Source organism: Hibiscus syriacus, unplaced genomic scaffold (assembly GCF_006381635.1).
Source record: "Hibiscus syriacus cultivar Baekdansim isolate YM2019G1 unplaced genomic scaffold, ASM638163v2 tig00110717_pilon, whole genome shotgun sequence".
In the NCBI taxonomy this organism is placed as follows: domain Eukaryota; kingdom Viridiplantae; phylum Streptophyta; class Magnoliopsida; order Malvales; family Malvaceae; genus Hibiscus; species Hibiscus syriacus.
The window spans coordinates 34909-106997 of NW_024062836.1; the positions used below are offsets into that span (position 1 = coordinate 34909).

The 72089-nt window shown below is 33.8% G+C and overlaps 3 protein-coding genes and 3 pseudogenes across 3 annotated transcripts; 3 read left to right on the forward strand and 3 right to left on the reverse strand.

Annotated features, from left to right (window-relative positions):
* The first annotated feature begins 6504 nt into the window (after window positions 1-6504).
* LOC120138959 lies at window positions 6505-7667 on the forward strand (annotated as a pseudogene).
* Window positions 7668-8084: 417 nt separating this feature from the next.
* LOC120138962 lies at window positions 8085-27900 on the reverse strand (annotated as a pseudogene).
* Window positions 27901-28863: 963 nt separating this feature from the next.
* On the forward strand, window positions 28864-30195 carry LOC120138963 (cysteine synthase-like). The gene is made up of 6 exons (XM_039154340.1): window positions 28864-28917; window positions 29026-29135; window positions 29293-29350; window positions 29658-29795; window positions 29882-30019; window positions 30130-30195. The coding sequence occupies exons 1-6, from the start codon at window positions 28879-28881 to the stop codon at window positions 30193-30195; spliced, it is 549 nt and encodes a 182-aa protein (XP_039010271.1). The 5' UTR covers window positions 28864-28878.
* A 16138-nt stretch (window positions 30196-46333) lies between these two features.
* On the forward strand, window positions 46334-47763 carry LOC120138957 (UDP-glycosyltransferase 84B2-like). Its single transcript, XM_039154338.1, has one exon. The coding sequence runs from the start codon at window positions 46339-46341 to the stop codon at window positions 47755-47757; it is 1419 nt and encodes a 472-aa protein (XP_039010269.1). The 5' UTR covers window positions 46334-46338; the 3' UTR covers window positions 47758-47763.
* Window positions 47764-54524: 6761 nt separating this feature from the next.
* On the reverse strand, window positions 54525-55208 carry LOC120138964. Its single transcript, XM_039154341.1, has 2 exons — window positions 55008-55208; window positions 54525-54947 (listed from the first exon to the last, which is right to left on the reverse strand). Exons 1-2 carry the CDS (start codon window positions 55206-55208, stop codon window positions 54525-54527), a joined length of 624 nt encoding a protein of 207 aa, XP_039010272.1.
* Window positions 55209-60152: 4944 nt separating this feature from the next.
* LOC120138961 lies at window positions 60153-62099 on the reverse strand (annotated as a pseudogene).
* Window positions 62100-72089: the final 9990 nt, after the last annotated feature.

The window sequence follows — 72089 nt, forward strand, 5'->3', positions numbered from 1 at the left end:
AGGAGTTGTTGTGTGTTTATGGCGAGAGTTCCAGGCAGGTGATTAACTTTGAGAAATCTGGAATCTTTTTTAACTCCAATATTAGTAATGAAAATCGTAGTGATGTAAGAAGAGTGCTTGGAGTCGCGAATGAGACGAATCCTGAAAAATATATAGGTCTTCATTTTATTGTTGGCCGAAATAAAAAAAAGGGTTTTCCTTATCTTTTGGATAGATTCTGGAGCAGAGTTCGCAACTGTTGTGTAAAATTCCTTTCAATTGGAGGTGAAGAGGTTTTTGTAAAATCAATTCTCAAAGTCTTGCCTCTATTTGTGATGAATTGTTTCCTGTTACCCAAAACACTTTGCATAAATAAAACATATTATGAAAAGGTTCTGGTGGTAGAAACCGGAGGCATACATTGGTTCTCTTGGGTGAAATTATGTGTAATACCCCAAATTTTGACTAGTGATTAAAATGTAATTTTTGAAAGTTTAGTGGCTAAAGTATAAATTTTAAAAGTTTAGGAATCAAAAATGTAATTTTTAAAAGGTTATATATTTTAGCCCGTAAATGAAATGTTCATCTTAGAACAAGGATTTTTGTGGAAATCATATTTTCGGTACGAGATTTGTGTTAAAAGTTATAAAACGATAAAGTTCGGTATTGAAATCGGATAATCGATCGAACCAGAATTTTACTAAAATTTGAAGGAGGTTAGAAAATGGTTGGAGATATTATTTTCATATTTTATATCAAAGAAATTTGTCTCAGGACAATGTAATTTTTCAAATTTGACAGAATAGTGGAATTATATTGACTAAAATGCAATTTTTGAAAATTGCATGGACAAATTAGAAAGTCAAAGCCAAGTTGATTCATATTTGACCAAGGAATATTTTAATGGAAAATAATACAATTACACTCGGTAATTATCAAGTTTCATTAATGGTATTTTTGATATTTTTTATTAATTGAATTTTATATTATTAAGCCAAGTGATTAGTTAATAAATACTAGAATAATCAAGAAAATAACCACATTTTCAGCTATCTTTAAGCTTAGGACCGCATACACCATAGCCAAAAAGGTAAAAATTTTCATTTTCCTTTTTGAAGCTATATACTTGATTTTTGGGTTAAGTTATTAAATAGAGAATTAATCTGCATGAAATTCTCTATCATTTGGTATAGAAATCACATGGCAAACATGCCTATATTATGAGTTTGGAAGGTACGGTTTATGAAGGGTTTATGGATTTGAATAATTGATGAAAGATTTTCATGTTAGTGATGTTGGAGATTAATTCTAAGACATGTATGATGATTAATTTGATGTGTACATGTTTATATACCATTTAGTTTAATTAAGGTTCTTGGAAAAGTTGGGATTTTGATGTAATTGGATGTTGTTATGGTTAGAATAGCATGAATCTAATATAAGGAAGTTGAATTCATGCTTGAAATTTAATGAAAAGTTCACCCTAAGTACATAGTGATATGCGACCAATTGGGGAAAAATTAGGGAAAAATATTGAAAAATTACCTATGGTTTAGAATTGATATTAGAAGTGTTATAAGTGACTTGGAGATCAATTTGGATCAGTTTGGAGCATTGAGTTAGAAAAAGGGTTAATTTACAAGTTTTGAGAATTGTGGGACATTATTGTATAAATGTGAGATTTGGAGTATTCAATGATAACATTTAGTATTAAGATGCTGGAAAATTAAGTTGCAAAGTTGGTTGGAACCAAATTGCAAGCTAGAAAAAATTTGGGGTGGAATTCGAAAGGTCCAAGAAATATAAGGACTTGATTTCAAGTTTTTAAATGTGAAAGTATCATTTGGGTAAAATAATACATTGCTGTAAATTTTATTTATGTGCTGATTTTTTAGTTTAAATGTTGAGTTGAGACCGAATTTCAAGTTTATCAAGTTTGGTGGTTGAAATTGAAAAGTTTCATAAAGTTAAGGATGAAATTGCAAGTTTTTAAATATTCAAGTGTTGATTTGAATATTTTATTAATGTGCTGGAAATTTTATGTGATTAATGTGACATGACCATAATAGTGAAAGGATATTATGAATTTAATGGGAATTTAAGGTGAATTCTAGAAAAAAATTCATAATTAGTGGTTTTAAAGTTGAAGGGTTGATAATGGAAATATATATATTTTTGGAATTTAAGGAAATATTTTGAGAAGTTTGAAATTTTGATGGGAGTACAATTTAATTTTATATTTATTTAAGTATCGATTTTATTTCTATCGAATTTTATATTCACGCTTAGATTATTTTAGTTTAATACTAACATATACCTTAAACATTTTATGTTATTATATGACGTCGTCAGACCTCAATAAATCTAGTGATCCAAGTAACTCGAAAATGAAGAAAAAAGTACAAAAATTGAGAAGATTATCGAGGAGGATATTCGACAGGAAGGCAAAGGTTTGTGCATTTAATTCGTGTTTGTATTATCGTACAAACATTGACTTGCGATGAGCCAGTGACAGAGTTACTACGGTAAGAAGTAACTCTTAATATTATGTGAATTGTGATTCTAGCCTAAAGGTTCATTTATTAAGCTTACATAAGTATAAAATTAAGCTAAGGATGTTAATTAAGGAAAGTTGCCTAGAAATTAGAATTCTAACAGTGAGTTTAGAAATTCACCATGAATTATACGTAATTAATTAGAGGATGATCTCTATACCATTAGATTCGTATATCTGTCTAGATTCGTTTAAAACATATGGTGACTGATTTAGATATGTACACAAAAGGATATGAATTTTAATCGGTGATATGTCAGAAAACAGGATAGAAGATTCTGTCCGAAACAACTTCTATCAGTCAATTTTGAAAATTTGCTATAAATTGTACAAGTGGAACTAAATGGAGTGTCTTATATGGTTAGATTCGTATTTGAGTGTAGTTTTCATTAGTTCAATCGGAATAATTTTTAAGTATATTAATTAATACATAATAATATTTGTTTAAAGATAGTGCAAACTGTCATAATATAGAATTTTGATAAATTGTATATTGAAAGTAGTGGAAAGCAAATGATTTAAATATAAAACTTAGTGAGACATATTTTGATTTAATAATAATAAAGTGTTAAAGTGAGTGCAGTTTGTTTATTTGGTTATTATAGTCGATGACAACTTGCGATAAGTCAACCTAATTTTATTTTCTAGTATGATTTATAAATTTTTAGTATGGAATATTTCTATAAAATTTTTCATCAAGTTTTATGAATGATTTTGGGTATGAACTGCCCAAGTATGATATTTATGATGATGAATTCTAAATATTTACAGTCATCATATATTTTCAGTTATAAGATATTTACAGTTATCAGATGATTTTTCAGTTATCAGATGATTTATAGTTATCAGATAATTACAAATATAAATTTTTTTACAATTATCATATGCAAATTAATAAATGATTCTATGATGATAAATATAAACCCCATTGTATGTTACATTTAGAGTCGTAGGTACATTTGACTTTTCATTAAGTGAGTACTTATCAGTTTCAATTTAACTTTGGTACATTCGTGTATCAATGTTCAGTTATAAGTTCAGCTTTGGTACATTTGTGTACCAATGTTCAGCACTGTTGGTGTTCAGGTTATGATTGCACTGAAGTACATCATACCGCAGTTTCAGTTATGATTCGGTACCGTGTTGTGCCTAGTGCGCATCTTAAAACTCACATACCTTAAATTCTCTTACATATACATTGGACTATAATAGTAAATGTGAAAATTATGACAATATATGAAAGAAATGAATAAAGAGTTGAAAAGAAAGTTTTGAAACATATTTAAATGAAAAGAACAAAAGTTATTTATGATACTCAATGTTAACTTACATGAGACGATGACTTTTCAAGTTTTCAGAAAGAAAAACGATTTGACTTGTCAGGTTTAGAGTTTTAATATATTTATTTAAGTTATAGTTTATTGTATATATTTTATGGATTTTACGTTTTAATATTTTCAAAACGAAAATATTTTTTTCTATCGGAGGTTGGGAATTTAATAAAACAGTTAAATATTGTCATAAAAATTAATGAAAATAGTGGAATTAGTTTATAAAAGAAAAAGAAAATCCTTGAGAAGCAATAGGTGGTAGGTACGATGTACGGGTAACCGAAATGGATACGGATCCATTCATCATATCCTCTTCATTCAATTCTAATGCCTCCCTTAATCACATCACATGCTCCTAAATAATTAATCCTAACCCTAAACCCCACCTTAATTCTAGAACACAGGAAGGTCCAAGGAAGCTGCCCTTCGGGTGGGGTGGGTGGGACGTTGGAGCGTGTGCAATTTTTATGATGCTATTGTTTACCGGTTCCGTACAGGTGAAGGCAAAACAAGGAGGGAAAAATATGGTGGTTGGGAGGTGGGTTGACCGACAGGCGGCGGTTAAATAAGTGAGCCAGGTTCACAACCTGGAATTGGTAGAAAAAGCAGTAATGAATGATTCGCTCTCCAATTCGGCGACCAATCTTATCGTTTAGCTTCCCTTCGGCCCTTCTTTCTTTCTTTATTTTTAAAATAGTTGTAAAAAAATATTAATAAAATGCCTGTATAGGCTAGCTTCCCCCAACCGTTATCATATTTTGTCATTTTTTATTAAAATAAAAATGCTTCCGTGATGAATTATGGACTATGGTAAGCAGAGTTCGGGGTTGTCTCTGTAACTTCCAGAACAGAGAACGAAAAGCTACCCTATGCTACGCTTCTTCTCTAGAGCGTACATCTCACGCTCTAAACTGCCATTATCTTTTCAAGTAATTGTAAAATAATATTTTTTAAAAACTTTTTTAATTATTAATAATATTCACAAGTTATAAATATAAAACTTACGCTAAAAACCTTTAAAAATAGGCGATTTTTCCTAAAAATTATCCTAATCAACTTTATTTATCTGTTTGATATCTTTTCATCTTTATTTTTCGATCGAACACTCTTTATAAGAAGGTCTGACTCATGCATCGCGCCTTACGCCACGTGATATAAGGCGCGGTTCATACACCGTGTTTTGTGAAACAGTAAAAAAAAATGAGTGTTAGTTTTGTAAATATTTTTTAAAATGGTAATTAATATGTAATTAATTTTTGTTAGGATGATATTTGTGTAAAAACGTCAACTTTATTTATTTATTTATTTTTATGTGATATTATTTTTAACAATAATTAATAATGTTTATTGACTTTTAAAATTAATTATTTAAAAATAAAAAAAATATTAAAATAAACTTTTAATTATAATTGAGAGATCAAATGAATTATTATTTATTTTTTTAAAAAATATATAAAAATACAATAAAAAGAATTAAAAGTGAATAAAATTTAATAAAAATAGAATGTAAAGCTAAAAATATTACATATTTATTTAAAATATTCTTTCTAATATTAATTTTTAAAAATATAAAATAAATATTAAATTTTAATTTTATTAAAAATGAATAAAATTATTAACTGTTGTTAGAAAATAATAATTAATAAATAATAATTCATTTGATTCCTCAATTGTAATTAAAAGTTTATTTTAATATTTTTTATATTTTTAAACAATTAATTTTTCTATACTTACCTTCAAAGTTTTCATATACTAAATTATATGTATTGTGTAATTTCATACAAAAATTATAATTTGTCGAGTTATAAAATAATTTTTAAAATAATATTTAAAGATTTTAATGTAGAAATTTTTTTCACACACAAAAAATAAATAAATAAAGTTGATGTTTTTACACAAATATCACCCTAATAAAAATTAATTATATATTAGGCATCATTTTAAAAATATTTATAAAATTAACACTCATTTTTTACACGTTTTACAAGACGCGATGCATGGTCACACCTTATATCACGTGACGCCAGATCAACGTAAGGTACGGTACATGAATCGTCGTTCTTGCAAAACGTGTTAGATCGATAAATAAAAATAAAATGATGTCTTACAGGTAAATAGAATTAATCAAAATGATTTTTTTTGAGAAAAATTATCTTAAAAATAACAATATCACTTTAATCAATAAAATTACTTAATAAATTCACCTAAAAAAACTTATTTAGAAATGCACGCCTTTACCAAAATAAATATAATATGATTAATAATTCAAATATAAAAAATTAAAAGAAGGCTGCAAAACTGAAATTGAAATGATGAGATTCGCTCCGTAAATCCCACACTTTATAAAACGCAGCACAGGGACAGTGGGACAGACGCTCCCAGGTTAGAGAGTCCGCAAAATGCTGAAAAAAGAAAGCAAGATATTAAGAGTGTGACTTGTGCAAATCAGTGCACTTCAGATGTGACGCGTGTCCGTTAGCCAGCTGTATCCCAAACCCTTTTCCCCCAACCGTTTAACTGGAACAATCGGTACCCATAACGCTTCTCCTCCCTTCCCTCTTCACCGTTTCAACCGGTTACTTCCCTCTCCTCTCTTATATATTCTCCTCCTCCATTGCCAACCTCTACAGTTCTAAAGTGCAAGGCAAAATCCCCCAACCCCAAAAGAGTAAAAAATTGCATATTCAAAGCACCAGATTTTCCTTCCTTTTGCATGCCTTTGAATTTGATTTCATGGATGTAACCAGCACATCAAACAGAACAGAAATGGATCGGATCAAAGGAGGTCCATGGAGCCCAGAAGAAGATGACTTGCTCCAGAAGCTGGTACAGAAGCATGGCCCCAGAAACTGGTCTTTGATCAGCACATCGATCCCTGGTCGTTCCGGAAAATCCTGTCGGCTCCGGTGGTGCAACCAACTGTCACCCCAGGTTGAGCACCGTGCCTTCACCCCGGAAGAAGACGAGACTATCATCCGAGCTCATGCCAGGTTCGGTAACAAGTGGGCCACCATAGCCCGACTCCTCAACGGCCGTACGGATAACGCCATTAAAAACCACTGGAACTCTACTCTTAAACGCAAGTGCCTGTCGTCGTTTGGGGAAGAATGTAATTTCGTTGGGAATGGAGGGTATGATGGTAATCTGGGAGGGGAAGATGTGCAACCCTTGAAAAGATCGGCGAGTGCGGGGCTTTACATGAGCCCCGGGAGCCCATCGGGATCCGATGTGAGCGATTCTAGTGTTCCCGTTTTATTACCCTTGCAGTCGCACGTGTACAAGCCCGTCCCCAGGGCAGGTGGAGTTGATGTTGATGTCAATGTTACGCCTGCCGGAGTCGAGGCGGCGGCGTCTTCAAACGACGACCCCCGACTTCACTGAGCCTGTCTTTGCCGGGTGCAGAGTCGAAGGAGGTGTCAAATCAGCCGTTTGCCGAGTCGACCGGGAAGGAAAGGGGAGGCGGGGTGATGAAGTTTAGTGCGGAGTTTATGGCGGTGGTGCAAGAGATGATAAGGGCAGAGGTGAGGAATTACATGATGGAGCAAAACGGCGCAGTGTCGGGGAGAGCGGGAATGGGAATGGGGATGTGTTTTGGAAATCTTATGGCTATGAGCCGGTATGGCTATGAGCCGGGTTGGGGTGGGTAAGATGGAGTGAGTTAAAAATGGAGGAGAAAAAACTGGGCTGTGTTTTTCTCGTAAAGGTTAATTATTTTTAAGTACATGTTTCAAGTAGAGGAAGGTATCAAATTTCTGCCTTCTTAGGAAGGCAAACAAAATCTAAAACGGATTTGCATATTAACATAACAATTACCGTGTTTCTGGAATTTTGAATACAACACACCCCAAGATGACCAGTTTCTCTTAAATATTAAATGGTTGACGTCAACCAACAATATCTCAGATGCTCGTGCGTCACTGGAATTTGTATTATAAACAATCCTCTTAAACTTTCGAAAGGATTCAATCAAATTTAATATAAAGTATAAGGGTTGGATTTCAAGTGAAATTAAAATCCGAGCGTTTGTAGTGATTTAATTTAAGAGAAAATAAGTGACCAAAAATTTCAGATAATATACGATTTTGATCAACTTTTTTTGGATTTACGAAAATGACCAACAAAATCGCAATACGATCTCTAATTCGCATTGCGATATTTACTATCACAAATTCGTGTTACATTTTGCGTTGCGATAATTGAATAAATACCGAGTAACCAAATTAGCACTGAAAGTAAATTCAATGAAAAATAAATACCGAAATGAGTGCATGGAATAAACTCATCTCTTGCAAAAGGAAAATTATATTGATAAAAACTTGCAATTTGCTCCAAAAGTGTTCTTATTTTATGTTTGTTAGGGCATTATAGGTGCTTTCCGAGCATTTTCATATATATTATTGTTTGTGAATGCATAGAAATACAAAAAAATAACATAACATGTTGGTTGGAAATGGTTTGTCTGGTTTGATTGGGAAGTTAGGAAATTGGTATTTGCTTAACCTCATCAACACTGATTCCGGGTTTGGTTTATCAAACTTACAACTTAATATATGCGTCCTTCTGCCCTTTTTTTCTCTCTTCAAGTTATGCGTCAAGGGACACAGCCAGAATTTTAATTTAGGGGGTCAAGGTATATCTAATAATATAAAATGAGGACAAAATCAAAATAAACTGAAATTTAAAGGTCTAAATACATATTTTCCCCTATATATATCAATGAAAGGCACTTTAAATGAAAAATGGCAATGAATATTGTTTTCACCCTTTTAGTCACTTTTACACTGAATCCTCTACTAGAAGGAACCCCCAATGACAGAATGTTACTTGTCGTTAAGTTACAAATTTACAAAGCAAACAAAGAAAGTATAGGAGCAAAATGGATAATTCAAATGGCTCGGAAATGAAAATTAGTGATGTCAACAAACTTGAAGATAACTTATTTCCTCATTAATATTGAATTTTAATATCACTGAGACAAATGACATGTATGGGTGGTAAAAACAATACCTCAGCACTGTTGAGAGTAGCAATTAGACCTTTGCCAGGAAAATACTTAAAACTTTCAACAGAAACAGAAGGAAGATCTTTCCCTATGCTATGGTCTACAACCGCCCTGGAATAAAAGGAATGATAAATTATTCAACAAGGTAACAGGAAAGATTAGGATATTAATTCATACAAGAAATATGACCATTACTATTCACAATGGCAAGTTGAGTAGAAATTGGTCATCACCCTCTGTAAATTATTAGAGGGCCATGATCACAGAATGAGTTAAACAGAACACAGACTCAACATACAAGGGACAAACAATTTCATTTTATGCAATACCTTCCAATAGGCTGAGTAGTACCCTTCTCCATAGCAGCCGCTACAGCAAGTGCTTCTACTTCACAGCTGGAAATGCAACAAGCAAAATTTGTCTTCTTGTTTCCAGTTAGATGCCCATAAATTGGCTCAATTGCTTTAAACATAAGCCCTCCAGTTGTCAATGTCCCAGTTTTATCGAAGGCAACAGTGACAGGAAGCTAGAGCACCGAGCACTTTCCCACCTTTGAGCAATATCCCCCACAGAGAGAGAGAGAATAGCAGTTAGACTTCAGAAGGTCAGTTGCATCATGATTCATATATAAAACAAAGAGTGCTTTAATAGTTAATCAAATAAATCTAGCCTTCTACAAGCATCACCAAGTAAACAGGCTCGTTTCAATGATCTCTTACCACAGTCCAAGGAAAAGAAAACAACCTATTAGCTCTAAAACAAACTTGTGCAAGGCAATGATAACCAAAATACATATACACAAGAATACACAATTTATAAAGGTACTAGAAAGATAATCAAAAAGGTGTTCAGAACAAAAGACTAATATTAGCTGATTCAATCAAAGAACAGAAAAATAACAATGGTCAGACTGAGTCTAAGGTATCAGAAAAATCATAGTAACACACTGCATTGCAAGGCGGTGAGCTTCAATCATTATCTTAACAAATGAAAATAAATACATTTATAAAAAAGGCTTGTATAAACTTGAGAAAGACCATGCTGACACAAAGATAGAAAGTGTGTGTGAACACTATGTGATTACATGTGAACGTGTTCAATACCTTTCTTGCACAGGAACTAACTGCAGTAGCATAAGCCAGCGGAGCTACAGCCAAGGCACATGGGTATGCTGCCACCATAAGGCCCAATGCTTTGTACATTGATCCTTTGCAAACTGCATAACCAGCACCAAGCATCAGACGGGTGAAGAGACAAAACAGAAATTGACAAATGATACTATCAGTAAAGCTTCAAACTAAAAAGATTATATATTCAGCGAGAGCTGATGCCAAATGGAGTTATCAGAAATTATGATTACTAAAACTCAGACATGTTGCAAAGTAACTATCACAGTTGGCACCGATGCTGTTTCAGACTCCTCAATGTTCTGGGTTCAAGTGGACTTACGCATGTAATGTCATCAGGTGGGTATATTTAGTCTCCCCCCCCCCTTTTTCTCGTGGAGGAGGGGGACGATTGTTTAGGAAATGTTTTTTTTTTTAAAAAAAGAAACTGAAAAATGTTAGCAGAAGAGGTCTTTCTTAGAAGATAAAAGTGGTGCATACATGGTTAACAAGTAACAACATTATCGGCAAGGCAATATAAAGAAACACCTAAAGTAAATTGCAAAGCAGCTTAAAATAAGATTTACCTGCAGTGCTAATAAATGGCCACTTAAAAAGAAAAGGCCCAAGAACTGCAACGGAAACTGACAAAACTACAACCACCTTGCTGTAACGATCACCAAATTCATCCAACCACCTTTGAAGGTTAGGCTTATTCAATTGTGCTTCTTCAGTTAACTGCACAATCCTGCCAAGTGTTGATTCTTTCCACGTCTTTAGTACCTAATATGAATTTATCAACGGAAAAACCCAAAACATAAGTGAAGGATGTGAACTAGAAATGGCATAAGAAATAGTTCCCTGTAAGAAAACAATTTACTACTTTTCAAATAAACAATTTCAGAAGATAAAAGACTATTATAAGTCGGAACTTTTTTACATTTACTGTTCTGAAAACTCGAAAACACGCCTTAACGATTGTTCTACCATCCAAATTTCTTGCCCCACCTGGAATCCTGTCTCCAGCTTTTGCCTCCAATGGTTTGATTTCACCAGTCAAATGCTCAATAGTAATTGTTGCACTAACTTGGCGGAACACCACACAATCTACAGGAACAGCCTAGAAAAGTACCATCTCAAATCATTGAACTTTCACATCTATAGTAAAACTAAACAAACATTAAAATATTAACCAGTATAAAATTCATATTCTTATTATCACAGAACTCACTAGAGGTGACCAGAATTGTACATCCTCAATATCGGGTTAGTGACAAAATTGTAAAATTTTAGAATTTGGTGATAAAAGTAGAATAGTTGAATAGTTTAATGATTTATTTGAAAATATTTCCTGCAAGTTGATAGTAATTATTAAAGGAATTAAAGGGTAAAATGGTCATTTGACAATGAAAGATAATTATCTATTTATAAAGAGATAAGCATTTGGGGAGAGTTATCTGGAAAACTCTTCTCCTTCTTCTTCCTCCTCCCCGTGGAAGCAAGACAAAGGTAAGATTTCTTTGTTGTTGATTATTAGCTGAAATTTAAGTTGGTTTTGATTATTAGATGATAACTAAGCTTAAGGAAAGCTTAAGTTATCTTAAAATCAAAAGATAAAGGAGTTAGAGAAGATTAAAGATTTGAAGTTTTTGAGTGAAATCTTGAAATAGAGTTTATAATAAGAATTGAAAGTTGAATTTGACTTGTCATCAATCTAATGAAATGTTAGAATTGGATTTAAAACATGTTGAAAATTGGGTATAATTCTTGAAGTTCATAAAGAGGAGAAGATTTTGAGGTTTAAGATGAGATAAATGAATATAAATGAGTTTAAGCTTGTATTTGTAAGTTAAGAACATGAAAGGGGAGGAAACATGAAGTGTTGAAGCTGAAAAGAGTGAATTTCGTGCTTAAACTGTGATTTCTGGGCAAAGAGTATCGATACCCATTCAATAGGTACCGATACCATCTTGAACGAAAAATTCCAGAATGTAATAAGGGTACCGATACCTTAGGGAGGGTATCGATAACCCCTAAAGGAAAAATGAAATTTTAGTTTATTAAACTAGCTTAAGTTATTAAAAAAATTTATAAGGTTTAAGCTTCTGATAATCGTCTCGGAAATTATGTTTATGTAGATATTGAGACTAAACAAGTTCCAGAACAATCAAAGAATTAGGATTGAATCAAATCAAGGCTAAGGTGAGTGCAATTTAAATTGTACTTATGTTATTAATCAAACATTGGCTTGCGATGAGCCAGTGACGGAGTTACTATGGTAAGAAGTGACTCCTAAAATGTTATATGATTGATGCGATTCTTATATATGCATGAGTAAATGAAAATATGTATATGTTATTATATGTGACATGACCTATATGATTACATGAATATGTAATATGTGATATGTGAACATAAGAGATTAAGTGAATGAACATATATGACATATATATGATGATATAAGAATAAGATATGAATTAAATGATGAGTTATATGGGAAATATATGTGAAAAAGATATGATATATATATATACATATATACATATACATATATACATATATATATATATATATATGTTATGTGATTACATGCAAAAGTGATATGAACTATATGACATATGAATATGAAATGAATACGTGGCAATGAGATATGAGAATATACGAGAAAATCATATGATATAAGATCAATGATTACATGTACATGTGTTACGTGATAGAAGAAAATGTATATGTGATCACAAGAGAAATGACATGAGTACATGAACATATGAAACATAAGAATAATGCCCATGGTATATGATACGAGAGCTATAGTATAGTTGGCATGCCAAGAGTCGAGGGTCTAAGCGGTCCTTCGGGACAAATACATAGGTCATTCGGGACAAATTTCATATGTCACTCAGTGAGACTTATACGAGCTGTGGTGACAGCAATAGTGCACAACCTCAATGTACTCGAATACCTTAGGGCTGTTTGGTTCAAGGAATGTGAGATTCCCATGGGAATGGAATCCACATTCCCATGTTTGAATGGCCAGGAATCTCATTTCCGGTAATGTTTTATTACCAATAGTAGATTTTTTGAGGTATATTACTGGGAATGTCATTACCTCCATTTCCTTAGATATTGTTGAATTACAGGCGTTTTGGACTAAAATGCCCTTAAAAAAATTTCTTCAAAAATATCATTCTTCTGTCATTGAATAATAAAAATTCTACGAAGGTTAAATTACAAATTTATCCTTAAACTATTTTAGATTTACAAAAAAAAGTCTATAATTAAAATTTTATATGAAGTTCAAGGGTTAAAATAAAATTTTACCCTTTCATTAAACATTTTTATATTTTCAATTTTGTAAATAAAATATATAAATTTTATGAATTTAAATTTTTTAAAGAAAATATATAAATATTTTTCAACTTGTTAAAAAACAAATATATAATAAGGACAATTTGGTCAAATATACATTCCAATAATCTTTTATTCCTTTAACCAAACACGATAATCTTACATTCCTGCTAAACCAACCAAACACAAAATACAACATTCCCAGTAATCCTATTCCCTGGTAATCATACATTCCCACTGGTAATTTTACATTCCCACTGGTAATTTTACATTCCGTGAGCCAAACGCACCCTAAGTTCTCAGTAATGCATATGGACTAATAAAGAAATAATAACAAATACAATATATGTTATTATATGCTTTTAGTGATATGAAATGTTTCACAGGAATTATATGATGTTATATGTGTTTGTTATATGATACACATAAATGATACGTATAAGATCATTTGATAAATGGGCTTATAACAGATATTAAAAGTGTTGTTACTGTTATATGTTATCATGTTATTACTCTTTACAACCTGACGTTGGGGCAACCTACTACCTTACCTCCCCCTCACCCCATTACATATGGGAATAGGGTCAGCTAATTTATTTATTACTCTTTACAATAAAGTACATGTGACATGATTGAATGATTTGATTATATGTTCATATTTATAGGAAATACATTATTATTATGTTTTATATGTCTCACTAAATCAACGACTTAGCGTGTGATTGTTTCACACGTTCCGAGAAGATGAAGATTGATAAAAGTATGCAAGATAAGCCAGTTCTCCTTACCGAAGGTCAGATCAAAAGATAAATGAATAATATGTATTTTGTTATATAAAATTTAGTTGACATATAATTACAAGTTTTGTAATGTTTTAAACGTATATAGGTAAATGATAACTTTATAGTGATAAAAGGTTAAATTTTTATGAGTTTTATATATATTGGCCGAAATTACTGTAGCAGAGTATCAGTATACTGTAGCAGGATATCGATACCCCTATAACATTCTGACAAATTTTAACATTCGGTACTGTTCACGATACTATTCAATATTGTTCACAGTACTGTTCATGATATTGTTCATACCGTATAGTACTATTCATAAAAAAGTTTCTTTCCTTAAATTTGTTATAACGGACATATTCAACAGTATATGATCATATTTTTTTTAATATAAGTCCAAATGTTATGCTATTTTATAAAAGTAAAGGTTTTGAAAAGTCAATGTGACATATCGAATTCGTATTCTGGTCGGGTACGTGTTGAAGTGTTACAAGAATGTAGGAGCCAACCTCCACATCATGCTCAACCTCCACATCATGCTCAGGAATGCTTCGATATGACAAATCGGAAACATTTTAGCAAATTATCATCATCCAAATTTAGTACTAATGTCGAATCCGTATAATTTTCCTTTAACTCCTTCACATCAATCATTGAACGACTAGAAAAAATTCTTCGGCTGCGAGTAAACACATTTAAGATCACAACAAAGAAGCAAACCTGGGTAGTTCTGCGGTGCGGCGTCTAAAAAATGGCTAATATACGGCGTGACCGGTTAAACAAGTGATCGGTTAAAATTTAGACCGGTTATGTTATATTATTTAACCGGAAATATTATCAAGTACAATAACATATTAGGTAACGCTTATATAATGTAATAGATAGCGATTATATAATAAAATAGGTATTTAACGGGAAATATTATCAAGTACAATAACATATTAGGTAGCGCTTATATAATGTAATAGGTAGCGCTTATATTGACCTATTTTATAAGTAAATCGGTATATTTATACCGGTAACATTGCAAATTTACCTATTACATTATAATTATCGGTTTCGATATTTCATAAAGTGTCGAAACTTTTTATAAAAGTATCGACACTTTATGCTTGCACCTCGTTGGGCATTAATATTTCATTCTGGACAAAAATATCGACACAAACTAAAAAAGTGTCGATACATGATTTAGACCTATTCTCTCATAAAACCGGTATAATTATACCAGTTTCATTGACCATTTACCTATTACATTATACTTATGGGTTTCGATGTTTTAGGGATCGATATTTTTTTAATAAATGTATCGACACTTTTTAAGGGTACACCTTTTTTGGCATTCATTCTAGACCGTAAGTATCGACACTTTATGCTTGCACCTCGTTGGTTTTAATATTTCATTCTGGACAAAAATATCGACACAAACTAAAAAAGTTTCGATACATGATTTAGACCTATTCTCTCATAAAACCGGTATAATTATACCGGTTTTATTGAACATTATACTTATGGGTTTCGATGTTTTAGGGATCGATACTTTTTTAATAAATGTATCGACACTTTAAGGGTATACCTTTTTTGGCATTCATTCTAGACTGTAAGTATCGACACAACTTTAACAAGTGTCGATACTATATGCTGATCTATTTTAGCATAAAACCGATATATTTATATCGGTTACATTGTAAATTTACCTAATACATTATAATTATTGGTTTCGATGTTTTCGGGATCGATACTTTTAATAAGTGTCGATACTTTATGTTGACCTAATATATTATGCGTGCACCTCGTTTGGGTCGATACTTGTTACATTGTTAATTTACCTATTACATTATAACTATTGGTTTTGATGTTTTTTGGGTCGATACTTGTAGTTATTGTACATACCTAAATATGTACTGCGAATTTAATGTTGTACCCACCCTTTAACTACCACTACCAATACCACATCCTATTGAAAGCAGCACGACTGAAACATGTTAAAAATGAACCTTTGCTTACATCTCCATCAACTGCTGGACCACTGAACTTGCACAACAAAATTTTTGCCATAGATAATACTGATGTAGACAATGTTAAGCCAACCGAGGAATGCCATGAAGTACATAATGTTGATGAATCTGACAGATTGGTTGGTCAGCTCTTCTGTTCACGTGATCAAGCTTGGTACTTTTACAAGGGATTCACACGGGAACATGGGTTTAGTGCACGTAAGGGAATAACACGGCTTGACGTGGAAGGGAATGTGAAGACACAAGAATTTTGTTGTTCCAAAGAAGGGTTTCGAGTATCAAAAGTCAATACTGTTGATAATTAACGTGCTCATACGCCAGTCACAAGAACAGGATGTAAGGCTAGAGTCGTAGTTACAACAACAAATACAAACGATCAGTGGGTTATAAGTAAGTCTGATCAGAAACATAATCATGCATTGTGCACACCTGCTATGACACCATTTATGCGTTCTAATAGAGCTGTAAGTAAGGCTGATATCGATGAGGCAACAACATTGAAAGAGGTCGGTATTGGCACGTCACAAGTAATGAACTATTTAACGCAGCAGGCAGGGGGCTATCATAATGTTGGATTTACACATAAAGACCTCTACAATGCACTTCAAAGAGGTAAAGCAAAGGAAATCGTCGATGGGGATGTGAATGCACTTATTGCCTACTTTGATTATAAGAAACATGATGATCCCGGGTTTTTTATGACATACTCGGTAGACGAATCGGGGGCATTGTATAATCTTATTTGGTCGGATTCTATATCGAGATCGGATTACACATGCTTCGGTGATGTAATTGCGTTCGACACAACATACAAAGATAATTTGTATGGTCGACCAATTATGCCTATTGTTGGTGTCAATCATCACCATAACACAATTGTGTTTGCCACTGCCATAATCGCTGACGAGATGTCTCAATCTTTCGAGTGGGTGCTACAGAATTTTTTAGAAGCCATGATGAATAAATCACCTATTTCAGTTGTCACCGATGGGGATAGGGCAATGCATAGGGCTATCAAATCTATTATCCCTTATGATAAGCACAGATTATGTTCTTGACATCTTTCTCGCAATGCACAAGCTAACATTGGTGACCCAAAGTTTACAGCAGCATTCTCAAAATGCATGGCTTCCTGGTGGACAACCAAGGAATTTGATATTCAATGGCGTTCGGTTGTTTCAGAATTCAACGTCCAAAAGCATCCATGGGTGATTGAGAAGGGAAATACACAACACTTATGGGCACAAGCATATCTAACCGGTCATTTCTTTGTCAATATTCACTCAACACAAAGGTGTGAGTCTATGAATGCTTCACTAGCTATTGCACTGAAACACAAGAAGACATATTTAGATGTTGTTCATGCAATTGAAGATGGAATTAGTAGAATGCGTATGAACGAGTTGAAAGCGGATTACTTAAGTTCCCATACGAAGCCCTTCCAGATCACAAAACTGGTCGACCTTGAAAGCCATGCCGCTTCGATTTTTACCCGCGAATCTTTTCGTGTGTTCCAAGATGAACTTATACGGGAGACATTGTACCGGATTGAGGCAGAGATTAAGTCCTTATCATATGAATGTCAACATTATATTTTGTCAAAGTACGCAGAAAAAAATAGGAAATTTGAAATTAGTTTTGATTCTCGTACGAAAACTCTAATTTGCTATTGCAAAAAATTCGAGACCGTTGGACTTTCGTGTCGCCATCAACTTCACATTTTGAAGCACTTGGACTACACATATTTTCCCGGGACTTTGATTCAAAGTAGGTGGACTAATGATGCGAAGGCTTCTGCACCCAGTTATGTTGATTTGAATGTGTCTCCAGAAGTGATGCAAATGGCAAGGTTCGCTGCTCTACATTCAACGTCAAGTAGGTTATGCTACATTGCATCAAAGACAGACGAGTCTTTCAAAACCGCAAGAGATGAGATGAAAAAACTAATAGAAGAATTAGAAAACTCGTTTGGTTTGAATGATTCAGTCAACCAGAGCATTTTAGTAAACAACGTTCGTGACCCTCAACGAAAACAACGCAAGCGAAAAGAAGTGCCGAAGAACAAGGTCGAGAAGAAAATTAGGCGATGTGGGTATTGCAACGGTGAGGGACATAACAAACTAACATGTCCTCAAGTCAAGCTCAGTTTGAGTACAAGCACACAACCTACATCAACTGATTTTTTCGAAGACGGAATGGAATGACAATGATCTCCATATATCGTAAGTATTAACATGACTCCTATTGTGTATAAGAAACATGTACATATAAATATTTTGAATGAAGGAAGAAAAACCGCGTTACTTAAAATTAGCGACATAATATTAAAAAGTGTCGATATAGGTTGTAGACCTATTCGTTCATAAAATCGGTATATTTATATCGGTTATATTACAAAATTATCTATTACAATATAATTCTGGGTTCCGATGTGTAAATGTCGACACTTTTTGACAAGGTATCGACACATTTTTCTTCCATTCTGGACATAAAGTACTGACACAATATTAAAAAGTGTCGACATAGGTTGTAGACCTATTCGCTAATAAAACCGGTATACTTATACCGGTTATATTACAAAATTATCTAGTACATTATAATTCTGGACATAAAGTACCGACACAAAATTAAAAAGTGTCGATATAGGTTGTAGACCTATTCGCTCATAAAACTGGTATATTTATACCGGTTATATTACAAAATTATCTATTACATTATAATTCTGGGTTTCGATGTGTAAATGTCGACACTTTTTGACAAGGTATCGACACATTTTTCTTCCATTCTGGACATAAAGTACCGACACAATATTAAAAAGTGTCGATATAGGTTGTAGACCTATTCGCTCATAAAACCGGTATATTATACCGGTTATATTACAAAATTATCTATTACATTATAATTCTGGGTTCCGATGTGTAAATGTCGACACTTTTTGACAAGGTATCGACACATTTTTCTTCCATTCTGGACATAAAGTACCGACACAATATTAAAAAGTGTCGATATAGGTTGTAGACCTATTCGCTCATAAAACCGGTATATTTATACCGGTTATATTACAAAATTATCTATTACATTATAATTCTGGGTTCCGATGTGTAAATGTCGACACTTTTTGACAAGGTATTGACACATTTTTCTTCCATTCTGGACATAAAGTACCGACACAATATTAAAAAGTGTTGATATAGGTTGTAGACCTATTCGCTCATAAAACCGGTATATTTATACCGATTATATTACAAAATTATCTATTACATTATAATTATGGGTTCCGATTTTTTTTCAATCGACACTTTTTGAAAAGGTATCGACACATTTTTCTTCCATTCTGGACATAAAGTACCGACACAATATTAAAAAGTGTGAAAACTTTGTTGTGGATATAATGGAAAACAATGATATAGTAATGTGTTTCGATACATTTGCAAGCAGATGTAAAATTCATTAATAACTAGTATTGATATTTCAACAATCCTCAAATGTATATGTATACAGAGAAGCAAATATGGAATAATTAATGAAAATATACACACAATATAATCACACCAAAATATACATACACAAGAATGTTCAAATAATGTACCGACAAACGAAATTAATCCGATGAAAAAGGGTAATTTCTAACGAAGTCCGAAACATTAGAGGCCTTCAACAAATTTTCCAAATACTCTCGTATGTTTCCGCCTTTTTCTGAGGACATACATAAATAATTTCAATTATCAAACTAATGAGGTGCAATTTTACTAACAATAAACTAAATTCGCATAAGCATGAATAAATTTGTGTCATACCTAGAGCATTGTCGTTCGAATGAGAAGTAGCGTCAAAGGTATATGGACATATGTAATTGTATTTCTATATAAACACATAAGTTGTTAAAATAATCAATGTCTGAACACATGTTCAACTGGAAAAACATATTGCATAAATGCAACTTACCGGATTATAAATCATTTTTTCCGCTGAATCATCGACCAAAAGTGTATTTAGCTCGTTAAAATCTGGACACGCGTTCCAAACATCATTGAGATCTTTACAGTAGGTAACAGTATCGTATGTTTTGCATTTTGCTTGATCCTGTTCACAAACAGTCGAACATAAATATGTAGGAATCATAGACAACGAAAAGTCAGCAAACTGTAATGACATTCATCTTACCCACACGAATAGAAAATGCTCAGAAAATAAAGGTAGTTTCTCAAGTACACGGTCGACGTTATGCCTGAGATTGTAATCAAGTTTGAATGTTAACATTCAAATGTATATTAACGATTTTGACTACAGTAATTCAATTGCTCCAAACATGTTCTAACCTCATCTTTGAAGACCAAAGGGCAATAACAAAATTGTCGACACAAAATTCCATAAATTCAAATAATCCTATTCTGAGGACAACATCTACAACATGAAGAAAATGAGATTAAAGTTCTACGCTTATATGTTAAAATAATGGATACAAAAGAATAGAATTAAAACCTGCAGGCAGTCTTGGGATGTAGGCAAGGACACCATTGAGATCAAAAATTAAAAGTTTTCTTGAAGGCGGCGTTGCAGACACGATATACTTGTTTGGATCATCATCATCATCATCATCATCGTCGTGATCTTCATCGTCATCTTCATCGTCAGCTTCATCTTCATTGACCGCTTGGTTGTCCACATCTGTTAAAAGAAAATAAAATACAGTTTAGAACGTGTAAATGTTTAGAAACATAAATAATGAATTACCTAACTCGTTTGATGTCGTTGACGTAATTCGTCACGCAACATGGAGACTTCATGTTGCAATGATGAAATATCGGATCGCATTCCACTCACAAGGGAATCAATATGCTCCCGAAAATTGACCATGTATTCCATCACGGTCTTAATTGTGACATCCTCTGCAACTGGAGCTTCTTCCATCATTGCGTCTCCACTTGGTTGCTCTTCTTCATGGCCAACGGGGTCCATTTCCTCCCTCTCTTGATCTAATCCGACCTCCTTGACACGCTTCCAACCGAGTTTTTCAACAAAATCATAATCCCGCTTTTTTAATAAATACCATGTCAATCTTGCGGGTTAATCGAACAGGGGCGTCATGCGAAAAATCAACTTCCTTCTTCTTCAACAGATGGGTGATGACACATCCATATGGTAGTGTAGTTGAAATTGTTGCTCCCTTTGTGACCATATATACAATTGTATTAAATATGAGTTTTGCAATATTTGGAGCCGTTTTGGATTTGGATTTATACTTTGTTATCCACCAATAATCGCTGTCTCGAAGCGTTGAATGTTTTCCCCCACTAGGCCGGATATACCATGTGAGCATTTTGTGAAACACTCTCGACTCTACATCGAGGTGAATTGGGCTATTTCTAGCAACCCGTTTAATTGTAGACCAATCTACACCATTTCATCTGAATCCCCTTTATTCGCTACACCTAAACCTCCGCAATAGTTTCCGGAGATATATATATCCTTCCCCATGACATGTGTATTAATTCCTATTATATTAGTCTTATTAGGCTAGTGCTGTAAGGAAACATTGTTGTAGAAGACTCTAACTAGGTTGGGATAATATCTTGGTTTACACCAAGGAATTCAAGCCAACCCAAGATGTAAATATGGATTTAAAACTAAATGCATATTATCATCAAACAAGAAACCCAGGTCAATGACACGTTCGGGACGAATCTTCCTTACTTTAAAACTCGTCTGCCATCTTTGTTTCTCCATATCGGATCTAAAGTTCAGAGTTTCGAAGGACCTGATTTCCTCAGAAGAATCGTTTATTTCAGAAGGAGGTTGTGGTTGAGAAGAACTGGGTTGAGAAGAGCTTTGAGAAAGACCGCGCTTCTGACGCTGACGTTTTGGAGCCATTTTGGTTGGATGCTATTACAATGGAACACAAACACATTCAGGAAAAAAACTCCAATATAGAAATCAATCAAACCCATAAAATATCGATAAATTTACCTGAATATCTGATCGTCACTGTTATGATAACGCTAGTATTCTTCGGAGAGGAAGAGTTACGGGTTTTTCGATTTAGAGTACTATATATAATGAACGGTGGAAAAACACTTGATATTTAAATTAGTATCGACAAAAATTAAACAATGTCGATACATATTATATACCAATTCTCCCATAAAACAAGTATACTTATACCGGTTAGATTGAAAAATTACCTAATACATTATACTTTTGGGTTTCGATGTTTATGGGATCGACACTTTTTATATATGGATCGACACTTTATGGTTGCACCCTGTTTTCCATTCATTCTGGACCAAAAATATCGACACAAACTACAAAAGTGTCGACACATTATTTAGACATATTCTCTCATAAAACCGGTATACTTGTACCGGTTAGATTGAAAAATTACCTATTACATTATACTTATGGGTTTCGATGTTTATGGGATCGACACTTTTTATATATGGATCGACACTTTATTGTTGCACCCTGTTTGCCATTCATTCTGGACCAAAAATATCGACACAAACTACAAAAGTGTCGATACATTATTTAGACCTATTATCTCATAAAACCGGTATACTTGTACCGGTTAGATTGAAAAATTACCTATTACATTATACTTATGAGTTTCGATGTTTATCGGATCGACACTTTTTATATATGGATCGACACTTTATTGTTGCACCCTGTTTGCCATTCATTCTGGACCAAAAATATCGACACAAACTACAAAAGTGTCGATACATTATTTAGACCTATTCTCTCATAAAACTGGTATACTTGTACCGATTAGATTGAAAAATTACCTATTACATTATACTTTTGGGTTTCGATGTTTATGGGATCGACACTTTTTATATATGGATCGATACTTTATGGTTGCACCATGTTTGCCATATTGTAAATTTGCCTTTTACTTTAAAATGAATTTTGTAGTTATTGTACATACCCTCAATATATATGGAATGGCCATTCATTCTCGCACATGATGACAATTATGATGACATTTGGTATAATACAGACAACAATCTCCATATATCGTAAGTATCAACATGACCCTTAATGTGTATAAGAAACATGTACAACAACATACTGCTAACTTTTCTCATCTCATTCATAATTATATTCACATACAAAATTATAAATCGTATACAAAATTATAAATCTTATACAAAATTAACCCTACATTCATGTCATTGCATCCTTTTGTTATTCTTATGTATCATGGCAGCTTTTGTTATCTCCTGTCTTCGTTGATTTTGATTGTGGCTTACGAGATCGTTTAATATTTGCGATCGATCCCACTCTCCAACAACCTATATTCAAATTGTCAGAACGTTAAGTATTGTAAACTACAGCATTCAATCTACGACTTTTAACAATTTTACCACAAACGAATTTTTCTTTTCACTTACAAAATCACCAGTTGCCCCTGTAGAACCAATTGATTCCATCCACATCATCACATACATGCCGCAATCATGTTTGTTACAAAATTTGAAAACCACACATGTCAATTATGATGAATACTGCATAAATTAAGCTTTCTATTTGTGATAACATCTCATACCCATTCAATTGCTTATTCTTCTTATGCTCCACAAATTTGAAATTTTTCAAGGGATACTTTCCTAGAGATCCACAGGATTCAACCAAAATGTGTTTCTTATTATAAAAATCTAATATTTTAATCTGCATTAAAATAGAAGAAGTTATGATCCAAAAAAATTATGCATTATAATTTACATAATGTCCTTTCATACATACATACATACCAATCTCTTAGCATCCTTCACTCTCTGTTTAGCTGCTTCAGTTGTAAACATACTATCATATATTATTGCAACACGATCTACCATATCCAACACCAACAGATACCAATGTGAATTATGGTAGTTTATTGTGATCATGATCTGCAATAAATTTCACACCCAATTTGACAAAATTCAACATTCTATATCCGAAAACATCATTTGCAATTGGTATGGTGTCTTACCTTCTCACAGTCGGTGAATTTCACATAGTTATTCAATATGGGACCCAGAAGGTAGCAATACTCTCAACACTTTCTTTGCTGTTGGCATCCAACGCCTGCTGCTGCAATTACGCAACAAACATGGATATATTCAGCCCAATTGAATTCACCCTTCAAGCCTTCATCGCAAATGAGCTTCATATGTTCCTTGTTCGTTGACGTATGACCTGTTGGACAAAGAAAGATACCGATAAGGTATAATAGAACTCTGGCCTTCAGCTCATCCTCAACGTAAGATCCACTTTTTATTTCCTCTTCAATTTCAGCATATGTCACCTTCTGCTTCAAATCATATTTGGAGGCAAGTGCTTTCCAGTCCTTACTCTTACAGACTTCTACAACACTTTTGCCTTCATTTTCTACCCCCAATACGGCTGCAGCACATGGGATCCCGAGAGGAAATGAAAAATCACCATACTTAGCAATACATTGTCTGACATCAAATTGCGCCATCAAGGATCGACACAATTCCCTCCGAATAGGTCGATCCCTTACTCCTACCAACGATCCAAAACCTATTTCTCCCAGCACATTCAACTGACCCTTCTCCTTAAGGTGTTTAATTAATGAATTCACCCTTTTAATGCTGCATCTTGTGGACACTTCCTACATTTTTTTAACAATATATAATGTTATAGTTCTTATATATTTTGTATCAACGTATTTACAAGTTTAATGAATACCTTATTTTCATGTGCTTTCCTCCGTTCTTTGTATTCTTTACTATCATTCTTTGACTGTGTGATGTAAGGTTCCTTTTCAGCATCACTCATTGAATTCCATTTGGACCTCACATCTTTTGTCACCTAATATTAAACATAAACGTTTCTTAATCAATACATTAACACTAAATACTACTCAATGTCAATTTCATTTTACATACCAAACCGCTCTGTGTGCCATCTTCCTTCATCCTTTTGCATTCGGCCATACTGTCAACATTTAAAATTTGTAATCAATTTAAAGTTTATCGATACTTTAATCCAATTACCATTTCAACAATAATAACAAAAAGACATTGATACTTACTAGAAGTACATATATCCACCATTTGGTTGCTTTCGAGTCTCGGCCTCAATTTCAAAGTCATCTGCGCCACCAACAATTTTCCAACCCATTGACTCCATTTTTCCTTCATATATCAGTTTACGCAAATCAAATTATTTTGTTGCATACACCTTATTCAATATACAAATATAGATAACTACTCTTGTGGTAAAACAGTTTTCTTCAAAAGAATTTGAATGGTCACTAAAAAATGTGTCGGCACATTTATACAACCTATAATATCATATTCTACCTATAATATTTAATAAAAGTATCGACATTTATATTTTACCTTCAATATCACTTTCTACCTGCAATCGGTCCCAAATGCTTCTTTACTCCAAAACCCCAAATAACACATAAAAACCCTATTCGCGATTACTGTAATAATAAAAAACTAGGGTTTCGACAACATACTTTTCGATTCGACTGCATCAACAAATAAACAAACATCGCTTTAGAAACGCCTTCTGAAATGCAGCAACAATTACGCTTCGATTTCAAAAACTCGTCCGTTCTATCGATTTTCAGAGGATATTTAGATATGGCCTTTATATTTTCATCGGATATGTTATTTATATTTAATCGATACAAATACAAAAGTGTCGATACTTTTATGTCAGGTGTCGATACTTTCGAAAGGATAATTACCTATTTCTTTGAAAGTGTCGATAATTTATTACACGTACTTACGAAAGTATCGACACTTTCAATATATCCAGTATCGTTTTACTGGTTTTATCATTTTGATACCGGTTTTATCATATTTTTACCTGTTATATCGTTGTGGATCGATATATTTTTTTAAAGTATCGACACATTATAGGCGCTAAAACTGCTTCTCTTTTAAATTCACAAAGTGTCGATCCTTATATAAAGTATCGACACTTTCAATATATTCGGTAACGTTTTACCGGTTTTATCATTTTGATACTGGTTTTATCATATTTTTACCTGGTATATCGTTTTGGATCGATACATTTTTTAAAAGTATTGACACTTTATAGGATTTAAAACTGCTTCTCTTTTAAATTCACGAAGTGTCGATCCTTATATTAAAGTACCGACACTTTAGATGTATTCGGTAGCGCTTTACCGGTTTTATCATTTCAATATCGGTTTTGTTATAGTTTTACCTGTTATATCGTTTTGGATCGACACATTTTTAATTTGGATCGACACGAACCGACAAGTTAAGTTTGCCAGTTGCACAATTTTTTAATATTTCTTCATGACTTAGACCTACTACATTATTATTAGTCAATATTTCTGGTAGTGCTAAACCGAATTTATTAAATATCTTTTAATATATCCGGTAATACCGTATATTAACCGTATATTAACCCGCCTTTCCTGAGACAATCCAAGGCATTCCCCATAAAAACAGAAGACAAGCCAGCAAGTGCCATGAGCACATGAATGTTCACTTTTCTACCAGCAATATCAGTGATGGCATCAAGTGCCGATGAAACCTGACCCATACAGAAAAAAAACGCAAAACACTTAAAGGTGATTTAAAGTACAGTAAAATCAAATATCGAATCAAACAAAATTACCAGTTATTTAAAAAAAATTGAAAAAAATTAAATTATCTGAAAACACTGTTTTTGATGAAAGAATTAACTACCAAAGGGAACATAAAAGAGGAATGGAGTTTTACCCCGACGAGAGGGAAAGCGAGGAAAAGGAAGGAATTTTGGAGAGGCTTGGTAAATGGTTTGGGGACCAAATAAGGGCAAGCAGCGGCAGCAATAAACAGTGCAGTGGCGCAGCAGCAGAGATGAAGGTGCTTCCTCAAGTAATTGGCCAAGTCCATCCATCGAATGGCTTTAGCGAACTCGATCACAGCCCTCTGGGGACCATTGAACTTACCAGAACCATGATGATGATAATGATGGTGGCGATGGTCGTGATTAGCGACGCAGCGGATTTGGAGATTGTAGGAAATGAGAGGAAGGAAGCGGGTGGAGAGGGGAGAGAAAAACAAAGGTTTTAACTCGAAAGAGTTGAGGCGCCCGAGTCGTGGAGGGCGACTCAGAGGTTAGAAATGGGTTAGTGAAATGGAGTGAGCATCCATTTGCAAATTCAGGCCCATCAAAATTGCTTGTGGGAGTTGGGGTTTGATTAATGCTCCAAAAGAAAAGAAAAGAAAAGAAAAGAAAAGGGGGCAAGTGATGCTGTTATAAGAGGCACAGCATCAGCTCATCTTCACCACATGAAATGAATCATTGGCATGACACTTCCCACTTAATATGATACGCTTCGCTTCGTTTGGAAAGTGACTGTGACGTGGTGGCTCCACTCCATGGTTTTGGAAATTCCCTCCTCCGCTCATCTCTGTCCAGACTTTAATCGTCTTTATGTATATATATATATATAGTTTAGGCTTAATGGAAAAATATGTATTCATTTTTTTTCTATTTTAGATGTTTATTTTTATTTAAAATAATTATTTAATATTTTCAGCATCAGTACTTGGCAAATTTTTTAGGGTATTCTAATTGAAAAAATAACTGAAATAATGCACAAAATTATTTATTTGAATGGGATAATTGTTACAAGACACTAGGAAGACGCATTCGAAGTATGACTTTCATAGTGTGTCGCGTTTTCGGTAATGGGATTTAGGGACACACCTATTGTAGTGTGTCTTTGTTTCAGATTGGCCAGCTGTATCATTCACGGGTGACAATGCACATGTAACGACATGGGAGGGTAACATCACTACAGCAAAACTGTTCTACAACGGCGTTTGTAGCTACGTTTAAGAGTAAACGCCACTAAATTTAAATATATAGCGCGTTTACATTTCAAACGCCACAAAATGGTAACTTTAGCGACGTTTTTATACAAACGCTGCTATAGACTTGTACTTTAGTGGCATTTGTGTTTACAAATGCCGCTATAGGCTTGTACTTAGTAGAATTTTTGTACAAACGCCGCTATAGACTAGTACATTAGTGACATTTTTATACAAACACCGCTATAGACTCGTACATTAGAGCCGTTTTTTTACAAACGCCGCTAAAGACTCGTACTTTAGTGGCGTTTGTGTTTACAAACGCCGTAAGTTTAAAGTTTCTAAATCCCACGCCTCTTTAACCCTATTTCATTTTTCCCCTTCACCTATTTTTCCATTCCCGCTTCCCCTTTCTAAAATATAAAAATGTTTCATCTTCTCTCCTCCATGACTCGTTTATTTAGACTCGTTTTCGGTTCTTTGATGTGTTTCTTGTAACCATGTTTCTTCTCCTTCATGACTAATTACTTGGTTTTTGGATGTGCCTAGGTCTACTTTGGACCTAGTTTTAGGGAATGGTCAGGAGCGTTTTGGGTCTTTTTATTTGAAGCTGCAGAAAGACTGCCTTTCTTTGGAAAAGTTGTAATCTGGAAATTTGGGTACTTTAAAATCTGTAAAATTCTAATTTTGTGTGTGTGTGTGTTTATGGTTGGATTTATGGTTTTCGTTGGTTACTAAATTTTCATTTTTTTTGCTTGGTTACTGTAACTTTCAGGGGAATTTTTACACTTTCATAAAGAGTCTGTTTTGTACTTTAATTGTAGTTAAATCCAAATATTTTGAAATCTCACTAATTGCTATTACTCTTAAATTATTCGAATTGTATCAATTTTATGTCAGTTTAGTTTGTCTTGCTTAACAATTTTGCTCTGCAATGCTTGTGCAGTACCTTGAGAAGAAATGGAGGACACGACTTTAATTGCCAAAGATGTCACTGAAGTAAGCCAGTGTTCATCTTTATTAATAAATTTACTTCAGTTTATGTTTTGTTTAATTTAAGAAAATAATTGGTAACCTCGTTAATCTTGTTGGATTTGATATAAAAAGTTGATCGGTAAAACACCTCTGGTTTATCTAAACAACGTTGTCGATGGATCCGTCGCTAAAATTGCTGCTAAGTTGGAGGCAATGGAACCCTGCTCCAGTGTCAAGGACAGGTATTAAACTATTTCCGCTTTACCATTTGAAAGTTGTGTCGTATAATACGCTGAACAAGATTTCATCGTTCACTATGCCTATTATGTTGCTATCAGTTATGTAGGACTGGAGTATATATAATCTTTGATGAGATGCAAACTCTTCTTTTCTTTGCAGGATCGGATATAGTATGATTGCGGATGCAGAGGAGAAGGGTCTCATTAATCCGGGTGAGGTTGGTATTTCTCTCCTAGAGATTTATGTAATCGAATTGTCAAGTTAATGTTAGATCACCTTCGCTTTGCAAGTAAAATTATGCATTGGCTTCTCTAGTGTCTTATGCCACTATGAACATGGGTACTTTAAGAAAAACGAAGAGTTGGAGCGACACGGCTCTATGTTTGTTCCTTTTAATTCTATCTGAACATTTTTATGTGTAAAAGTAAGGATGTGTCGGTGTTATTATTACCCTGTAGTTTTGAGTTATCAACTTAACCGAGAAGCTTTAACTCAAAACAATTTCCTTGTCCTATATGCTGAAGAGTGTCCTGATCGAGCCAACCAGTGGTAATACCGGTATAGGATTGGCATTCATGGCTGTTCAGAAAGCTGAAGAAATTCATGCAAAGACACCTAATTCTTACATTCTTAAGCAATTTGAAAACCCTGCCAACCCAAAGGTATCATTGCAAAACACTTTGCATGCATATTTTGGTTGTTGGAGTGTAGGAGGGTGCCGTCATCTGATTCTTCTTTCCTGATTTAGGTCCATTATGAGACAACTGGACCAGAGATATGGAAAGGCACTGGAGGGAAGATAGATATACTTGTCTCAGGTATTGGGACCGGAGGCACTGTAACAGGAGCAGGGAAGTATCTCAAAGAGCAGAATCCCGACATTAAGGTTAGATTTTCTGATGCCCAAATAAATTCTGGCTTCAATTACTAAATCATGTTTGTACACAAGTGTGCTTTCTATGGCTTATATTGCCCCTTTCATGTCTTTTTGTTCAGCTCGTTGGTGTGGAACCAGTTGTAACATTACAATGCTTTTTAATTCTATTAATCCCCTGTTATTAAATGCTCCATAGAAGCTACAGCTATCCTACATGGTCATCACTTTATGAGTGTTAAATTTTCTCAGAACTTGTTCTTTTACCTTACAATGTTAAATTTTGCTCACAGGCACCATTTTGTTATGGCGTGACAAGCGGTGGGAAGACTCATACGAAGGAGCAATGAAGACTAAATTCTAGTGAATAATATTTTTTTAATTGAAAGTGAAAGTACCTAGACTAAATTCTAGAGAACAATGTAAAACTACATTACATTTAATTTTAATGTTTATAAATTTTAATTCATTTTGTTATTTAAATTTATGTTTGATGTTAATTAGATAAAGCTACATGATATTAAATTTAGGTGATGTAGAGAAGAAATGAAATATGCAAATATAAAATAATCTTAGAACAAGAGCGGTAATTAGCGGCTTTTGTTCTAAATACGCCGCTATAGATTCGACCTTTGTTGCGTTTGTTCCAAAACGCCGCTATAGATCTTGACCTTTTGCGGCGTTTGTACCAAAAACGCCACTATAGACCCGACCTTTTGCGGCGTTTTCTCCAAAAATGCCGCTATAGATCTCGACCTATTGCGATGTTTTTTCACAAACGCCGCTAACTTTAGCGGTGCTAGTATGGTCAACGCTTCTTGCGACGTTTTTGCTATCGCCGCAAGTGCTTTTAGCGACGCTTAAAAACGTCGCTATAGGACTAAAAAACGACGTTATAGGACTAAAAAAACGTCGCTAAAGAATAATTTTACTGTAGTGCATTCACGAGTGACTGCATGGGAGGGTAACATTTACGAGTGACTACATTTGAGGATAAATATTTGGGGCGACAATAATAGTGAGGGAGGGGATGAGATGAGACTCAGGATATATATGTGATTAATACAGAGAGTAGTTTTGTATGGGAAAAGAAGAAAGAAAAGAGAGATTTTTTTAAGAGAGATTAACTTTTCTGTTTAAAGGAGAAAAGATTTGAAGAATGTAAATTATTTTTGTTTAAATTAATGTAATGTTTAGGTTTTGATTTCTTTACTAATTAAATTAATTGTTATTTAATTTTAAAAATATTATTTTTTACAGATTCAGTTAAATGGAAAAAATAAATCATATGAGACTTGATGATCAATATATTTCTAGCCATTTGAGAATGATTGTGTCATTATTATTTAAAATAATAATATATTTAATTTAAGAATGAATTATTGTTAAATGCGAGAAGTTTATTTTATGGTTAATTGATTAGTTTCATGAATTATTATTATTTGAATCCTTTGTCGTTGACACAATATTCCCGAAAAGCTACACCCTTTGATTGAAGATAACTTGCAAGAGGCTGAATTTTACTAGGTAACATTAATCAAGAGTACAAATTGGTCTTGAGTTTGATCAGTACATTGATTGAATATTGGAGATCATAAACGCATATATTTTATTTTCCGTGTGGAGAATGCACGATAACTCTAAAGGATATGACCATGCAACTCGAGTTCCCAACAAATGAGATGACAATGGTGCAGAAAAATGATTACAAGGTGGATCAACTTTTCAATGCATTACTTGGAAAGACGACAGTAAAACCAGATTTAAAATGCCGACGTTTGAGGCTATCATGGTTGGATAATCAATTTTCGCTCGATCAAGATAGTACTGAGGAAAAAGGTTTGTATACAACTCTAGCATATATATTGCAGTTAATTGAGAGTGTTTTGGTATCGAATAAATCCGATAATCTAGTTCACACTCAATATCTCTTATTTTTGGAAAATTTGAGAATATTTGTCAAAATAGTTGGCGATCAACGATATTAGTGTTCTTGTACTGTGAGATGTACAAGGCGTTATTAATTGTAATAATATTAATACAATTGAAATCAGTGGATGTCTGATGTTATACAATCATGGGCTTGGCACATACTTCTATTTTTAACACCGATTAGTCGACTGCAGTTGATTTTCCTCTTGCCTCTATCTAGTTTTGATTTAAATTAATTAGAATTTTATTTATTTTGCTTAAAAATAATTAATGAATATTTTTTAGTTGATATACAAATGGAAGCATAAAATAGAAAAAATGGATTGGTGCATAATATTAAAGAGTTTAGGTTGAAGATCGACATTAGTAGCAAAAAATAGGTATATATATAATTTGATGAATTAAATTTTAAAGTAACTTCTTTTTATTATGCGTTCCTTAAATTTTAATTTTAATTTTATTTATTATTTTATAAGAAAAAAATTTATATAATTTTTATTTTTACTATTTATTTGGAGGTCATATGTAGATGAAAAAATTACTTTGTGTGTGTTGTAAGATGTTTGGGATGATTGTCAATATTGATGCGATGTTACATCATTAATCCATTTTGCTTTTGTCGAGTTCCAATTTTCGAATAGAGTGTTGAGGCAGTTCGACTTCCACTAGCCTATGCCATATATTTCATATGATCACGACCTCTACAAATTATATGCACGAGGTAAGCATTAGGAGAATTGGGTTCATAAGCATTCAAACTACATTAATATTTGGAACAAAATATCTTCAAACTTGCTAGCTCTTAGTTTCATTCAAGATCATAACTTTGATTTTCAAACTTCGGTTTACCTTAACTACTATTAGGATAATGAAAAGCCATATTTGACAACATAGAGTGAAATACATCAATTTTAACAATATACGAAAAAAATATGATAAAACAGAAAAATCTATACCGAACGGGAGTGAGAGTTCTTTTCACCATGAAGCGAGATCGTTTCATCAAGCGTTTTTAGCGGAAACAAAACATGTGGATAATAGGTCAGCATAACCTTTAGGTGATGCAAGATCATTTCATAAGCGTTTGATGGTTCTATTATTGTGACATACATATATGAATTTATGCATCCTTAACAACCCACATATTCCCCGTTTAGATCAACGTATGATTTTGATAATGAAAACATGACATCTATGATGTCAAATAGGACTATTTGTCAATCTACATTTCCATCATAGATATGAGACAAAGTGATAGACATATATTTACAACATCAAATCATATGCCCTCAGTGAAAGAGGATGATGACTACCAAACTCTTGAGCAATCACAAAAACCAAAATGCAATCGACGTGCACCTCGACATTATTATTTCACAACATTGAGGTTGTCAATCGCTCTTTTGTTTCCATTGCTTCTACCACTGCAAGAGCCCAACTTTTACTGATATTTATGAGACATTCAACTGTCTTCCCTTTATCGGACCAAACCATAACCAATCTAAAATACGTCTCTTTCATCACACTTGCTATTGAGATATAACGTGTACATTTTAGTATTAAAGTAATGGCCTCAACAAGGTTTGTTGTCATGTGTCCGTATCATCAACTACCATCATATATTTGCAACCATTTTTCTCGTGGGATTTTCAATGCCCACTTCCAAAACGCTCATCATCATAAAATACCTTCAAGTTCTCCAACCTCTTATCAAATTTTGGTTGGTGTAGTTCGTATCTCGTTTCATAATATATATATTGTTAAACATCAATTAAAAATACATAAATGGTTACCCAAATGTTGAAAATAAAACTTACCTATGCTTACTATCTTAGTATGAATGTGTGCGTTATAATGAAACTGATCGATACTATTCTTACCAATATAACGGATACAAAATGTGGGATATGCATATGGAGGTATCCAAAGATTTCATGGACGTTCAAATTGTCGCCAAAAGTCTCATTCCTCGATCGAATACCAAACAAGACGTAGATTGATCAAAAAGAAATTCCAAGCCTATGTTATCTCTCCTTTAACAGTGGTGAATGCAATTGGGATGTAACACCCTAATCCAGCCCGACCCGAAGATCCATAGATTACAAATGTCACACGGGTTACCAGAAAATTTTCTTTAAAAAATAATTTATAAAACAACTGATAAAAGTTCATTCATAGGAATAAAATAAAACATTGTAATAAAGTTTACAATACGGGGGAGCTCCCAAAATATCTAGAATAATACAATATTGAGTTTAAAAGAAAATAGAGTTATGTTTGAATACAAAAGGGTCTATATAACAGTACATGCCCTCTAGCCTGCTGGAATACCATCGGGTACTCTAAGGTAAGATTCATAACTGTATCAGAAACATACACTCAACCAACTTACTCCGTCGAGTCTTGGGGAATCTACGCCCAATTGGCTACTGAAGTGCCTTGACACTGACTGAATGTCCATTGTCTGTCATATTCTGTTAAAGAGACTCGAGTGTCCTGACTATTTCCCGAGTGTCAAAAAAGGCTAGTTTTATGTAATCATAGTTGTTACTATTTTTATTTTTATGTTAATAATTATTGTTCTCACTTGAATTCTTATTTGCTGTTATTCTGGTGTATTTGGATCCCTTATGTCTGATCCCTTAATCCATGGATTATTTATTCAAAACTGTCTGATGGTACTAATATTGAACCTTTGGTATCGATATCAACCTGTTGGTATCGATATTCACTGACTGATATAGAATGACTAAGTAAGGTAGTGTTGATACTCTAGGCTGAGTATCGATACTCTAGTGCTGGTGTAACACCCAAATCCAATTTAAAATAAAACCCGATAGGTTTGGGCATTACATGGGACCACCAAAGTGGCTAACCCAAAATTTTCTTAAAACATTCCATTTTGCAAATCATAATCCATCGGTCTTAAAGCAACATAATAAAAGTAGTTAAGTTTAAAAAATAGGGGAGCTCCCAAATAAATTTTCAAAATACAATAATCCAAAAGTTATGACTCAAATACAAAAAAGGCCTATGAAAATACATGCCCACTATGGTAATCAAGACATATTCTGTAGTTGATGATATCTAGAATTTTACTGACTGGCGATAAGGTCTCGAGTCCAGCACCTATTAACCTACGAAGGAAACAATTCCGAATGCTGAGCTATGAGCTTTGTGCCACATAAACGACTTCACTATACTACATGCATCCATTAACTATGAATGCTTAGCAGGTTAAGTCATGTTACAACAAAATACATTAAGCATAGATTATGACATAAGGATATGAAACAAAGCATCATAAGCATTATAATATGGGATTCCCCATTAAATCACTTAATTGCCTTAAAACTAATACTAAAGTGCCCCAGCACTGATACAAAAATACTTTCACACTGATACAAAAGTGTCATAGTATTGAGAAGAGAATCTGGATATCTCTACTTACATATTCGAATAGTACATGCATACTCTCAAGTAACCCAAGTGTCCTCGTTTCCTGAGTGTCAAATAAAGATTATTTTTATGCCACATAATTTATTGTTGTATTTCATAAGGGTTTCGAATAATATTCTCACTTGTAGTCTTAATTAAGAAGCCTTGATGCCCTCATAACCCCTTATTCGAGCTTATAAAATTAGCAAGGGTTTTTGCCCCAAACAGGAAGTCACTACCGATAATGGGCCTTCCAGTATCGATACTGGCATGAGGGTATTGATACTGCCTTGACTTTTGATATCAATTTTAGCTTCAATGTTTCAATTTAATTTCCAGTACCGATACCTTGATGGAGAGTATCAATACCCTCCCCTTGGTATCGATACTCCCATGAGTATCGGTACCAAAATAATATTCTGGCATCCTCAAATTATCACTAGTATCGATACCACCCTCTGAGTATCGATACTAGAGCCTTCACTATGGTTCTTGAGATGAATCGCTTCATTGCTTGTAACAAATCTGGTAGTTCATTGTACGATGTATCCAAATATCCACATGTAGCTTCATTTTTCCTCTAAATTGCATCTCAACTGAAAATTTACTCGAATTTTTGAATGATTTAGCCATGTGGTATAAAGTTAAATGCGGCATGTATGGGAATTTAGGTGCTCTTATCTCATCATAAACTATCTCGTACATGTGAGGGGTAAGTTGATATGGTGCTGAAACTTCATCAATGAGCAAATCAGGTAAACCACCACCATATAAATTATCATAGCCAGCCAAAACAGGTTCTTTAATTTCTTCATCTTAACTAAAATCATCATTTATTTTCCCCATCAATTTTTAGCATCAGTATCAACAATCAATTCTAAATAATGTATGTTTCTCACCACATGCTTGTTGCTGCTGATGTCCTACCAACTTCATTTCTACTTTTAAATACCATAAAATTATTTATCTACCTTTATGTCGGGTCCTCAAAGTCACTTCCAAAAGTCAATTGAGATGAATTTCCAGCCACATTTCTTGATGACCCAAAAACATAAGATATTTTACGCACCTCTATAAATAACTCAATAATTACAATATTTGTTGACTCATATATTCCAATCAGGGTTCCAATATCATCATCTTCTTCAAGTGATACTACAACGCGTCTAACTGGATTAAGACATACCATAAACTTGTACTTCTAACCAACAAATGTAGCTCAAAATTTTCTTTCTATCCTTTGTTTTATTTCTACAAATATGATGTCTCTTTTGAACATCATGTTTATAGGTCTTTCAGGCTAAAAAAACAACTTCAATCTCATTTTCCATAATCTGTCCATTATGATGGACAATCGTGAAAAAATTGTTGCTCATTTTCTCTACAACTAAAAAAATACATTTATATATATTATGATCAAAACATGATAATAATAAATCGTAAAATCATTATACAATATAAAAATATTATAAAAATAAAAATATTAATATAATAATAAATCGTAAAATACAATTATGAGCAACTATAAAAATTATATTAACATAACAATAAATTGTAAAATACTTTAAATAAAATTTCTTCACTCTTACTTGACCACTTATTCCAACAACTTGATTTAAAAAAATATCACTATTTTGTCTACAAAAAAAATAACATATCAAATAAATAATATTTAATAAAATAATATGAGACAAAATATAAAAAAATTCAAATAAATAATACTAAATCAACTAGGTCGTGGTAGGCAGAGATGAGGAGACACATTGTAGTCTTAACGTCTCCTCTATTCAAGTTTGAAGATGTATTGTCTTCATAGCGGAAAGGCTTGATCACATGGACCATCATACATCTCCCATATTCACTGTAGTTATCACCCATTGAAGAAAATAAATTCAAAGTTACATATCTTAAATTTTTTTTACAATATTATTTTAAAAATTTTGTCGATATATCATGACAGTTAAAAATTCCATTAATTTTCTTTAAAAAGAATTCCATTAATTCATCGATTATATTTTAATGATGATGATGCTGGTTGGAGAATATCAATGTGATAGAGGATTTCAAATTAAGGTTTTAGTGATTTGATTTTTTTTTAGATTTTAGAAAAAACTTAGAGTTTTTAAAATAATAATTTTAAGTATTTTTTAAATATTTTTTAAAAAGTTATAAACTCGTTTGTTTCACCTTTTGAACGATTGATGTTTTCTTAATGACCATGATGGATTAGATACTTAAAATAATAACATCGAAAACTTTAGGTATCTAAAGTAAGAAAATTGAATGGTTTAGACCATTATTTTTTAATTAAACCTTTAGTTTGTATAAATTTGTATATTTCAATATTATGTTTTGTTTTATTTTAGGATCTAAGAGTAAAATTAATATATATAGTAAAATTAATATACAGTGTAAAATTAATTTTACACAATGGGGGTGCTTGGTAAACAACTTTTTGAAGAGTTTTTAGATTATTTGAGCATAAATATTTTATTGGTAGTTAAACCTTTCATTTTTAGTGTTTGGTAAACACCTTTTTGAAAGAGCCGATTGTGCAAAATAAGCTGAAAATGAAAACGCTAGAAAATCCAGCGGTTTGTAAGAGATGATTGTAAAATAAGATGTTAAATAACTTATTTGACCTTATTAGTTTTCATTTTACCCATATGAGCTATCAACTAAATTTTACCAAACACTTCTATATAAACAATTAAACAAATCAATTTCTCAAATCAACTAATCAAATCAATTTCTCAAATCAACTAATCAAATCAGTTGGTCAAACCATCAACTGGAATCAGTTACCAACTATTAGCTATCCGTTGTTTGCTAAACGCCTCCAATATATATATCAAACAATTTTATTTATTTATTTATACTTGTAAAATTTATAATGTGGGTGAAATAATATAAGTTTATATAAAATTTGATTTAATTTGTAATGATAAAAGGTCTAATTTAAAGTTTTATTTAACAATTATATAAATGTATGAAAACATGAAATCATTATTATTATTATTATTATCATTTAGAAAAGAAATTTTAGTATTGAACCAAAATTAAATAAAAGTATTTAAGAATTATACTGTACTTTTATATTAGCTTGTAAATTTATAATTTTTTTGAGATAACTAAAATTTTATCATTTTTAGATTTAGAATTTTAAAAAATGAATTAGATCGGGTTTTGATTTAATAACAGACTTTTATAGACATGTGTAATATATTTCAAAATCTGATCTTTATCTAACAAAATTTTTAACTTTTTTTTATTTATATGAGATGATCACGAGATAATATTTACCGATACTATTGTTCAAACTTAAAATCTGTCGTAACTGTTTTTCGGCGGGGACAATTGTTTAATTGTTTAAAAAATAGTTACGATTTTTAATTTTGGGAAAATGGGTGATTTTGAATAAATTTGGATTAATTTGGAAAGAGTCGCCATCGGCCTTTGGGTTAGGTAGGTCGAATACCTAAAAACGTCTTTTAAAAATAATTTTAAGAAAAATCATTTTTTAAGACAAAAGTTGATCCGCGTTTACCAAAAATTCGATTAAAACGGGTTCGGGAGTCGGTTACGCGTGGGGAATGATTAGCACCCCCACAACGCCCAAAATTGGTACTGTATCGCTTACATATTGTCGTAAATGGTGAAAACCCTGAACCAAATATCAAGTTAAAATATGATACATTTATTAAAGCCTAATTTGTTTCGAATTATTAATTAAAAGAGAAAATTCTTTAATATAAAAAGAAATCTCGACATTAGCAATCCTTTGTCGGGAAAACTATTTTATCTATTTCTTATTCATAAAGAAATATTTTATCTTCGACTAACTCGTATAAAAATGAATATTGACATTTGCAATAAAATGAATTAATCAAAATGCATATTCATATAAATATATTTAATTAATAAAAGAAAATAAATTTGAATTTAATTAATAAATAAACATTTTATAATAGCCAACAAATATACACATGAATATACGTATTAACATACATAATAAGAACATAAGTGATAATTTACAAACATGAAAAATTAGAATACAAAATAATAAAGATTGAACAACCTAAGTTAATATATGAATAAATAATAATTTAATATAATTTACATTTATTCCACATAAAATATTGAAACCATAATATACAAATGAGGTTGCACACATGTACAAGTATGTAAATAGAGACACAAAGGACTAAAATTAGATCTATGAAACTTTACAGATTATAGTATAAACAAAGGAATCTAAACAGGTTATAATTCAAAAGACAAACAATATATATATATATATATATATATTAACAGTAATTTAAATGGCTAAACAGTAAAACCAATAATAATTAAGATAACAAACTAATTAATTATTATAAACTTAATAAAATCATAATTGATTAAAACATACGAGAAACTTAATCAATGTAACCCCACAGACCGATGCGGGTAGCCCGATCTGATCCAGGAAGTCACATTAGGGCCACCGGAGCGACCCACTGTAAAAATAGCGGAAATTTTAAAACTTTTATTGAAACATGTAACTTATAAAATCAGTTGTCACTATTTAAAAATAAAATAGATTTCCAGACTCGTATATAAATCAAAATACAATTACATGCCCCCTAATCACATGTACCGTTCTCTGCAACAACGCCGGACGAACTCCCTTACTGAAGTCGATAGATGCACTGGTACAATTCTTTTAACCTGAAAATGTGAGTAATAGAGTGAGCTTTGGAAAGCTCAGTAATACAGAACTACCAGATGATGCTGATGAACGTGCAGATACAGATAAATATATATTTCCTTATTGTTTCCGAACATGTACAGATTTTATGCTGAGCAAAGATCCTACTGATATTTCAGGTGGTAACGAACGATGAGCTTTCAGTTCAGAGAAATATTTCGGATGACTGAGTTCAGGAGATCAGAATAGGTTTTCTAGTGTATTCCCAAAAACCATGTAACTTTTCAGATCTTTTTAAAACATATATATATATATATATATATATATATATATATATATATATATATATATATATATATATATATATATATATATATATACCCCCATCCCATCCCAACACAACATAATGTGTAGGTTCCCCAGAACCATACACCCAACCCAACACAACATATAAGGCCCTGAGCACAAAGCCGAGGAACCTGCGAAACTTCTTCCTTCAACAATACCCCCATTTAAAACATTTCTCCGTCGGTAAACGGAGATATCAAAAATCAAAACATAATTCAGATCAGATATCATAACAGAATCCAGGTTAGGAATCAGAACATATTTCAGATCAGATGTCAAAACAGAATTCAAATCAGAAATCAGATAAAATATTCATATAAGTAGGGAACACACTAGAGTTTCCAGATATTATTTAGAGATACAGGATAATCTTATCGGGCAGAGAAACGCAAATCTTCAGTTTACTAATAGAATGCCGGAAATTAGAATCACTATTAGAAGAGTTTGTTAACTGACAAAATCATCGGTTATTCAGGATATGATTCATCGGGATCATCTTATTCGTACACTTTTCTGAAACTCTACGAAATTTGAAGGTATTCAGAATCTTTACAATCTATGACGATTAATCCGATTATCGAACAACTCCAGATGAATAGCTTTTAGAACCAATACTTACCAACTTGTTAATTCATTAACCTTTCAGAGTATTTACTCTTTAATACCAAATATTCTTATCCACAAATCATCATCTGAGTCATCACTGAATATATCTTAAGGAGACAAGCAAATATTCTAATGGTTTTTATTTTATTTCCATGTTTCAACTATACCATGAAATGCTGGCGTACTTGATTTGTGGTTCATAATCCATAGGGATGATACATCATATAAGTTCATCCGAGTTTTCAAACTTATTCCAATCTCTTACTTAATCCTCAGTCATTGAGGTTACTTAGTTCATTTAACATTCAAGTCCAATCCAGTTACTTCGGGATTTTCCAGAATAATTTAAACGTTCCTGAATTTCAGATACATGTTGTACTTCCATTCCATTCAATTTGGTCTTCGTGGTTGATTTGCCGAACAAACGTCCAATTCCTAGTACTGAATATGATCTAGATCTGAGCTGAACTGAATACTTCCAAAATTTGTCATCGAGCCAAACTTGAGAAGACGAACACATGTTCCAGTAATATCTATGTCATTCAGGTATTGACATAGCTTTAGGGTTGATCTACTCACTTAAATTATTTTCCATTACCTTTAAAGGTAGTCCAATACCCATGCTTACTTGGATTCCTTAATTAATCCAAGATATTTACTTAATTTAGGCCATAAGGGTATTTTGGTAATTTTGATGTTCAATTTTATTCCATTCATTTCAGAGCTCAAGGATATTCAATCATTCCTGAGCTTGGTGATATTCTTGGGTCATTTCCATTACAGGGGTATTTTGGTCATTGTACAGATCCACGGTATTTCAATCATTTCCTTCCGTCTGATCTTACTATTAAATTCAATCTTATCATTTATTTCAGTCATTTCGAACAATTCTGACAACAGAACACCCCCGACAAATTGTTCTTCAGGTATTTACTCATAACTCGGATATTTCCAGGTCAAGTGCCTTCTCAGATTATACAAACGGAACATCATGAATTTTCCTGCACTAAGTCAGGATTTTAACAATCAAATCCGTACTTAATCGAGTTACGTACGAATCCTCTAAGTATTTTCTCATTCAGAGTCAACTCAGACTATTCTACCTCTTAAGGCATTTTCGTAATTTCTTAACCAGATAATTTCGATATTAGCTCTTAACGAAAATAATATAATATAGAGATCCTATGATTAATTGCTTCCTCGAACATTCTTTGATCTTGAAATAATTCCTTAAAAGGCTTCTAGTATCTAGCATAAACCTTCTTGGGGTTAAAAACCGGTTATCCATAATTTCCAAGTAAAACTAACATTTCTTATGCACATCAATAGTTTTAGCAGATCAATAATTCTTTTCAGATTTATTAATCCACTTCCAGAGACAATTCTTGTCATTTTCCAACTTAAGGGTATTTTCGTAATTTTATCCTACCAGAGTATTATCATAATTTCCCATCCAAGTACCTTTAACATTTAACCTTTGATGAAATAAACTATAAGTTACAAACCCATGTTAATTTCTTTATCACTAAGCACAGAACTTGTAATTTAATTCTAACAATCCCTCAATTTCTTATAAAAGTCATCTGAACCATAATCAATTACTGAACCTTTTTACCGTATTCAGATCGAGTGTAGAACTTCATTAACTACACATATGAGACCAAACATTTCCATTCATGCATTTACCAATACCAACATGTTCTATAAAGCATAAAGAGGTAGTAAAGTATTACCTCGATTTCCGTGCAATACTGATCGACCATAAAAATTCCATTCGAACACCTTTGATCTTCAATTCAACTTCCAATATTTCCTCGGATCCATATAAACAGAAATTATATCAGAAACGGAGCTTAATTACGATAAACGGATCGAATCGGGTGATAAATCAGTGAAAGATGGCTTACCGGGTTCAAATTTGGAGAAACAGACTTCGGATTCGGATTCAGGACGTCGAAAGCATAAAATATGACTTTTCAGAAATTTGGAATTTTCGGTCAAAATAAAAGTCAACGGGTTTGACCAGCAATTTCGAGGTCTTCGGGTTCGAATTTTGAAAAACGGACAACGGAATCAGATTTGGAACGTCGAAAAATGTCAGGATAGATATACTCGATCAAAAACAAAGGTCGTTTAATGCTCGGTCAAAGCCAGTCAAAGTTTTAGTCAACAGTGGTCAACACCGGTCAACGGTCAACGGGTCAACGGTCAACGGGTCGGGTCAACGGTTCGGGTTGGGTTATGACCGGTCAAACCGGTCAACTATGCACCAAAACCGGTCAAACCGGTCATTTTTTCTTCCCCACGCGCAGTGACGGAGCGTGGGGGCGCGTGAATAGTGCTAAAATCCCGGAAAAATTTCTAAAAATTATTTTGAGCAATTTCGAGATACTTACAAAGCTCGGTTCACAATTTTGAACGGCGGAGAGCTCGATTTCAACAAATCGGAAACTTTGACCGCTTCACCTCCTCACGTGCTGCCGTCGACGGAGACCAAGGATGACACCGGCGAACTCGGAACGATGCAACGAACACGATGGTGCGGGAGGTGTCGTAAACGGATGACCCGATCGTCGTGAATCGATGAAAAACCAACTAAAACCAAGTTATTACCGATGATACTTCTGACTGAAATTCATGACGAACGGCGATGATTAACGACGAAAGGTTTGAGGGGTTTTGTTCCTCGGTTGACAACGAACACGATGGTGGTTTCGGCTCGTCGTTTGGAGGTCGGACGGCGAGTAGATCGGAGGTGGAAGTTGGGTTGTTGGAGAAGGGAAATCTGGAAAATATGCTGAACTGCGCACGGGGGAAGAGTTTATAATTCAACATATATAAACAATGGGTAAACCAAGAGTTTAGTCACTGAACTTCCTGCACTTCATAAAACGATCTGCCAACTTTGAAATCTTACAATTTAATCCCTGATTCCTTCCAAAAATACCAATTAAATTCACCACTTTATAATTTCTTAAATTTAACCCCTAAATTGGGGTGTTACAATCAATCAAACTCTATACCTTATCATTGAAAAACAATCTTTTAGAAAGAAGAATGACGTTTACAAAATAATAAATCATGTTTATAAAATAATAAATATAATCTAAATGGTTTATATACATGTCATTGAAACATGGCATAATGAAGCTACACGTGTTTTATATGCCTACACATAATGCTTACACATAATGCAGCAAATAATATAATATGTAATCATAGCGCATGTTATTTATATGCACGCATAAATATTCATATATATATAATAGATTTATATACTTAAACAGGAAAAGAAGTGATTAAAATATAAGGATATTTGGGGACAAACAACCAGCATATTAAATAAATATAACCCTAAAACTAATATTTACCATATCATTAACTCAAAGCATTCCCCCTTTTCTCTGTACCACTTCTCCTCTTCCCCTCTTCCCCTGTCATCTTCTTCACGCTCACAAGAGGCGCCGTTCCCCTCTTTGCTCTTTTCCTCTTATTTTTCAACATTCATCACACAGTCGTGGATTTCAACAACTACCTCCCAACGCCGCTGCTCCGACCTACATCGAACCAGCCCGAGAAGCCCGATCAAACAACCTTAAACGAGATGACACCCCTAACCTGGCTCACTCTTGGTTTTATTCTAACCCTTTCTTTTTTATTTACCTCTATCTAAAACTATGGAATCCGACGCTGCCAACCTAACGCTTAAGGCTCAGACAATTTCGGTGAGCTTTTATCTCCTATTTTGTTTTATTATTTGCGTTTCAATTCCATACACACGCACACAAGCACTGTAAAGTAAAAAATGAAATGAAAGAATACCTTTATAAATTTTGTATTGCTTTAGATGAAAACGGGGAAGACCCCGGTTACACTGTTTATGTGGGTTTCACAATACCCTCGTTACAAGAACAAAGCTTTCTTTTCATGTTTCTTACTTGCTCTTTGTTACCGTTGAAAAGTCGTGCCTTCCTCTGGTTTTTGTGTTTTGTTGCCTGCCACCCCTTTCTTTTGCTCGTTGTTCTCTGCCCTTTTATGGTTGCAAGTCAATAATTTGGTGATGACTTTGATCGATGAAATCTGGTTGTAGCAGGTTAAATCCCGGATTATCCGGGATTTATTTGTTTTTTAAACGGTTTTTCAATGTAGTGGTTGGCTCATTATTAATGATATTTTGTCCTCTCCCCTTTGCTATTGTGACTTGCATGTTCTTGTCTTGAATGTAGGAATCACTGTGCCCCACGAGCATGACTTTATCATGGTGAGTCATATAGTTGTTTGATATGGTGATTGCGGTGGACCTATGAATGGAATCAACCAGACCATCATTATATTTTGACAAGGAGTTATGATCTACCCAAACACGGCTACCGCCAAAGATGGATACATCATCGCCATCCGATATGGTTCACCAAGCATAATGCTTCGGGAAGTCCTCACCATAGCATTTCCTCCTTGCTTGCAATCATGGATGTTTAGGCTCGGGTTATATTGGGCCTGCAACAAAAATGTAATAATAATATTAATGATATAATAATAATATATAATTAATATTTATAACATTTTTTAATCCCGGTCAAAAACGGGTGTCTACAAGATATATAGAGAATAACATTCTCTTTAACCACTTAATTAATTTCATTTACTTAACGAAATCCCTAACTTAATTCTCACTCAAAAATCAAATGCATGAGAATATGATGTCACTCAAAAATCAAATGCATTAGAATATGATAGTAACCTGATTTTGATTATATACAAAATACAAATGCATAATACTGACTTAACTAAAATAACTCTGATAAATCAAAAGGGTCTTAATCTATCGTGCAATCATAACAATGGGATTCCCGTCCACGATAGCTTTTCTTCTACCGTATTTTCCCATCAAAAGTAAGCAAGAAAAACCAGTAGCAATACTAATATATAACCTTTTTTCTGTTTCAAAATTTCTCTTGAAAATCCAATCCCTAGTAATTAGCACTAGAGTGGATGCATGTATATATATATATATAAAAACTTGTAGGAACCTGGAATTGAATTAAAAAAAAAACTTGGGGGCATGACCCTAAAATAAAACATATAAGGTAAAAAATCTGCCAGTGTACCTAATTCTTCAAGAAAAGGAAAACAAAATCTCTACTTAAATTTTATGAGTGGGAATACTATTAATCAAAAATACCCTGCCATACAAGGAGAGATACTTCAATAAAATAAATATTTCCTAAAATATACATTGCATATAAATCAATAAGGGGACACTAAAAATTTAATCACACCCCCTTAATCAAATAGTGTGTCTTGTCCTCGAAAAGCAATGGTGAGTTCTGAAGAAGTTCAAGTGATAATGGTGAGCCTAGCCCTGCAAGGTCACATGAACCCCATGTTGAAGCTGGCCAAAGTGCTTGTATCAAAGGGGGTTCATGTCACCCTTGCCACCAACGATGTTGCACGTAAGCGCATGCTGGACTCTAATATCTCCACCAACTTCATCTCCAAGAACAGCCCCGGTCGTCTCACTCTTGAGTTCTTCTCCGACGGTCTTAGCCACGAGTTCGATCGCGATAAGGACACCGGGACGTTCCTCGCCTCACTTAAGGCAAACGGACCCACGAATGTCTCGAATCTCATTACTGATCTCAAGGCTAACGGCAATCAATTCTCATGCCTTATTACCAGCCCTTTTATCCCTTGGGTGCCAGGAGTTGCCACTGAACATGGGATCCCTTGTGGTGTACTTTGGATCCAATCTTCAACTGTTTTCTCCATTTATTATCATTGTATTAAGAGTCCAAACTTGTTTCCCAGCTTGGAAAACCCTAATGGGATTGCAAAACTTCCTGGAATGCAAGAGCTCACAGTAGGTGATCTTCCGACTTTCATGTTACCTATTAGCCCTCCACATTTCCGGCTATGGGTCACCGAATTCGTTTCAGTTTTGAATAAGGTAAAATGGGTTTTAGGGAATTCGGTTCATGAACTTGAAGAGGAGACTGTGAACTCTTTGGCATTGGTTAGACCGATTTATCCGATTGGTCCATTGGTGTCACCCATCCTACTAGGAAAGGAAGAAACAATTGAAGGAAGTGTTGATATGTGGAGAGCACAGGATTATTGCATCGAATGGCTCAAGAAGCAAGAGTCGTCCTCGGTGATCTACATCTCATTCGGTAGCATCATTATGTCATCAGAGAATCAAATTCATAGCATCGCCACGGCATTGAAGAACATCAAAAGACCATTCCTCTGGGTCGTTAAAGCATCAAACTCGAGAAAAGACGAGTTCCCTAGCGGATTTTTGGAAGAGATCAAAAAGGAGAAATGGGGCCTCGTTGTTTCATGGTGCCCTCAAGAGAAAGTGTTGATGAACCGAGCAGTGGCTTGTTTCGTGACACATTGCGGATGGAATTCGACGCTGGAAACCGTGGTGGCCGGCGTGCCGGTAGTCGCGTATCCGGAGTGGACGGATCAACCGACGAATTCAAAGCTGCTGGTTGATTTTTTCAAGATTGGCGTGAGGATGAGGAACTGTGGAGAAGAGGGACTGAACGTGGAAGAGGTTGAGAGGTGTATTATGGAGGTGATTGATGGACCAGGAGCCATGGAGATGAAAAGAAGGGCAATGGAGTTGAAAGAGGCTGCTAAGAAAGCACTGGAAGATGGTGGTTCTTCTAATCGGAACTTTGATAGATTTATCTCTGAAATCACCGGAAAACCATACATCAATAACGTTTGATCCATGATTCAGTTGAAGAATGGATTGTGTAGGACACAATATCAAGACAAGTTTTGGATTATATATATATGGTTGCTTTTAAGATGTATTAATAAATAAAACTAAATATATATAGTCCCGTATAAATAAACCGCGTGCTTAAGGTGAAAATACAGATATAATCTTTTAACAAAAATAAGATTTATGGATTTTTTTAATATTTTAAAACTTAAAATTTATCTTACACGTTTACGTAGCATTGATTTCTTCCCCCCCTTAATCAAAGCTTAATAATTCACAAAGGTCCTTTGTTCTGTTTTAGTCTTTTAATGCACTAAAATAAAACTCGTGATACTTCAACACAGTTTAAGCAGCTACTGTTTGAAGAAGGCCAGCTGCTCTGTTCTTGTTGTAAATAAAATCGAGTTCAAGTTGAGATGCAATCAGGCTTCTCTTAAATGATGTACAGACTATAGGTTGTTTTTTTAAATGCGACTTTTAAAATATTTTATACTAAAATAAAATTATAAAATATCAAAATTTATAATATTATGATTGTTTCTTGTAAAATAAAAAAAGATTCCAAATATATAAAACTAAGACAACGTCACAAAACAACTCTATAATCGTGAACTTTTATTAAAAAGTGTCATCCTTCGGACACTCTTAAAAGCAAAATCGTGATATTTCTTGGGTAAACTATATCAGTGACCACCCAATTATTTTCATTTTTCATTTTGATCACCATTTTTGAATTATTGTCAATCAGACTATCCGATTATTTAAATGCCTTCAATCAGACCACTTGTAGTTAGTATTTAACGGAAGTGCTGACGTAACTGTTAATAAAAATGGTATAATATCACATTCAATTCTCAATATTTATGTATTCTATTAATTTGGTTATAATTTTAATGTAATTTAATAAAATTAATGTCCAATTAGATGACGACACATGCCACAACTAGAGTGGAAGATAATTTATTAATTTTAATTATTTAATTTATGGGTTAGTCTAAATATATCAATTTTTTTATTAAACCTACCAAAAGATTAGTGTAATGATTATATTTGTTTTCATTTTTTTATTAAAACACCAAAAGATTAATATAATGATTATGTTTTTCATTTTTTATTAAAGCTTTTTATCATTATGTAATAATGATGTCTTTTTATTTCTTTTATTAAAGTTTTCTATTAAAATATTTTTCATTTATTTCAACATGGTAATAATTATTTATTTTTTTAATTTTTGTTATATTTTTTACTTATTTAATTATGCATACATGTATAAAAAAGAAAATATTAAAACATTCATTGATAAATAAACTAGAATTACAATAAATTGAACGTTACATAATTACTTCGATAGGTCAAAAGTTTCAGGAATACAAAAATAATATTCATGAAACTCTTCCTGACGACTAACACATAGGTCTTCACATGCAGATGCAATGTCACTTTTATATGTGATCCAAAGTGGATGAGTCATCGGCAAAGGACAACCTTCGCGTAATGCCGCTTTAATATAATGGTTATCATTCACATGTGCAATGACGATTGTCCCATGTGGCTCTGATTTTGGTGGACTGGACCAAAGCGGGAAAATCGTAGTACAACCTCTGACGTTTCCTCCATTAGCTAGACTTATAACAACTCTATTGTATGCAGAAGCAATAATCAATCTCGTATTTGGCATTTCCATCCATTTTCCAGCTAATTGTACGGTTTTATAGATTTTTTATAACCTGCCGTTCCAAATATATACTTATACTTTTGCTGGTTAACATCTAACTCCCGCACCAAGTCTGACCGAATTCGAGGCCATTGATCCTCAGATAGACCAAGAGCGACAACGACTGATCGAAATCCACAATTTCTGTCACCTATTACATCTTGTAAACCTGTAAGATAAGGACAGAAAATTTGTGGAAGTTGTTTCAAATAATTTTCCGAACCAGGTCTGGCAAACGACTGGCTTACATATGAACTGTGTCTCGCGGGTTCTTCGTTTAAATCCGGGAACAAGTCGCGTGCGCTTGTTACATATGAACTGTGTCTCGCCGTTTCAATATTTGTTGGTTCCAAATTCAAGTCTATATCAAAAAATTGGTGGAATAACTACTTTTACCAGGATCTTGATTTTTCGGATCAACACACTTCTTTTTTTTTGTTTCCTCAGGCTTGGCCGCCCTCGAGTATTTTTTTTAACTGCGGGTTCTCTAATAAGATTTTTGCTTGGATTAAATATATCGCCTAACTTTCTTAAGAAACTCTTCTTTCCAGCGTTGGTCCGCTTTTTGAATTCTTCTTTGAAAATGTGTAGTTCATCGTCACATTGAATATCTTCATTTTCCAAGGGTGTTGACCATGAAACATCTAGTGTCCAAAAAATATCAATTGAATCCAAAGGAATATCCTCACCTGAAAAAACAAGTTTTAGTTTCTAAAAAACCAAGACCTCCAAATAATCAAATGATTTTAGTTAAATAAACTGACCCGAATTTAAGTACGCTGAAAGTACGCAAGTACAAGGTAGCCCACAACTCTTACGAAGTTGACAACCACATGTTGAGTAGTTAAACTCAAGATCACTCAATCGATGTAGTTCTCCCTAAAATCATATCAAGAGCCTCATTTGAAACAAAACCCCATAATAAGTTAAAACATGGCTGGTTATGTTGATGATAACGATAAATTCTACTCCTTTCAAAGCTTTCATTTATTGTTGTTACCTGGGACTGCACAATTTGATTGATATAGCCCACAAATTGATCTAATGAATATTTTTTTGGATTTCAAGTACTTTTTTAACTTGGCGTGTTGGCTTTCAACTCTGTTGGTTGTGCGATTGCCAAAGTTGAGAGACTGATCACTCCATGCAGACACAAACCTTTCTTTATAATTATTCAACCATTGTTCATCCAAATAACTTAAAACACCTGAAAAGTTAAATAAAATTAAAATAAAATTATTTGATATGAAATATTAAAAAATAAAAAATATGTCAAATATATAAAAAATTACGTGGATATTTCCTCAACACTAATTGAAGTTGCTTGTAGTTCCACTACAACAAATTTTCTTATTAGTGGCATCTAGGTTATTGTCACTAAAACTTCAATTTATGCCACTAGATGTATTTTGTGACGTAAAAGTCAATGTCACGACGATCGTCACCCTAGGTGTGTCACTAAATGTCAAAAGTGACGATGTATGTGTTATCGTCATGTATTGTTAAATATATAGTGACGCTAATAGATAACGTCACAGTTTAATTTGCATTTAGTGACAATTACTTTTGTCACCAAATGATGTACATTTTCGTCATTAATAAATCATATTGTCACCAATAACACAATAATTTCATTGTATACGTGACGTAAAGAAAATTGTCGCATTGTTAGTAACGTAGTATATCGTCACGTAATAGTAGTATGGATGCCATTTATATATAACGTCACTATATAATTAATATTCAATGGAAACTATGCATGTCACTAAATTATGTAAAATTTTGTTATTGATGATTTATATCGTCATGGATAATACATTAAAGTCAACCTTTATGTGACGAAAGAGATATTTTCACATTTTTAGTGACATAATATAAATGTTACCTAATAATATTATGAATGACGTTTATGCATAACATCACTTTATAATTTATATTCTATGACAATTCGTTACGTCACTAAATTAAATAAGATTTCGTTATTGATAATTTATATTGTCACAAATAATGCATTAAAATCAACTTATATGTGATGAAAGAAATATTGTAGCAAAACACAAATAATTTATATTCTATGACATTTTTAATGACAATATATATTAAAATAAAAATATTTATACAAATACAAATAAAAAATAAAATAATTCACTTATTGCAAAATAATAAGATTTAAACAAATATTTCATTAAATAGATAATAATTTCATTTCTATAAATATAAAAATGTTTAAATGTCGATGGATCCTTGATAACTTTGACATAATTGATATGACAGAGTTCTTCACATAATCATCATCTAATTTCATCTCAAACTTTGACTAAAACATTAAAAATATATAATTAGATAAATGAAGTACATAAATATTAAAAAAAATAAGAAAAAATAAACTAAATAAACTCACTTTGAGTCTCTCTAGGGCATGAAGTTTATCATTATCCTTCATATCTTTCCATTTTGTTTGTATCGGTATGAATTGTTGAGAAATGATTCCAATTTCAGAAGAAAATTTGGATGATTGAACTGCATCAATAGGTCGACCCTTTCCCTCTGGTATATCTACTATCAACTTATTTTTACCTTTAATGAGATTTTCTAGTCCCTTACCTTGACTTGGTCCTCGTACCTTTTTATGTGATAAATTGACTGAATATATAGAAAAAAGATATTAACTTTAGAATAATAAAAAAATAAATTATTCAACGTTAAAGTCAAAGACTTTGTTACAAAGAAAATAATATGTATATATACATATTCTTAGTTTTTATATTTTTTAACTATGTCATTGTTACTACTCAATCCTCATTTGCTATTCATTTATATAAATATTGGAAATAATGTTTACCTGAACTTTCAATTGTTGTATCTGGATCAATTTCTTCATGTGGTTGATTTGGAGCATCAATAACTTGTTGAGGTTCAGATTCTTGGGTTTGATTTAGTTTACTGAAGACATTTTGAGTTTCATTTTCTTGTGTTCGAATCCTTTTACGAGATACTTTGCCTGGTGCCATCCTAAAACATATAAAAAACTATTTTAAATACTTTCACCAGCTTTTGCAATCAATTGCTCTTAGATATTAGAGGAACTGCAAAAGCGTATTAAACCACAACCAAAATCATCAATTATTATAGCACAACTACTCTCCACTGGCAGAGCATTCTACAACTTAATTCATAAGCACAATAGTCCAGTTACACTGAGAGAATGATTCATTTGCAATCCAACTACATTGATAATTATGCTAAATTGTAGAATTTTGCAAACTTACACTGAAATGATGCTAATAACAATATTCAATCAGTTTAAATGGAAATGTAAATAAATTAACATAAACAAAAAAGAATGATATAAATTCAGAATTCACAAACCCATGCACCTCAAGGAATCATAAAAACATAGTAGAATTTGAGCATACCTTGTGAAGGTGAAATTTTAAATCATCAACATTTATTTATTAAATGAAGAATTATCAATGCGAAAAGGAAACAAGACATGCACATGGTTTTGAATGAGCTTTCCAATCCAATTGCACAATATCAAATAATAAAAGCAGCAGCGTTTAGCAAAATTTAAAAAGAAAAAACTAACAATTATTTTGTAAAAAGCAGCAGAGTTTAGCAAAATTTAAAAGAAAAAAACTAACAATTATTTTGTAAAAAGCAGAAGCGACTAGCAAAAAATCAGAAATCGAATAATAAAACTAACCCTAAACCATATGAATTCAACAATATCGAAAAAAACCCATATTTAACAGTAAAGAAAATAAATTTAAAAGAAAACAAACAATTACATGGAACCAAAGCTCTTGGAAGGGCAGCAATCCATTCATCTCTATTAAGATCTGCTGGCATGGCACTTAGAACATTATTTAGAAGATTCTCTTTGGTGTAAATAGCAGCAGCAAATCCATTGTGTCCATCAAAGAGCTGCCCAAAAAAAAGGTTTAGAAAGACCAACCTATAAATGAAAAAATTACATAAGAAAAGAAAGAAATGATATGTATATGTGTGTCAAATCAAACAAATTATACGGATAAATACATCAATATAACTATCAAACAAAAGTTCATAAATATTCATATTCTAGTGATTTGAATTATAAGATTTTATAGTTAATCAGACACTTCAAGAACAGAGTATAAAGTATGTGATTAGTGACGATTTAGTTAGTATGAGAGACCAAAAATTCATACCCCATAAACTGAGAATGTGGTGAAACCATCTCCCATCGCTCTTTTGCATTCTGTTTTAAGCAACGTAAAATCTTCACCTTTCTTGCCATGGCTAGTTTGTCCGTGCACAATCTCCGGGTCTTCAATTTTCTCACTCGCTAATTCTCGTTTCAGTAGAACTGACAGTGGAACGGTTTGATGCTCGCATCTCGATGTCATTGTTTATGATAGTATTCTCAACCCTAAAGGAAATCAAATACACATATGTTTTTATAAAATGAAAATCAATGAATAAGGAAAGCAATAATGATTCATTATGAATGAGAAAAAATCCTACAACGAATAAGGAATATTCAATTTTATTAGAGGGAAGGTAAATTTTATTTGGAGGGAAGTTGAAAAATTACCTCTAATATAACTAAACATAATTATTAAAAATTAGAAAAATATAGAAAATTTAGATAAATAAAAAATAATTTAAATAATTTAAAATAGTTATTAAAAATAAGGAATATTCAATTTAAATAATTATTAAAAAATTTAAATAATTTAGATAAATATATTTATTTATATGTATTTTTAAAAGAAAATGTCTTTTAACATATATTAAAGAATTTTTTAATATATTTTAAAGAATTTTTTTGGATTGAATATTAAAGAATTTTTTTATTATTATAAAAAGTTGCAATTCTTAAACTTAAAAAAATAATGGGTTCACGTGTAAAGCTTCTCCAAACAGAATAAGCAAGCTAACTTCAAATTTAGCAATCCCTAATTCCTATTTCTTCAAGTAAGTCACCTCTCTCACAATACCAATCTCTTATTGTGATAAAAAACAACTCATTGTTCCCATCATCGCCTAATTGTTGGCATGCAATTCTTCAAAATATTTTTACTAATGTGCCATCTACAAAGTAATCGAGTAGCATTTGGAAAAACTTTTTGCATGCTTTCATGAGAGCCAACTCTTTGTCGGTAATTGTAACACGTGGTAGCATGCACTCATCTAGTGTCAACTTTAAACACTCTAACACCCACTTATAGTTGTCCATCTTTTCTTCACTTATAAAGGCAAAAGCTATACAAAATATCTTTCTTGTAGAAGTTACGCCAACAATCTCAACAAAAGACATATTATACTTGTTCGTCTTGTACGTAGCATCTATCATCAACACATGTGGGAATGCACGCCATATCTTAAAAGATGTCGGATGAACAAAAAATAAAGCTTCTAGCTCATTCGTAACATCATTTGTAGAAAAGTCGTGAACATAACCATTGGAGTGTAAAAGAGACATAAGAACCTGCATTCAAATTTTCATACAAAATATAAAGGAAACAGAAAAAGATGTGTAATGTTTTACCTGCATCATACTTTTCTCAACTTGTAAGGACTTGCGAATTTTATATTGTGCATTACATATGTCTTTAAGTGTTGACACGTTATTTTCATTTTGCGACTTTAATATCGATAGAATGTCACGTGACGGCACATTTTTCTTTGTCATATCTTCAACCAATCGATATTCATCTTTAGATCGTCTCGCATATGGATGCCCCTCCATATGTTGTGTAGGAATATGATTATATTCATCACATATTACACTTATCAACCAACCATTATATATACTTTAATACTTTCCTATCAATTGGAATGGACAATTAATTTTTCATGTAGCAAAATTTTTACTTGTTTCCTTCTGTTTATATTCACCACCAAGATCACTCATAAGCGTGACTTCATACAAAAAACCACTTGTATCCGTGTATGATCTTTGAGTTATTATGACGTAACCAAGAGAGCGCCCCTTGCTTTGCGCCCAATTTTTTAAATCTTCGTGAAAGCGAAACACCTAAAATTCAATTTATTTTCATTTATGACGATATTCTCTTGCAAAATATATATAGTAGTAAATAAAATAAAAAATTATAATATGTGATTGTTTTACCTGATTAGAGAAAAAAGGCGACGTCGATGTAGAAAATTCAACACCATTTGAGTTGTTTTCAGAAAAAATGACATTTTTATGTGTCAAATGAGAACAAGATTCCTGCAACAAAATAAAAAAGATAGAATAAAATACAATTATATAAAATAAAATAAATAATCAGACCCTGATACTCCCACATCTACAATAAAATAAAATAAAATAAAAAATCAGCCCTACAATAAAATGAGATAGAACTTAAGACTCCCAACCTCTCTTTAAAATAAAATTATATAAAATAAAATAAAAAATCAGCCCTACAACCACATATTCGTTCCCTCTGGCAAGATCGAGGCTTGCCGGACACAATTCATGGCTGCCACTTTTTCTGTCAAGCCTTTTCCGGTATCATTTGTTATTAACTTACTGCCGGAGGGGATGAATGGGTTACGGGTTGGACTCAGTTTGGAGATCGAAACGAGAATGGAGATGGCTGGTTGAGTTAGGATTATGCACTGTTGAGAAGAAAGTGAAATGTACTTAAAAATCAAAATTACCTTGTAGTGTTAAGAAGAAAGTAAAGTATACCTAAAAATCAAAATTAGATCATTTATATATATGATTATATTTGGTTTTGTAATTAAATGTATTTAGTTAAATTTTGTAATTTTAAAAAAAAGTTTGTAATTTTTAACATCTTGACAGTAAAAAAATCTGACAGCAAAAAAATTGTTGTTTCCAACATGTTTGACTAATTTTTTTATTATTTTCAATATATTGGCTGATTTAACCTGGAAAGTTTAGTAATGCCCTTAATTTATTTTATTTCATGTCTAATCATTATGAGTACCCCTCTATGATGAATCTAATAATGAATCAAAGACCGTTGGCACCCCCTGCACACGCCAAAGCCGTTAGGCTAAGCCATCCAATTGGTATATTTTCACAACATTATGAATATAAATCTACATACTGCTAACAATGAATCTAGGAAAAAAAGTTTATCAAATCTTTTCACTGCTTGCTTTCTTCTTCTTTAGTTCTGTTAACATGCGATTTAATAATTCTACACTTGAAATATTTTTTCATTAAATAATTACTTAAATTATTTTTTATATATAATCATTAAATTATTTTAAAAAATCAAATTATATATAAAAATAATTTAATGATTATATATAAAATAAATATAATTTAAAAATCTAAAATCTTCTTATTTATATTATAATATATAATAATATATAATATATATATATATATATAATATTATGGTTTTTAATCGAATATAATTTAATGATTAAGGTGTTTACATTCTCTTTAATTCCCAAATTTAAATCCCTTTATGTAATTTCCATTTTTGCTCTGCCATTATTAGTAATAAATTATATAATAATATTGTGAAAGTAAACTATTTGGATAGCCTAGCCTAATGGCTTAGGCATGCATAGGAAGAGCCAAAGTTCTTTGGTTCGATTTTCTTTGGCTGCAAATACTTATGATGTTTTTGCATTAAACGTATTATTGGACATGATATAAAATAAATTAAATAATTAAAATTAATAAATTATCTTTCAATCTAGTTGGGACATGTGTTGTCATCTAATTGATATTATTTTATAAATTAAAATTATGACCAAATTAATAGAATATATAAATATTGATGATCATATTTGTAATTATACTACTTTTATTAACAGCCACATCAGAACTTCTGTTAAATGTTAAAGGCTAGTGGTCTGATTGAATGCATTTAAATAATTGGGTGGCCTGATTGACAAGAATTCAAAAATGATGGTCAAAATGAAAATGAGCATTAGTTGGATGATCACTGATATAGTTTACCCCTTTTTTTTCCAAAATGTAAATCACGCAACCTTGTAACGTGTCACATGTCGCATTTGTAGATGGATAGGTCTACGTCTAGTCATAGTCATTTATGGAGGAGGTTGCTCAAATTGAGATGTATTATTTATGCAGCTTTTGATCATGAACTTAAGTGTGACTTCGAGGAAAGTTTGAGAAGCTATTAGACCGAGAAGGGAAAAAAGTATAATAACAAAGATTAGTTTGACATGCTTTTCACATTCTTAGACATTTAGTGATTATGTGGATGATCATTTCAAATAGACTCCCTATTTAGTAATAAGATAGGTTATTAACCTTTGGGGTGCAAGTGGATGATGAGTGAGATGGAGTCTGAACCGACAAACCGTATCTTGTTTGATTGTGTTTTCTTTAGACATGTAGTGTGTTTTTTGAGATTGTGTGCGTTGCTGAGAAATGTGTTTGATTGGCGAGTTGAGATTTTTTGGGCCATTCAGGTTCTGGATGACAAGTCTCTGATCACTATTATTCTGAAGTTGACTTGGAGTTCCTTTATCTATTATATTCGGAGGGTGGGAAATTTTAGGGTGTTTCAAGGAAGCATATTCAGATGTAAGATATGCTCAAGGATGCTATCAAATGTAGATTGTCAAACCAACCTGTAAATAGGGATAACTTCATTAATTTCTATCTTTGTATAGATTGGGATGATATAGGACTTGCACCATAAATTTTTAATCGCAGTTTGCTGTTCTTCGGATTCATATTTATCCTAGAAAAAAATACTAAAAAATTCGTGTTTGATATATATGAGACGAATCGTAATGAGACTAATAAAAACTCTAATCTTTCAGAATTTTAAAAATTAATTTTGTTTGCTTTGATCATAAATTCATATCTGACACTTAGATTCGAACCTAGAAAGCTCGGTCAAATATTTCCATTAATGGAACCACTCCGAAAGGCCATAAGCCATTCTTTTCCTTTGCCACGTTGTAAAAGGGGAGGTTTCTCATTCAATGGAGATGCTTAACCATTCTTTTTTAGCTCCGCTCTTTATGGAAAGAATATTTTGAAAACCTTAGGAATTTTTATTATACAAAGGGGTGCGGTTACGACATTAAGACATGCGAAGACCACAGGACAAGAATTACAAACATTAACAATGAAACAGTTCTTGTGCCTTGTTCTGGTGGTGTCCGCCATGCTCGTTCCTTCACCATCTGTTGCTTCTTCTAGAACTCTTCAATCGACAAAGAAACCGGAGATGCGACCGGGGAAGCTGTTCCCGAGGTTGAAAATGTTAGCATAGGTTCAACTTCAAATCCTGTCGAAGATAACAGCGGTCAACTACGGATTCCGGACCGAGCAGAAAAGGTCCTGGTCACTAGTACGGATCTCTCCTTCGGATTTATGTTCGTTTTCGATCTTCTGGTTTGTAATTTCTCAGGACTGCAGTGTTGGTACATATATTATATATGTAAGTTGTCTACGTGGCTGAATGTATACATATAGTTGCAGATGTAATAAAAATATTAACTTTATTTATCTGGCATCTTCAATTCTCAGTTGGGAGAAATGAAGGCGTACCAGGTAGGTGCCATTAGTATTGATTTTGAACTCATATGAAGACTTGTGCAGGAAAATTCTTGCAGTTTGATATAGGGATCGTGTGTCTGATGCCCGACTGTTGTCTGTGACAAAGCTGCTTCCTTTAGTGAATGAAACCGAATCAGAATTCAAGTCGCCGATGAAGGTGGTCCGGGAACTGACGTTTATGTCCATGTTTGATCACAGTTGATGAAATACTGGTCTGGAAGTGTGTATGCTGAAGAAAGCAACTGATTTGAGAAGAGAATGACCAGAAAAATAAGCAAACATAAAGAGTAATGGGGTTTATCACAGTGAAACTTTCCCATTGATTTGCAGTAGTTGCTTGAATGATTGAAGATGAGTCCCTTGGTTGAGTTTATGAACCACAACATGCCGAGAAATATTGCATTGCGAAATGCTTTAAATGCCCTCGTAACAATATGGGTATTTGTCGCATAGTAGAGGACAGTTCAGGCATTTACTGGGTCAATGGAAATAGTGTGATGCCGATGGCGATACAAGCTTAAAAGTATCCAAATGGATTTGTCTTCTTGCAATTTGGTCCCTATTCTAGTCACATCATAAAACTATATAATTTTTAGCATTTAATATAGAATACATTTATAAATAATTTTAGTTTAAGGATGGATAGTTGAAATTTCAAATAAAAGTGTATTAATAAGTAAAATAGTATTAATAATATTACTACTTAGTAAAAAAAATTTGGTTTCTTCGATAAACAATAATTTAATAATATTATGTATCAGTAATGATAATATATATTTTATTTGTTTAAGATGAATATAAAGTAATATTTGTTGGAAAGATTTTTAATCATTTAACATTAAATATTCATACATCTTTATAGACGTAGTACTTGAACTCAAAATCTTAAAAAATAATAAGATCATTTAACCACTAAGACCGTTTGATTTGTGTAATAACAATAAAATTAGATTAATATTTAATAAGAAAATTTTTAATGACGATGAAATTTATAGTATTATTGATGATGATGATGATAATGTTGGATAATAATATTAATGTGATGATTTTGGTTATTATATTATCTTGATAACAATACTTAATGATTAAGATACTAAAATAAAGTAAAAACCAGTAGCAACACATAAATTTCAAGAAAATAGAACTCTTGCAAGGTTCTTAATGAAAATATTTGCCGAGGATGGGGCGTGCCTTGCACATGGCTTCCAATGGCTCAAATTTAGGCATGGTGGCTCCTTTACCTTCAGTCATATCAATTTCTAGGTCACCGACCCTTTTCCATTCGAAGCATTGTATCAAAGACCCCAAAGCTAAGTTGACCATGCGGTGAGCCATGGCTGCCCCGGGACAAGCCCTCCTCCCCATACCAAAGGCAAGAACTTGTGCCCATGATCTTTACTTCCAAATTTCTCAAACCTTTCCGGCTTGAAACTATTCGGCTCATCCCACAATCCAGGGTCTCGTTGTATGGCCCATGCATTGATTAACACCATGGTGTTGCGAGGCACATCGTATCCACCTATGCTACACTTATCGGATATTCTACGTGGCACTAAAAGTGGGGCTGCCGGGTAAAGTCGGAGAGTCTCCGAAGTGATGTTTTGAAGGAAAGGTAGTTTAACGATATCTGATTCATCGATCAACCTTTCCTCACCAACTTGAGCGTCGATTTCAGCCTTGGCTTTCTTCAATACCTCTGGGTGATTCAGTAGGTTTGACATGGCCCATTCTAGTGTTACCGCCGTTGTGTCCGACCCGGCAAGAAGCAAAACCTGTTATATCTGTTGTTAGAAATTTGGAACGAAAAATAACTAAAACGAAATCAACATAAAATAAGAATGTATAAGAGTTGAGATTAACGTGGTTCAACATTGTATATTTATACAGATGAGAAGAACGATAATTCACTATAAACATAAAGATAAGAAGAGTACAAATAAAAGTATTTTGAAAAATCAAATACATATACCACGAAACTTAGTGTATCTCGAAACACTTTTCTAACATCAACATAACTCTCAAGTGCTGCAAATATTCCGAAAAATCAATCTATCTAAAATAATTATGTCTCGTAATTCTAAAATATAAAAGATATTTGGTCACCAAGTATCATTATTCAGTAAGAATCGTTATTAAACAAAATCATTAATTAATCCTGCAGAAATTGACTTACGAGTATAAGCCCTTTGATAGTCTCATGAGTGTAGTTGTGAGGCTCGGATTGTTGTAACGAAAGGAGATGATCGATCATCAAATTTCCTCCATTTGCATTTCGGCGCTCATCGATCAAGCCTTGCAAGAAACCATCCACCCTCGTAAACAGTCCCAACAATTTCTTCTCATAATTCACAGCCCAATTCAGTACCGGAAGATAATCCGCCGGATTCCCAGCTCCAGAATTTTCAACCACCTCCGCTACAAGCTCTCTAAACTCCTTCGCCTCACTGTGATTATCAATCCCATCTTCACCGCAATACCTCTTTCCCACCATCATTCTCATGAGGTTATTAAGTGTCAAGTCCACAAACATCGACTTAAGCTCCACCTTGGCATAATCTTCACGTGAGTTACGAGATAGTTTCAACAATAATCTCTGCACTTCGTCTTTCCTGATACCGGATAACTTGTTGATTTGACTCGGAGAGAAGAGTTCGAGGGTACAGATACGGCGCAGGTTGCGCCAATAGTCGCCGTACGATGCGGCCATAACCGTGGTGTGGTTGTAAGAGAGGTGTTTGCTCAACAGTAGATTAGGGCGGTTGGCTAACACGATGTCGTTCTTGGTGAAGCATTCTCCACCGCTGACGGTGACGAAACGACCACCGCGAGGCGTGAACCCAGCTTAAGGGAGAAGACCGGGCCGAGTTTTTTTGAGAGCTCGAGGAAGGGACGGTGAAGAGGAGGGTCTGTGAGTAAGTGAAGGTGGCCGATGAAGGGAAGGGAAAGTGGACTTGGCGGCATCACGGCGGGATTTTGAGTGAAACAAAAGCTTGAAGCCCAGAAAAAGGAATAGAAGAGAGAGAGATGAGAAAAACATGATTGTTTCTTCCATGTTTTGGTTAATTTCCTGCTTCAGTTTCAACAATGTAGAGGAAAACATGGCTTTCGTTCTAATTAAATAAAACAGAACATTGATTTTTTTTTGTCTTCAACATTTGAATAGCAAGTCAAGAGTTAAATTATACTAGCAGCCCCTCCATTATAATTATATTAGCAGCCCCTCCATTATAATTATATTAGCAGCCCCTCTATTATCATTTAATTCTGACAGGATCAAATTAAATTATGCTAGCAGCCCCTCCATTATAATTATATTAGCAGCCCCTCTATTATAATTTAATTCTGACAGGATCAAATTAAATTATGCTAGCATCCCCGCTATTATATCTGTAGACACAATATTTTCGCCCCACATGTCACACATTTATAATATATAGTATATTAAACATATGTTATATATTATATTAATTATTTTATTATTTTTACAGGTCACCCGGACCGTTACAAAGACTAAAGTACCAAACGGCCCAATGGTGCTCCATTGCCCAGCAAGTGCCCAACAGGACAACCAAGTGAACTAGGAAACCCTAGCGTCGCATCAGTCTGAACGCCCCACGCCTCTCCCCGTTCTTCTCGGTAGCAAGCATCGTGAGCATATGGGACTCCAACCCCGAACCATCCGACGAGCGTGGAGAATCACCAACAAACACGAACGAACTAAATGTTAGTATTTCACTAGAAATAAAACTCCTAAAAATAGGAGTTGTGTCTACTATAAATGCATGTAATCAACCCCATTTGTAGAGAGGAAATTCATACGAATATACAGAGATTTTGTCATACGAAATACAAGCATTTTTTCACGCATACATACGAAATATTCGAGCAAAAAACACTAGAGAAAAACCAAAGCACTCAGAGCACTCGTAAAGCATTTCGAAAAGGAAATAAGAAGGTAGCATCTTTTACCTTTGTTCGCTCGTTTTTCATTGTTGCATGTTGAATATTGCTTGAGATTTGGCATCAAAACCACCAGAAAAAACGATTTGGCCGATGAACGAAGTGAGGCCTTTATTTTCGAAACCTATTTCCTAGATCTGCGTTTTTTGAGCCGATTTTTGAAAAACCAGTTGGATTTTTGGACTGTGGGAACAGAATGGTCTTAAAAAAAGACGGGTTTTGTGGTGGACCACCGCCGATGAGCGGCGGTGAGGCGGTGGCCACCATTTTCAAGCGGTGGCGCACGACCCTTGTTCTTGGATCTCAAGAATATTTTAGAGAATAATATGGAAGAGGGGGCGTTCGATGTGAAGAGAAGAGAAAATGAAGCTTTAAAAAAAATTAACTTAAATACTTGGCCCACAGATCGGGCTGTGACCTGCGCGTCGACCCTGACTCGGGAAGGATCCGCGTGTCTTATAATTAAAAGGGGTTAATCCCCAATTCAGTCCCCCATTCTTTTTAAAGTCTGATCCTGACCCCCAAATCAAATTTTTAAACTCAAAATCCATCTTAATTTGGCCTATAATTTTTGTTTTCTTTAAATTTGGCCGCACAACTTTCTTCTTAATTCAATTTAATCATTTTATTATTTTTATTTTTATTTTATATTTTTATATACGTTTTTATATGTTTATTTTTGTATACCTATTATTAATATATACATATGTATTTTAATTATATTTATTTGGTTATTTTTATTTAAGTACCATATTTTATAAAATTTTTATTATATATACATATATATATATATTTTTTGCTTCTCTATTTACTTTCTATATTTTTTTTATTATCATTATATTATATTATTTTTTGTTTTTAGTGATTATTATTGTTATATTTTATTATTATTATTATTATTATATACATCACCTCACGTTCATTTATTAACTAGGCTCCTCCCCTTTTTTTCTTCCCGTCATTAATACTTCACCAAACTTAGACTTTTTTTTTCTTTTTCGGTGGATTGTCTTTTGTTTTTACTATTTATTATTATTATCATTATTATTTTTACCTAATAATTATATATTAGTATTTTTATTTTTTCATATTTTATTATTTTATTACTATTTTTTATTTTATTTAGTTTTTGTTTGTATTTTCATTTTTTTATTTTCGTTTGGTTTTTTCTAATTTATTTATTCCTTGTTTTTCTGTTCATTTTTATTTTATTTGTTTAATTATCTTATTTTATTTTTTATTGCTTGTTTTATCTTTTTTTTACTTCCTGTTTTTTAATTCATTTACTTACCAATTCTTTCTTTCTTTTTACTTGGGTTTATTTATTTTATTCATTTATTCCTTCCCTTTTCATCTAACATTTTTATTTTTATTTTTTAAGGGCACGATTTAAATCCGTCAAAAGTAAATAATTCAAGATCAACTGTTACCTTTTAATTAAAATTACAACTTTCTTAATTTAAGACAATGAAATTACGTAGTACCGAAAGGGCAGTTCAAGGGTGTTAATCCTTCCTTGACTGTAATCGACTCCCGAATCCGACACATCTTTGGTAAGGCGCAATCATGTAAGAAATAGGGTATCCGATCAACCCATTGGTTTTAAAATAAATGATCGGTGGCGACTCCAATCAATTTTCCTAAGTCAAAGCCCAATTCGGGTCCAACCGAAAGACGGTTCCGACAGCTTGACGACTCTGCTGAGGACACAGGTAAATGAGTCAGACTAAGGTAATTTCCAGTTGTATTTTTAACAAAAAGGGTAAGTTTAAATTTTAAGGTAACATTTTGATCCTTATTGCTTACTTTTGATTATATTTTTCGAGTAAATATTTGTACAACCGTTTTCTAATGATTTCAGCCCCTAAAGATTTTTCATATAAGGCTCTAAACCCGAGCTCCAAACCTGTTTTAAGTGGGGGTGAAAGCGAGCATTCGTGTGAATTTATTCACTGTATGAGCCTAGCAAATAACATTCGGGATTCATATACCTTATGCCTTTGTGTGAATTTATTCTCCGTATGGGCATAAGGGAATGTGTCCTCTCGAGTTTAACTTAGTCCACACAAGCCTGTGATGGGTTTAGGACTAAGGGTCTGGCAAGCCCAATGGGGCACCGGCAAGGAGAACTTGAGTACCATTTTTAGAACCTAAACCGGAGACTATGAAGAAATAGAGCCTACCCCAAAATCCCATTTCAAACCTTAAGACATTTTTACCCTAACCAAATTGTTTTTTTCCTCTTACTCTTATTTCTTTTTTTTGACATTTTTATTTATTTATTTACTTTACTAACTTTTTGCCTTTGTGTTTGTTTTTTTAGCATTTGTATCATAACAAGAGGCCATTGATCCCTAAAAAGGTATTTGTTACACACAAAATAATCTGAATAAATGGACAAAGGTGTTGTAATGCAAGAGATTAAAAACCCCGAGGTACGACTATGGTCCGAGAAGACTCGGAAGGAAAAGGGAGACAATCTTCAAGGAAGCTATGTGTCAGAGATGGTTAGTTACGCCTCTATTAGCCTAAAACATAACAATGTTCAAGAGCTTTGAGACATCTGGGACAGTTGGAAGAATGATCGGAAACAGAAGTTCAGCCAACGGTACGGTGACACTGCACTTCTACTTTATGTTAAGACTGATAAACCCTTAATCAGAGCCTTGGTTCAGTTCTGGAACCGGGATATAGTTCCTTCACTTTTAACCGGGAGGACATGGTACCCACCATTGAAGAGTACATTACCCTACTGCACTGTGAAAACATCAAACTGGAGCGAGCCTACATTAAACACATTAAAAGTCAGCCTTTCAAGAATGCATTGGCTAAAGTTGCAGGCGTAGATGAGAAATAGGTAATTGACCGGACTAGCGCAGATTCAACGGGGAAAGAATTAAATGGATCCACATAAAGCAATTAATGAAGAACCACCCCGATGAGTGGAAGATTATAGACTTGTTTGCACTGGGTTGTACGGTTTGATTATCTTTCCGAATGCTTTGGGGTGCATTGACGCAACCGTGGTGGAGCTGTTTGAAAAACTTCTGAAACGAGTCAACCCAACACCGGCCATATTAGCTGAGACCTTTCGATCTCTGAACCATTTGAAGAACTGGCGGAGGAAGGTTCATTGGGTGTGTTCAGCTCCTTCAAGTCTAGATTCACAACCACTTTTAGAAGACTAAAGGGGTTGCCTATCGCCGATTCAGTACCACTTATTCACCTTTAGGTGAATTACTTACTTTAAAATAACATGAAGGTGCCTCGAACGAAAAATGGATGAAGGTCTTCACGCATCTTCAAGACCAGTATATTGTTGGAGAGCCCCCTAGTTGTTCCTTAGTGATGTTGTTTTTCGGTGTGGGGATTCTGACACTATAACCTTACTTGGACTTTGGGGTGCAGTCAGGTATACTCCGTTGTTAGCACTTAGACAGTATGGGGCACGTTAGTTTGTCCCAACAACATGCGGACTAGCTAGATCAGAGTTTGTGTATCACGGTGACAGTTATAAGAACATGATCAAGGAAACAACTGATTCATGGAAAAAGTATTCTAGATGGATATTGTGGCTTCTAGAGACATGCTTACTCCGGATTATATAGAGTGGCGAAGATTGAGAAAGAATGATAACATCCAGGTGCCAGACTGTGAAGACACCCGGACCATGGAGGAACATCTCAGGCATGTCCCTTCTGAACATGAGATAGCCAAGGTAGAGTTTGAAGTTGTGAACAACGAGCTAAATAGAGGGTTAAGAAACTGGAAGTTGAACGTTATCAGTGGAAGCTAGATGCCGACTCTCAGAAAGATAGAACATACAATCTGGAAAGAGAACACAAAATAGTCCGTTTTGAGCTCGATGATTTGAGAAGGGGGTATCAAGATAAAGTCAAGGATAACTCTAAGTTGAAAATAACTTCTGAATACTGGAAAGACGAAGCTCACAGTCTGAAAAGGAAGTTTGAAGGGCCTGATGAAAGAGCTTGGAAGGAACAGCTGAAGACTGCTCAAAGGTGCTTGGCAGACAGTCAACATCAGAACTAAAGCTTGAGAATCTAGGTGGCTGATTTAGAGAAACAACATGAGAGTGATGGCAAGACAATAGTTGAGTTAGAAGCTATTGTAGATGGGTTCAAGAAGCAAGGAACGAGCTTCAGATAGTGCCCTTCGACGGAGGATTACAGTGGCATTTCGTTGGGAGCAAGCACAGCAAAAGGTGAGGGCCAGAGACGCAACCATCTGATATTTCCTAGATCAAGTACAGAAGGCAACCCGTCATCTTCACGGTCTGGCAAGGGAAGCTGGAGTGGTTCAACAAGGCATTCAACTAGTGACAAACGAATGCAAAAGACTTGTCAATTTACTAGAAGCTGTTCGGGGTCTAGAGGATTTAGTCCGAATATACATTTGATTTTTTTATATCTCTTAAAATATAAAGCATTTTTGTCTGAATAAGGATTATTTATAATAATATACACTTTTTTTGGATCAATGCCTCCAAATTGCATACATCATGCATTACATTCATTGCATTTTATATTTCATGTTATTTTTATATTTTCCATCTTTTTACATTCATATTAACCAACAGAACATGACTCAAAAGAAAAAAAGCAAACACCAAGTATACCACCGCGAGCTCAAGACATACATCACCCTCACAATACTCGAGCAAAAAAAGAGACAAATGGAGGCCAGAATCGAGAAGATCGAAGAGAACATGGCAAGGTTATAGAAAGAATTGGACAAAATGGCTCAGAACAATCAAAGTACCATGAAGTCCATCAAGAAAAACACGGAGTCCTTAGTGTCCAGATCGTGGCTAAGTTGTCTGGTTTACAACAACAAGAAAGTACACCCAGAGTAGGTGCATATGAGGGGATAACCATACCACCGACCCCACAAGTGGTTGTCTCATCCGGGATCTTACCCGGACTGCAAGGTGGCTCATCTGCCACCAAAGGGAAAGCTATCAGTTACAAATTTACAGACTTCTAGGGTAAATCCTGACAGTCATCCGGACGACTGCCATATCCCGATTTTGACGAGGATGATAAGACAAAGAAGATGAAAGAGAAGATCCGGATGTTAGAAGATCAATGAAGATGGTCCAAGGGGACCATGATTATTATGAAGTGGACGCAATAGAGCTGAGCCTAGTTTCAGATTTGGTGCTTACACCTAAGTTTAAATTACCTGAGTTTGAGAAGTTCGACGGGAACAGCTGCCCTTCAGCTCATATCACTATGTTCTGTCGGAAGATGACAGGATACGGGGGAAATGACTAACTCTTGATCCATTGCTTTCAGGAGAGTCTGTCTGGTTCAGCTATCCGGTCGTACAACCAGCTCAGCCAAACTCATATCAAGACATGGAAAGACTTAGCCAAATCTTTCTTAGAGCAGTACAAGCATATCAATGATATAAGACCAGACCGAGTTATGCTGCAGAGCCTGAAAAAGAAGCATAACGAAAGTTTCCGACAATACGCACAGAGATGGAAGGATTTATCTGTGCAAGTTCATCCACCATTGGATGAAAAGAAACTAGAAAACTACTTGTACAGACCCTGAAGATACCTTACTTCGGGAAAATGGTGGCAATCACATCGAGAAGTTTCTCAGATCTGGTTATGGCTGGCAAAATGGCCAAACTGACCATAAAACAAGGAAAGATTGAGGGAGGTGATTCCAGTATAAAGCCTCCCATGAAGAATAAAGAGCGAGAGATCAACAATGTCAATACCTACAGCACCAATAAAGGTGTTATGGTCTCAAGTTCAAAACAACTACAGCTGTACTATATGGTACTTCTAACCAATCTCAGAGAGAACCCAGGAAAAAAGGGAAAGAGAGCAGTTCGATCCCATTCCCATGACGTATAAAGAGTTATATCAGTAGCTCTTCGATACTCACGTAGTGTCACCCTATCCTATAGATCCGATAAAGCCCCTATCTGAAATGGTTTGATGAGAACGCCCACTGTGAATATCATGAAGTGTGCATGGGCATTTAATCGAAAATTATCTCGCATTCAAGAGGCTTGTACAACGAATGTAGAATAAGAACTGGATCTATTTCAACTCTGAAACACCTAACATCACCCAGAATCCCTTGCCCAATCATCAGGAGACAGGAATCAACGCAATCACCACCGAGAATGTCAATAGAATCAAAACTTGTGTTTCAGAAGTTAAAGCTCCTTTGGCTTGGGTATGGAGCTAAATGCTAAAGGCAGGGCTTCTTACACCCCATTCACGTACAACAAGGATTGAAGATGGTAACCATTATTGTTACCACAACGAAGAGGGGCATAATGTGCAAGAGTGCCCAGAATTCATATCGATCGTCCAGCTCATGATGGAACGAAAAGAGCTCGAATTTTACAATGAAATTCAAGATTCTTTGGAAGCAGATGTTTGTGCCACCGGAGGATCATCAGACAAAATATTCGGTAGGATTAGTCCTTTGATAATTACCCCTAAGGCAAATATGACAGTAACAACACCAGCCAAGGTGGTGATCACAGCACCTCGGCCTTTTCAATACAATGACAATCGACAAGTGCCATGGAAGTACGAATGCCAGGTGAGTACTTCCAAAGGATGTGATAGCAAAGTGGGGCAAAGACCACTTGATCCATTCAAAGAAGATGTGCTAGTTTTCAATGAACCTATAAAGGAGAAAAAAGCTAAAGAGTTCCTCAAGACCATGAAGCACAACGAGTACAACATTGTAGAACAGCTCCATAACTTACCTACGCGTACTTCAATGCTAGCACTATTTTTAAACTCGGAGGCACACCGAGAAGTACTGTTGAAAGTCCTTAATCAAACGTTCATGCTACAAGACATACCAGTCAGCAAGATGGATCTACTGGTGAACAATATTCAAGCCTGATAATCTCATATCATTTTCAGATGATAAGATTCCATCTGGAGGAAGAGGCCGAACAAAGGCACTGCATATCACTACGTATTGCAAGGGGCACACTTTCCCGAGTGTATTGATTGACAACGACTCAGCCCTGAACGTGATGCCTTTAGTGACATTGAAGAGGCTGCCAATAGATACCTCTCTTATGAGAGCCTGTCAGAACGTGGTTCGAGTATTTGATGGGACCAAAAGATGTAGTCGGTAAGATCGAGGTACCGTTGACCATCGGACTAGCCACCTATGATGCTGAGTTCTTTGTGATGGATATCATACCGTCCTATAACTGTCTTTTGGGAAGACCACACTGCACCAAAAAGTTAAATTTGTTATTGACGGGGCCTTAGTAATTATCAATGCTGAGGAAGATATCGTGGCAATGTGACCACGGAGGCCCCATACATCGAAGTAGATGAGGAAGCGGTGGAGTGCTCATTCCACTCCTTAGAATTTGTGAATGCCACATTCGTGGCAGAAGGAATAAGGATTCCTAAACCCTGACTCTCTCAGTGCTCTAAGATAAAGATCAAACAAACCTTGAGATGAGGTATTAAGACCGAAAGAGGGTTTAAGAAGTTGCTACAAGGAATGATCAATCCAGTCATTCCTGTTTTAAAGTTAGATCAGTTTGGGCTCGATTTTCAGCCCAATTACCATAAAAAGAGGAAGGAAGTCCAGAAGAACCGAGAAAGAAGACTAGCTAGGTTAACTGGAGATGAACTTTAACGGGAACCCATGATATTCCCGCCTTTTACAATACATTCAAGTCGGGTAGTTATGTGTTCGAGACCACCTCATCCGATCTAGAAGTAGTTCTGGAAGATCTGAACATTAATTTCGTGACCACAGAAGATGTTGACAACGAAGATAGATCGGGATATACCCTCTGCCACATGGTTCTGTGCCTAGCAGTTGGTCGGTGGAAGAACTACCTGTGGTTTACAAGAGTCTTTCAGAGTAATATTCAAACTATCCCTATTTACCTATACCCGGGGCAATAAATGATCTTTTGTAAAGGTGAATAAACATTTTGTTTAAATTCAATAAAAGATGCATTTTTTCTTTCCATAGCAAACAAGTTTTCTTATTTTCATTTCTTTTTGAATTCATTGTTTATTTTCTTCATTCCAGTACTCTATTATATTCTTTTTCAAATTTAATTCTTTGACTGTTTCGTGTGGGATATTTCCTCTCACACACACATATCTTCTTTGTTCCTTCAGGACCCCAGATAACGATAATGTAGGCACTGATGATCCTGATCCGAAAGTGGATTTTGAATCGGCCATATATCTCAGGGAATTTGATGAACGCGACACTGAAGAGGAGTGTAACTTGCCTACTGAATTGTTGAGAATGGTAGAAAGAGAAGAGAAATAAATACTACCACATGAGGAGGTGATCGAAATCTTGAATCTGGGCACTGAAGATGACAGAAAGAGGTTAAAATTGGCACAACTCTCTCGGTTGAAGCAAGACAAAACCTGATAGTCTTACTTCAGGAGTATAGAGATGCGTTCGCCTAGTCATATCAAGACATGTCGGGACTAGACACATATATGTAGTTCATAAACTACCCATTAAGCCAGAGTATAAACCTGTGCAATAGAAACTGAGAAGGATGCGACCTGAGATGCTCCTTAAAATTAAAGAAGAAGTCAAGAAGCAATTCGATGTCGGTTTCCTTCAAGTGGCCAAGTATCCATATTGGGTGGCCAACATAGTGCCAGTTCCGTAGAAATATGGGAATGTTCGCATGTGCGTCGATTACCGGGATCTTAACAAGGCGAGCCCTAAAGACAACTTTCCTCCGCCTCACATTGACACGTTGGTAGACAATACAGCCGAGAACGCTTTCTTTTCATTCATGGATGGATTCTCGGGATATAATCAGATCAAGATGCATCCTGAAGACATAGAGAATACCACATTCGTTACGATGTGGGGAACTTTTTGTTATAAAGTGATGCCTTTCGGTTTGAAGAATGCTGGGGCAACATATCAGAGAGCTATGGTGACCCTATTCCATGACATGATGCACAGAGAGATCGAAGTTTATGTCGATGACATGATTGTCAAGGCACAAACCGAGAATGAATATGTCGAGAATTTGATGAAGCTCTTCCAGAGATTGAGAAAGTTCCAACTGAGATTGAACCCTAGCAAGTGCACCTTTGGGGTAACATCCGAAACCTAT

Excerpts from the sequence above, each read along its gene's own strand:
- LOC120138964 (XM_039154341.1), bottom strand. The coding sequence starts at position 55,208 with ATGGAGGGGCATCCATATGCGAGACGATCTAAAGATGAATATCGATTG. Across the intron at positions 54,948-55,007 it reads TTGAGAAAAGTATGATGCAG|GTTCTTATGTCTCTTTTACA; the intron begins GTAAAACATTAC and ends ATTTGAATGCAG.
- LOC120138963 (XM_039154340.1), top strand. The coding sequence starts at position 28,879 with ATGGAGGACACGACTTTAATTGCCAAAGATGTCACTGAA. Across the intron at positions 29,136-29,292 it reads TGCTCCAGTGTCAAGGACAG|GATCGGATATAGTATGATTG; the intron begins GTATTAAACTAT and ends TTTTCTTTGCAG. Across the intron at positions 29,351-29,657 it reads GTCTCATTAATCCGGGTGAG|AGTGTCCTGATCGAGCCAAC; the intron begins GTTGGTATTTCT and ends TATATGCTGAAG.
- LOC120138957 (XM_039154338.1), top strand. The coding sequence starts at position 46,339 with ATGGTGAGTTCTGAAGAAGTTCAAGTGATAATGGTGAGCCTAGCCCTG.